Source organism: Malus domestica, chromosome 17 (genome assembly GCF_042453785.1).
Source record: "Malus domestica chromosome 17, GDT2T_hap1".
In the NCBI taxonomy this organism is placed as follows: Eukaryota; Viridiplantae; Streptophyta; class Magnoliopsida; order Rosales; family Rosaceae; genus Malus; species Malus domestica.
The window spans coordinates 3,500,586-3,571,689 of record NC_091677.1 but is presented as its reverse complement, the minus strand read 5'-3'; the positions used below and the strand labels follow the sequence as shown (position 1 = coordinate 3,571,689).

General features: G+C 37.9%; 7 protein-coding genes across 9 annotated transcripts in view; 3 read left to right on the top strand and 4 right to left on the bottom strand.

Moving 5' to 3' along the window:
* LOC103416988 (uncharacterized) overlaps window positions 1-6,973 on the bottom strand; it is a 7,671-nt gene extending 698 nt beyond the window's left edge. Inside the window, exons 1-5 of one of the 2 annotated variants that reach the window (XM_070816603.1) lie at window positions 5,998-6,897; window positions 3,464-5,644; window positions 3,022-3,293; window positions 2,269-2,865; window positions 1-2,150 (exon numbers count right to left, since the gene is read on the bottom strand). The exon at window positions 1-2,150 is cut by the window's left edge and continues 698 nt beyond it. In XM_070816603.1, the coding sequence (XP_070672704.1) occupies window positions 1-2,150; window positions 2,269-2,865; window positions 3,022-3,293; window positions 3,464-5,644 (5,200 nt within the window). In that variant the 5' untranslated portion in view covers window positions 5,998-6,897. Of the gene's footprint in view, window positions 2,151-2,268; window positions 2,866-3,021; window positions 3,294-3,463 lie in introns of both variants that reach the window. The other variant, XM_008355197.4, reaches the window with a different exon arrangement.
* A 3,791-nt stretch (window positions 6,974-10,764) lies between these two features.
* Window positions 10,765-14,478, bottom strand: LOC103404435 (cullin-3A-like). Its single transcript, XM_008343344.4, has 2 exons — window positions 13,987-14,478; window positions 10,765-12,962 (listed from the first exon to the last, which is right to left on the bottom strand). The coding sequence occupies exons 1-2, from the start codon at window positions 14,145-14,147 to the stop codon at window positions 10,922-10,924; spliced, it is 2,202 nt and encodes a 733-aa protein (XP_008341566.1). The 5' UTR covers window positions 14,148-14,478; the 3' UTR covers window positions 10,765-10,921.
* An 11,891-nt stretch (window positions 14,479-26,369) lies between these two features.
* On the bottom strand, window positions 26,370-26,861 carry LOC139193639 (cullin-3B-like). Its single transcript, XM_070817070.1, has one exon. It carries the CDS (start codon window positions 26,859-26,861, stop codon window positions 26,370-26,372), a length of 492 nt encoding a protein of 163 aa, XP_070673171.1.
* Window positions 26,862-39,577: 12,716 nt separating this feature from the next.
* LOC103404430 (small ribosomal subunit protein uS4y) lies at window positions 39,578-41,748 on the top strand. The gene is made up of 3 exons (XM_008343339.4): window positions 39,578-39,739; window positions 40,396-40,777; window positions 41,336-41,748. Exons 1-3 carry the CDS (start codon window positions 39,712-39,714, stop codon window positions 41,517-41,519), a joined length of 594 nt encoding a protein of 197 aa, XP_008341561.2. The 5' UTR covers window positions 39,578-39,711; the 3' UTR covers window positions 41,520-41,748.
* A 3,526-nt stretch (window positions 41,749-45,274) lies between these two features.
* Window positions 45,275-46,583, top strand: LOC103404432 (uncharacterized). The gene is made up of 2 exons (XM_008343340.4): window positions 45,275-45,789; window positions 46,366-46,583. The coding sequence occupies exon 1, from the start codon at window positions 45,290-45,292 to the stop codon at window positions 45,755-45,757; it is 468 nt and encodes a 155-aa protein (XP_008341562.4). The 5' UTR covers window positions 45,275-45,289; the 3' UTR covers window positions 45,758-45,789; window positions 46,366-46,583.
* Window positions 46,584-47,191: 608 nt separating this feature from the next.
* On the bottom strand, window positions 47,192-49,358 carry LOC103404433 (tubulin alpha-2 chain-like). The gene is made up of 4 exons (XM_070817300.1): window positions 49,047-49,358; window positions 48,696-48,930; window positions 48,111-48,481; window positions 47,192-47,948 (listed from the first exon to the last, which is right to left on the bottom strand). The coding sequence occupies exons 1-4, from the start codon at window positions 49,137-49,139 to the stop codon at window positions 47,295-47,297; spliced, it is 1,353 nt and encodes a 450-aa protein (XP_070673401.1). The 5' UTR covers window positions 49,140-49,358; the 3' UTR covers window positions 47,192-47,294.
* Window positions 49,359-55,283: 5,925 nt separating this feature from the next.
* Window positions 55,284-63,207, top strand: LOC103404434 (ABC transporter B family member 19). 2 transcript variants are annotated; one of them, XM_070817299.1, is made up of 10 exons: window positions 55,284-56,074; window positions 56,301-56,355; window positions 56,687-56,862; window positions 57,513-57,713; window positions 57,895-58,154; window positions 58,250-58,566; window positions 58,661-58,888; window positions 58,982-59,797; window positions 59,972-60,213; window positions 61,843-63,207. In XM_070817299.1, exons 1-10 carry the CDS (start codon window positions 55,826-55,828, stop codon window positions 63,049-63,051), a joined length of 3,753 nt encoding a protein of 1,250 aa, XP_070673400.1. In that variant the 5' UTR covers window positions 55,284-55,825; the 3' UTR covers window positions 63,052-63,207. The 2 variants fall into 2 exon arrangements, with proteins under 2 accessions (XP_070673400.1, XP_008341564.3); XM_008343342.4 differs by having other exon boundaries at window positions 55,342-56,074; window positions 58,661-58,884; window positions 58,978-59,797.
* The last annotated feature ends 7,897 nt before the right edge of the window (window positions 63,208-71,104 follow it).

Genomic DNA, 71,104 nt, shown 5'->3' with positions numbered 1-71,104 from the left:
ATGCATCCTTGTGGTTGCCTGCTCCACCAACCCAATGCACTCCACCTAGTTTCGCGATGCGGTCCTTGGCAAATGCAGTCAACTGGCAAGAAAATCTGAGTCTCCAATCGCGTAGATAATCACTAAACTGTTGCTTGTTCAGAAAGTCAGCCGCCCAAGATTTTGAAATCGGAAGCTTCTCCAGTTGCGAACAGCATAGTTGGCAGATGAACAGCTTTTCCTCATGATGATTATCGATTTCCTTATCAAATACCTGTCTCACAAGATCTCCTTTCGGCACCTCACGATTTGATGCATTCAGCACCCAGCGTAAAAGATAATCGAAATACCCAATCCAGTGACCAAAGATGGAAGATAGATGCTCAAAACAAGACCCGATCACTTTCTCCACTTGAGTCGGAACTACTCCACTACGAGAGCTTCCAGATCTTTTGCTCGTAAAACTCCCCTGAATGCCAATGGCAAGCCTTTCTCTAATCTCATCATCTTCATCCTCCAGCAGCTGGATACATGTGAACCATATATCTAGTATTTGATGCCCGTAGAAATTAACCGCTTCTTTTGGTTCAAAAGTAGAGCATGAATTTTCAGAAGGGATTCGGCTATTGAATACAGTGGAACCGATAAGCGCAGCTTGCTCTAGCAAACCAGATGCTATGATAGACTCTGCCGCTGCCATTCGCGTGTTTATTGGCTCAGACGAAGCACTACGTTCCATAATTACGTTGGTGAAAAAGGAAATTATGCTATAAAGTCGGGTCAACTGTTCTAACCAATCAGAGTCACTGTTGTCAATAAGAATAGAAGTTGTAAATAAACCTGCAAACCGCTTTATGCAGATTCCGAAGCAGCAGATGAGTGTTTGTTGAGCTTTCGCATGTCTTGTGACCTTGTACAAGGAAATCAACTTATCCCAAAGCAGAAACACAGAATCACATTCCATACTACCAACGTAAATTGTTTCCGTGCATTTTGCATCCCCAAGCTTCTGGAACTGCAGCGTGTTCCAAGTGAATAGAATCCTCAGAATGTAATATGAGCATCTGTGGTACTTCTCCACATCCAATATATTAACCAACGTCGTTTGGAGGTTAGTTCTGACCCAGTGCTGAATAACCCTAATCTCACTGCTGATGTCATGGGACTCGTTACCAGATTCTGTTGATGTTATGAATTTCAGCAGCCACTTCAATGTTGCAAGTCGAACTTCATAATCTGAATCTGACAAAGAGCGGACCAGCCTTTCCTGGAGTCCCGCAAAAGAGTTTTCCATTTCAGGTATCTCTGCATATCTTGAATTATTCTGAGAATACCTCTGAGGCGTCTGAAAAACATCTTCAGCCATTTTCTCTGATGCTTGAAACACGCAACTGAAATAGGAGACTGCTGCTTGTTGTCGGAGTTCTGCCATGGTTGGATCATAATATGAACGCCTGTTAGAAACCTTTACATCTAAGCATTCTGTAGATAACTCCAAAATTAGGTTGCGAAGAGCATAAATTTTTTTGCTAGTATGGCAAGTCCTTGCAATACTGAGCATGTGATCCAGCAACTTTAGGAAAGAGGCATTGAGGATTGGACAAGGGCACAATCTGGGCTTTCCGATCCATGAATGCGCTAAAAGAGCTTGAAACAAATCACCAAGAATCTGATCTTTCTTTGAGGAATCAGCCAGATTTCTACAGTTTGTATCCAGGAGAGAACTCAACTGCAATAGAATTCCATGGATCCAATTATATGAACTCTGGTGTCTTATTTCAGTTTTGTGAAGCAATAGGGACACTTCGGGAGTCAGTGCAGCTTGGTCATCTACTCTGGGCAACTCGGATACTATATTGAGGAGAACACTTGGCAGCTTCTCATTAGATACAAGGCCTGTTAAAGCTCTAGATGCAAGAACACGGACTCTTAGATTGCTTTGGGTAGAGCACTTTCTAATGAAGGGCATTAACAAAAAAGGATCCATGTCATCTCCAGTCTCACTTGCGATTGTTGAGGGCTTCAGCCTGGATAACAGAATCAAGACGGGGCACAAGCTTGGGTGCACAGCATTTTCTAGGTTGGATTCAGATTGTCCAGATATTCCGTCCTCAAGCAACACTGTCGCAACTTTCAGTTCCTTGAATAGAAATGGATGCAATAAGGGATACCTTCAAGGAAAAAGGATATTTTGATTAATGTAAAAGTTTACTCAGAAAACCTAATAAAATGTCAAAGCATTCAACAAGAACCCATGACAGTAAGAAATAATTAGTCAAGGCATCATACCGATGAAAAAATTCAACCCCAGTTAGTGCACGCCTTGACGACTCTCGTTTTTGGACATTAAGGAATCCAATCATCCGACGTACCAAAGCAGTGTATGCCTGACAAGCACTGTTCCGAACCTCCCAGTGGGAAGAAGAAAAGGAGCGAATTGAAACAATCATAGCCTCAGCAGAAAAACCTGAGGTGTCAGCAGCCAGGTTGGTATCATTGAAGGCGGCTCTGAGGACATTGAATGCGTGTACAGTAGGAATGACACCCTCATCACGGATCTTTGAAACCTTGTTGCTAATATCCATATCTGACGGCACCACAGTCTCAAAAACTTTGCCCGACTTTATTGAGGGAAATTTACCCATGTCGCCATTAGAGCTGTTGGTTTCAACCAGACCCACAATAGATGCATTAGCAACATCTATGAGCCACCGTAGAGCCCGCGGGAGAAGTTTCTTAGGTGCACCTTCTGGCTCTGAGAGGAACAGTGCTATAAAAGCAGCAGGAATACCTGCACTTCTCCTTAACAAGTCATCCACTGTTTGACCCTTGGCCACGGTTCTGTCCATAAGCTGCTCCATCCAGGATTCTGTTAACTTGCAAAGTCTGAATGGGGACGGCATAATCCAACAAATAAAAATCATGAGATGCACGGAAACCTTATTCTAAAGTGATTGCCTCGAAATAAATAATAACATAATAGTATATAATATTACAATGTACAAACTTGAAAAATAATTTTAAAAAAAAACAGAAACATACCCAGGATCATTTGAACAAAGTAAACGGTTGCAAAGAGCTGTAAATCCGGCCCTCGTTTTATCAATTGCACCGTTGTGCTTCATCTTCAAAAGGACCTCCAAGAAGTGATTCCCAATTCGTTCAAGTTGTTTCAAATCAAGCATTGCATCGGAAGCCATCAAAACTGAAGCATCAGAAGCACAAGAAGAGGTGGCTTCTGAATCTAATAATTCTGAGGAAGGACTACTTGGTAAAGGAATCTTTCTTGTGATAGTTCCCAAAAGAAGACTCACCTGAAAATTAAGGCAAAAATAACATGGTCACATTGACGTAAATTTACAAAACCTTAGTCTCGACAGTACATAATACGTATTACAACATCATATATCCTAGGCATTGATCACATCAATGACTTATTAACTGCATTCCAAAGCAAACCCATAAGTAACCCCAATTTAATTACCTCTTTCATTGCAAGCCAACAGCCAACCATTACACTTTGTTCTGATCGCCTGTTACTCTGGACAAGTTTGTAGTTTTTGTCTTCATCCTCCAACTGAGATGTTTTAACCTCCACCTCATCTGGAACCTCTGATAAGAAAGAATCATCATCATCAACCACTTCATCCATGTCCTCAGGGAGATGCCAAGCATCTGCAGAAACAACCCAAAGTGCCAAAGAAGTTATTCGCATTACAAGCTCCAAGAGCTTCTCTAGTGAATGTCTCATCCCTGAGATACTAGACTGTGCTATGTCAGAGTTGAAGTCCAATTCCTCAAAAGCATATCGTAGAGTGAGTAATACCCCGTGAACAAAGCTGTTCCGACACGCTTCAGAAAGATCCTTCTCCCCTTCCTCTATGGAAACATCCAACCAATCAATCAGTGACCTTACATATTCCATCACGGGATATCCAGTATTATAATTTTGATCATCTCCGTTTTCCATGGCAGACTCTGTACGAAGACAAGTTACATTAACTGAAGCTTGAACAGTCCATCCTAGATGTAAGACATACTTCCTGAAAATCAGCCTTAAGGTCAGAGCTCCAGCATCAGTTTCTCTCACTCGTGGACTGCAAACTAATTTCTTAGCCCATAAAATCACGTTCTGGACCATACCTTCATCTGAAATTCCAGGAAGTGGGGTTGGAAAATGTAACAAGATGCGAAAAGAATTCTCTCTCAGCTTGTCCCAGCTATCAATTATGGATCCCACTAACAACAAAGTTGAATCAGGTGAGGTCATTCCTTTATTATACGGATAGAGCCGGTCTTCCACACATAAAGAACCATTTTTTTCTTGACTAGCAGGCACAATAGACCAAACATTGAGCATTATTAGAATGAGCTCCATTGCCATTATTTTTCTCTTATAAGGTGCAGACGGATAGCAAGAGAAAAATAGAAATGAACTTAACCACCTCATGAAACAAAAAAGATCGCTCGCTCTGTTAGCTTCAGTATGTTCACTTCCATTTGAAAGATGCATTCCATTGCTGTTACTATGCTCCAGGGGTTCCCAGCGTCCCTGCTTAAATTGTCTCTCCAAGGCTGTTCGGACCCGAGCAAAAAACTTTCTGAACAAGCTACTCCACTTCATTTGGAAAGCTGTAGAGCAACACCTCATGTTCAATGGCACTGCTTCCTTTAATAACATGAGCTCTAAATGGGAAGGTAAACTAGCTGTCTTGGGATTCAAGAAAAGTGTCTCTGCAGCATCCACGCGTAATGAATCATCAACATGGGTCAATGCCAGCACTAGCCACTCAACACAAACTTCAACCTTTATCCCCTTGATAGAAACAAGAGCATGTCGGTCGGGGAAATTTGTTTCCAGTCCACCAAAATTTTCATGTGCTGCGTAATCAATGTCCCCTTCAAGCAATGCAAGTAAACGAGATACCTTCAGCAGTGAAACTAAGATGGCCACTTTCTGTTCAACTCTCAGTTCCATGTTTCCACGATAGAGCTCAGGACATAACAGTTGACTTTCACCCTTGCTCGGACCAACTGAAATAAAAGCAAGCATAGCAAATATACCGTCCTCGTCCACTTCAAGTAAAATTGGCAGAGCATAAGTGTTCAAATTAGAGCGGAGCTTTGAAACCCCAGAAGCAAGTCCAGACAAAATTGGAGGCTGACAATGCCCCCTATAAAGCGCATAACCACCTTCAATACCATCACTTCTCCAACACTCGTTACGCAAGTCCTCAAGTAAAATCTTCAAAAACGACGTGAGAGCACAGCACACATCATCATCAATGTACGCATGTGCAGTCTGAAACAGCAAGCCAGGACTCATATCCAACATAGTTTTTGCACCCAATCTCTTTGTCAGTGAACCCAAAGGAACATATCTTCCCTTGCAGCGAGGACCCAGACGAAGAAGATCTGAAGCAATGCTTTGCAAGAATGACCTTATTCTCTCACTACCTTCTGACCAGCGAAGAGTGGATCGAATGTCTAGGAAGAGATCAAAAATGAGTTGAACTTGCTTGACTGTTTGACTCAAAGGATCTTCCAAATTATTCCATATGATCCTCAATATCCGGGTTCCCATCTCCACTGGGATCGGATCATAATCCTTAGATGTGATGGTAAGACTAGCTAACATTGAAGTTTTTATTTGTTGCAAACACATCTGCAACACAGTCAACGCATGAAAGTTAAAATGGCTATCGGTAGGGTTCTCGCAGTAGTTACATAACTCAGGCAAAATTCCATCATACAGTATAGTCTTAACACAGTTGCCACCACTCGTATGACTCTCGTAGCCATTCGAACTACCCTTTGACACATCAAAATGGGTATTAAGCACTGCTCTCGAAACCGCAGTAAGAATCCCCCGTATCAAGCAAAGTCTACTCATGTCAGATAAACTACGAATTTCGGTGTACATATCCCCTTTATAAGGAAGTTTGGCAATGGCATTCCTCCTTTCACTATCAGCATTAGCATCTAAACTACTAATAGAATCCGTTGGGTGAAAAATACCTTCAATTATAAACAAGCCGAGCTCTTCGGGGCCGAGACACACTTGCAGAGCTGCACAGAAGCTCACTCCAGCAGCCACATAACAATCTCTCGAAAACGCCACCGACTTCAGAACGCTCAAAACGACAGTCACGCTCATCTCCAACACATTCAATCGACCAGCATTATCAGAATCACCATTAAACTCCTCGAATTTCGAAGGGAAGCGCTGAAGCAGATAATACAAACAAGACAGAGCCTCCTGGCATTGCTCCATAACGATCGGAGAAGGCCGAGAGTACGCTTTCGTCTCCGAAATCAGAGTATCCAAGCTCGAAACCGTATCGGATGCAATCAAAACGGCGCATTCTTCCACAATTTCAACCAAAAACCCCAACTTTGGCATACCCATTACCGATAAGGCCGACCGGGACACGCAGAACCGCTTCCCCCTGCCGCTGCCGTAGTCTTCGCATAGCTTCCGATAGCACCGACGGATCAGAGCCTGGAAAGTTCGCGCCTTTGCCAAAACAGAGACGAGAGTTTTATGCAGAGGCAATGAATTTTCCAGAAACAGAAGCTCCAAGTAAAACGGTGCCGCTTCGGAGACCAGAGCTTCGTCCCCACAGGCGAGTACGTCGCCGAAAGCGGCGGCGAGGCCCTTGGTGTGGTTGAGCTGGGAGTAGGTGGAGTTCAGAGAGACTAGCTCTTTGAGGAGGGAGAAGAACTTTGAGGTGGCGATTTGCGGCGGGAGGGAGTTCAGAGAATCGGTGTAGGTGGCGGGGAATACGACGGTGTTGTAGGTGTACCGGTGGCGGTGCTGGATTGCGCGCCATTTGGAGGACATGGTTGGAATTTGTGAGCTCTGCTTGGAGCCGGCAGCGTTGCTGGTTACTGGTTTTTTTTTTTTCGGACGAAATTGCGGGTTACTGTTTAGTAGTTTGAAACTTAGAACCAGTATGTAGGGCATACGTCAGACCGGACAGGACTATTTAGTCCAATCATTGAATAAGCAATTGGGGATGTTGATGTTGAACTTGTGTACTATTTAGTACAATCTTTTTGTTTTTTGTTTTTTATTTTTTTTTATTTTTAGAGTAAACTGTCGGTTTACCTCCTGAACTTTCACCTCACTTTCGATTTTCCCCCTGAACTTTTCTATTGGAAAATTAAGGACTCAAACTAATTTTTTTAGCCAATTTGCCCCCTACCGTTAGTTTTTCATATATTCCATCCATATTTCCGTTAAGTGAGACCATGTACACAACATGTGAGGGTAGTTAAGTCATTTCACTCTTAAAAATGATTAAAAAATTGAAGAAAAAAAAAACAAAACTTTCCCTCTATTTTTTCCCGCTAATTCATATCCTCGATTTTATTTTTCCCTCTCATTCCTATGCATGAGAAATGACATATGGTGTTATTGTCTACCATTTTTATTTTCTCTAACAAATTAATAATTTGACAAATGCTAATGGTGCTATTGTCTCCAAAGCAGTGCATTAATATAAGAAACCCTAGTCTTTTTTATGGACATGTTTCTTATATTAATGTACATGCTTCAAGAAAAAGATTAACTTAGCTACGTATGAAGACAATAACATCATATGTCATTTCTCATGCATAGAAATGAGAGGGAAAAATAAAATTGAGGATAGGAATTAGCGGGAAAAAATAGAGGGAAATTTTTTTTTATTATTTATTTTCAGTTTTTAATCATTTTTAGAGTGAAATGACTTAACTCTCCTCACATGGTGTGCACATGGTCTCACTTAACGGAAATATGGAAGAAATATATGAAAAACTAACGGTAGGGGGCAAATTGGCTAAAAAAATTAGTTTGAGTCCTTAATTTTCCAATAGAAAAGTTCATGGGGGAAATCGAAAGTGAGTTAAAAGTTCAGGGGGTAAACCGACAGTTTACCCTTTATTTTTATGAATAGTTTGAGTTATTGTATTATTATAAGGAGGGATTTATGGCACCATTTTTTTACATAATTTTTTACACATGTTTTTGTGAGGCCCACTTTGTTACGTATTTCAATAATCCAAACTGTCTATCTTTTAAAACTCATTCTAAAGATCAATGTCTACCAGAAACCACTTAAATCTAAAACCATATGATCGTTGGATTAAGAGTTTAGGGTTTGTTTATAGAACCGTATTCGTCCATTTTCACTACAATGAATGTCTTAGAGGTGATGGATTCATCTTTTTTTTTTTTTTAGCAATGATAATCTATCAAAAGATTCTACAAGACAAATGGTTCAGATCGTTAAAATTTATAAGAAGTCCACCTCACAAAAACATGTTCGAAAGTTATGTAGAAAAGTGGTGCCACCGTGCCAATGCCCACCCCCATTATTATATTATAATTGTAATATCATTTATGCAGTCAATCAATTTATAAGTTGACACGAACACGACATATATAAATGGGTAAACCATATCACTACCCATTGCCACCAATTATGTTGAGAGCATAGTCTAGATTCTAGAATCAGACAATCAGAAGAATATCTCCTTGCAACAGAATGCAATTGCGAAAGTATTTCAACTCAATCGTGCACAAAATTACATATAAAAATTAAATCGAATCATAGTGCATAATTAATTTAAAATAACACTACGTGACACCCCAAGGTAAGTAACCTCAACTACATCAATCAGTTATCGTATTGGGTTTGTTTATGGGCTTCTAGCGTCCATTTGCAACATCAAAGTGAATGAATTTGGGCCCGCATGTACGGTCGAGCCCAAAACTACCCCACCAGGTTATACTTATAACTTTGTTTGGGGGCCCATAATCCATTTTTGTCAGAATGCTAGACCTTGACGGTCAGTAGTACTGTAGTAGCATGCTAATTTTGCTACCATGAATTACCAAATGCATGAAGGAAAGATAGTCTTACATCTCTCATTGAGATCTGAGGAATGAGAATGCCTATAAATACATGGTTGCTTGCTCTTCAGTCTTTCAATTGACTCGGAACGAAAGAGGTTGTAAATGAGAGCTGAAGGAAACTGAACCTAATTTGGAAACATGGTTCGGTTTCGTCCAACATCTCATCTACCACTGGCTCTCCAAATCAATTCAACATTTCATTGTTGTTTTAAAAGCCGTATGTAAGAATTGGAGGGGACTAAACAAAATCAAATTACACCGGGGAATTCTTACTTTGTTTGGTTTCCTCCAATATCTCATTTCCGGCTTTAAAAGCCATATTTGAGAATAGGAGAGGGCTAAACAAATTAATCTCCCGACGGAAGCATCTCATCTACCACTGGCTCTCCAAATCAATTCAACATTTCATTGTTGTTTTAAAAGCCGTATGTAAGAATTGGAGGGGACTAAACAAAATAAAATTCCACCGGGGAATTCTTACTTTGTTTGGTTTCCTCCAATATCTCATTTCCGGCTTTAAAAGCCATATATGAGAATAGGAGAGGGCTAAACAAATTAATCTCCCGACGGAAGCTTCCTAGTTTGTTTAGTTTTCTCCAATATCTCATCTCCAGTGCCTACACATAAAAACTTCTCAACATTTCAGTCATCTTTTAAAAGTCGTATGTGAGAACTAGAGGGAACTAAACAAATTAACCTAGTAAGAAACTTCTACTTTGTTTAGTTTTCTCCAGTATCTCGTCTCCGACATCTAAAGTAAATGGAAATTACCCATCATTTCTCCATTTAAAAGTTGTATGTGAGAGTTGGAGGGTACCAAACATATAAGAATATTAGTTGCCATAATTTGTTTGGTTCCATTTATCATCTCATGATCTCATCTCCAACATACAAAGTTCACTCCCTGACCCAAAAAAAGCTTTTGTCTCTCTGTATGAAGGGAGAACACAGATTTGGTGAAACATTCATACACCAAAAGTGGCCCCTCCATTCTTACAACTTTTAAAAGAACAATTTAATTAAATAAGGAAAAATCAGCAAAATAATCAAAAGAAAACAAAAAAATAAAACTAAAACAAGAGCATATTATGATAACAAAAAAACTAACAAAGAATAAACTAAAAACGGAGCATACTGACACGCCGTTAGCATGTGGCAAGAGACTAGTAGTTACATAAAAGTCTTCAACTCTGTTGTTTCTCTCTTTGGTGTTCAACTGATGTCTCAGGTTTCCAATGCTTTTTTCAGTTTATTGAGGGTTTTCTGAAATTAATCGGAAACTGATTCAGCTAATGATAATTACAAAACCCTGAACAAATTGAAGAAACACCTAAAGCCTGAGACAAAAGCTGAACCCCAGGGAGAGAAAAACAACAAATTAGAACACACATCGACTCACGAGATCAGAGCAAACTATACACAATGCTAAGTCTCCTAGAATCGGACAGAGATAAAAAGAAATCATTTCTGCGCAAAAGTGGAAATCTAACCTTTCATCGACATATTTGTCAAATCTTTGCCTTGCTGGGATCATCCAATCTGGATTTCATATAACATAACAATATTGCAGCATTTCCAGCTGATTATCCCACGAACAGTGGGCGATGAATGGTATCCTCCTGTGAGCTCAGTTTTACCCAGCTTCCTGCGAAATGGTTTTCTTCGTCGAGGAGTATAGCAATCATTTCACAAGCTATTAATGACCATCACCATGTACTAACAGAAGCAATAGTATAAATTTTGAAGTTTAACGAGCTCTTATAAACCCTGCAATGGATGAGGGTAAATACTGGTGCTCAAAATCTGATAACAGGAGGAGAATGATTCTTTCCAACAAAGTTCCATCATCCCATTCGGAAAAGTTGAATAAACATGAGGAAAGATTAAGCAACAAAGATGCATTAATGTAACTTCATCGGAACCCACCCACAGCCTGTAATGATCAATATTCCAACTCACCAAATGCAGGATAAATCATACAGGCTTGTGCCAAAAGCTACAAATGAAGAAGAAAGGAACCAACCCATAGTTTTTTCTTTTTCAAGCAAGGTACCTGTACAATTTTCTATCTGTTTTATCCCTCTCCAAAAACTCCCGCTCAATGAGGGACTCGATTCGTTTCTTTATTACAACAGGGTTGGGCAAGAATCGCCCCTGCAGCTGTTTCGTCACCTCGGCAACAATGTTATTGTGATCCAGGACCCGCCTTGACTTCATGATCCTCACAATTGCTGCCTCAATCTGGGGCTTCCTGTCTTCCTCTACTCTCTGTCGGGTTTCTAGATTTTCTGGTTCAGACTCCCTTTGCGCAACCACAGTACCGATCTTTACCTTGATGAACTTGCTTGTGAACTTGTCATTAAAGAAGAAGGCATCCTCCTCAGCTATGTCCTTGCTCATTGGCTCCTTCCGAAGAACATTCTTCCCCTTAACACAGGCCAGAGATTGCAGGCACCTCTTCAAGTCAATGGCTGGTATCTCTGCGGCCTGCTCAATTTCCTTATACGTCAACCGGTCAGTGTTGTTAAATAGCATCAGTACACACATCTGATATGTGGAAACATTCAGCTCATGCTTCTGGCCCTTTCCAAAAGTCGCTTTCAAATCAGCTGTGCCCATATTAGTTTGCCACGACAATCTCCGGCCAGTATGGGTCCCAAGATAGTAACTCTTGAACTTCTCACATACCCACAAAATTTCTGCTGGAAGGTTGCAGGTGGCACTTGGTTGAGTAGGCCATGAACCTGTGGTGAGGACCTGGACAGTTAGCATTGGGCTATCGCCTAACAGAGGTCCCACAGTTGAGTAGAATCCATGCATCGTATCCTGAGAGGTCTTCATATCAGTAAACATACCCTCCAATTTAGAAGTAAACTGATATCCGCACTCTGTTTTGAGCTTCACAATCAGACTTCTTTCGGCGTCATCAGAAACAGTCTTCCCAGAAAGAAGCCTCTTTGCCAAGTGTTGCTTGTAATACTTTTCAAAGACATCTTTCTCTTGAAGATAACGGAAAAGCATCATGACCTTGTCCAGTACAACCTCTACATCCTCCTCACTAACCCCTCTAAGTCCTTTCCGAAGCTTGTCATCCACAAACAGAGAAATGAATTCAGGGGACCGGGCATTCAAATTAATGAAGTATTCAAAAGAGGAATTTAGAGCATTTTGGAATGTTTTGTCATTGTTAAATGCCAAGCTGATAACTTTGTCATATTTATCCTTCAAATCCAGGAGACGCTGCACAAAATCTACAGGATCCCTTAACCTTTCTGGGTCAGTAATTAGCTGCTTACCAGTATCTCGGATGTAAGCAGTCATGACATCTCGTACTATTACAAGTCCATTCTGCACCCTGCGGAACAAGCTATACATTCTTCCCAAGTCGTCATATTTGTCATCCACAAACATATTAACTAAACCTGAGCTCTCCATATGAACTAGTCTGTTAATGTGACTTTCAATCATCTCCTTCTCCACCACATTAGTTATCTTCGCTTCACTTCTAGCATCCAAATAATGGGACACTCTCTCCATCTCTTCCGTTAAGCGTCTCTCAGCCTTCTTTAAATAGTTCCCACAATCGCATGACTCTATGAACTCTTGAGACTCACAGCGGTAAAAATCAGCTGAAACATCAAGAAAATGCTTCTCAAAGTCATCTTGGTAAACAGTAGAACCTAAATCCATTAACATTTTTATAATATTCCTCATCAAGCCTCTGTTAATTACTTCCCCACTCCTTTCTCTGTGCACAAGCTCAAGAAGTGTATCCAAAAGCCTAGACCGGGTTTTGCTAGCATGGATAACAACATCCCTCCACAGGTTCAACCCAAGCTCATGAACAGGGGTTTTGTGGGTGCTTGGGATGAAGGTCCTATCCATGTACATCAATATGTCTCGGATCATCTGCAAAGCTTTGTTATGCTCTGCCCATTTCCGGTTCAGCTCTTCCAGAAACAACTCTCCCTGAGCAGCTTCAATTGACTTAGATATTTCTTTTAGATGATGAGTCATGGTTGTCACCAAACCGGAGTAGAGTTTCTCTCCAAATTTGTGCAGAACCATATTGTAAGCATTCCTGAATTTACGCCATATTATTAAACATCAGAAGCATAAAGTATCAAGATGTGAAACAAACAGTAATTATACATAAGAATCAAATCCACTTGCAAGTTATCTTTGCAAAATGAGAGTAACAAATTGGAAATGCTAAACAGGGAGAGAATCCTCCGCTTCCCTCAAATTACACTCTTACTAAGCAAAGCTTATCAATATAGCCAAATCAAGTCAGGGCACAAAATCATATGCCTCACAAGTGGAGTGGAAAATAAGGTCCAAATTTGTCCTATACACAGTTCAGGATCATTCCATAATTCTGAGAATTAAAATGCAGTGAAAGTAAAATATGTGGGAGACTCCCATCGAATGCACTACAAGGGGTTAGGCGAGACAAGACTAACACTCTCTAGCATAATTAAGCACAAATGGTAATGTTGAACAGATATAAGCAACATAGATAAGAGATAATACAATGATATCGTAGAACCTCACGATCAACTGCAAAGATATCCTGGAACCACCGTGACACGTAACTTTGGAAACAAATAAATATTCCAAACCTTTAAATAGCCTATAATCACTCAATTTCCTACCATAACTACACACAGTAAGCTCTCACCCTACCAAAGGGCAACATGCAAAAAATTAAGATATAACAATCGGCAATTATTCAATTTATTAGATACAATGCCTTCCGCCGCGAGTCATCAACCCACTCCTTAGACAAGTAGACCATAAGACCATCAATTACACCTAAATCAACCTGTAAACTGAGAAACTGGATCACGAAAAAAAAATCAAAGGCGAAAAAGCAATCATACACCCCGAAAGCAACTTAAGAGTACAATCATCATACTTAAAGCTGTATCTCACAAATTAATCAAAATTTAACTAATAGTGTTCAGAAATGAAGTTATCCAACAAACCAGAACAAATTATCACCTCCTACCAAGCATCAACATTTTCATTACCCAAAAACTAGATCATAATTCATGCATAAATACATATCCTTTTGCGTTAATCGAAAGAGCTAAGTAGCAAACCTGTAGAGCTCCTCGAAGCTGAGACCGCTAGCGTTGTGATTGTAAATTTCATGAATCGCATGCTCCAGGATCTTCCACGTCTTCTCAGCGTACTTCGGATCAACCACGACCCGATGTTTGAAGGCTTCAATTTGGAAGTTCCTCTTCTTCTGACCACTCATCTTCTCAAAAGCCTAACACCTCCGGTTAACCGATCCGCGGTCCCGATTCCGGACCCGAGAAACCCGATTGAGATCGGGCGGTTCGGGTACTGCGAGAAAACCCTGGCTGTTGACCCGAATTGGGAAGAAGATCAAACGATCAGAGCACGTGAGAGAGGGGTTTTGGAGATGCAGGGGTTTGCGACGAAGAAATTAGGGGTTTCCAATTGGAAAGGGGAGACGAATCGGCGGAAATCAAGGGGACATATGGGGATAATGAGAACGGGGACGCGAGACAGAGTGAGAAATGGGCTTTATTTTACGCAAACCATCCAAAACACCGTAAAAAGGTTTGTTTGACCATTAGGACTTTCAATTTTGAAAATACAAGGTTACCCTTGAAAGCCTTACATAATTGAATAAAAAGACAAAACATGCAGCAGCCAGGAAAGTATGCAGAAAATTTAATATGAATTCACATAGCCTTCATTTAAAAGCAAAACGAAAAGACAAGTTTGGCAGATGCAAAAACAATATCAGCAATTTCAGAAACAGTGTGGTAGATGCAAAAACAGTATCAACAATTTCAGAAATAGTGCATTATTCAAAAAAGTTGTTTGTCGTTTGAGACTTTGGTTTTGTATATAAGATAGCCTTTCCTCCCATATAGAACACACCTCACACATCAATATCTCAACACAGTAGAGACACACCATACACACACTATCCTTTAATCCTTATACACTCAAGCATCCAAAACCTTCCTAGCATCATTTGTAAACATTTCTTTATAAACACATCTCCTTGTAAACATTCTATATATCAATAAAAGTTCAAGTGTACATATTCAAGCAATCTCCAAGTCTTGATTAAGTTTTCTTTTCTTTCTTTAGTGTGTTTGTTTAATTAGACTTCTAATCCAAAACAGGGAAACACTATTGTAGTTATATTATTAATATGCTAAACTAACGATCATACTTTGTTTTAGCACTCTGTTATAATTGAATGTTTGTCATACAAATAACTGGACATTAACCAGGGTACCTCTGAGTTCAACCTTTAAGGCCTTATACTTATACTGTGAGTGGCTGTCATGCTGAAACATGTCGAGTTCCATGTGCAAGGTTTTATGTCTAGTTGTTATAATGGTCATCTGACTATTTAACCGGGCATGTTGTGCTAATATGGTATCAGAGCCAAGTTTAGCATTTTAATAGTATAATTATAATAGTAAAGTACCTTGAGGACATAAGTCATTGATACAACTGATATCACACTTGTTTATTTTGTATGAACATCAGATATTATTGTCTTGTAGACCTTGTCAACTACAACCATCAGGTATTTATTGTCTCAGACATCCAACTATAAGTAGCATAAAGAGAAGATTAGCATATATATCCAAAAGAATTAACAAAAGTTTTATCTTAATTATCTTGAACATCCTTTATTTATTCGTAAATATAATAACACAAAAGTGCAGCATAAAGTTTTAGAAGCAAAAAGAGTAACATATCAAGTTTTAGAGACATTGAGAGAAGAAATAGACAAATCAGTTAGCCATAACTTTAGAGAAATGTAGACTATAGTTTATGATAGATTATCTTAATTTAGAAATTAGTGAACCTCAAAAAAGAAAAATAACTTTAGACCAAAATAGTTTAGTTTTTTATTTTCCATTGAGAAAGCATAATCATATTTTGCATAGTGAAGAAAATCCACAAGCCAATAGTATTGTAGATCTTATTATTAGTCAAGTAGAAAATATAAAATTAGAAAATACTAAGCATAATCATTTGTTAAACCAGTTGTTAAAGCATTTTTAGAAAAATTCCATAAAAACAATTAGACAAAATTTAGACTATATTACATCTCAGTTAGAAGATAATAATAAAAATATTTAAAGGTTTCCTAGCAAAAGAGAGATAAAAGAGCTTGTTGACCTCATAGATAGTAAGCTGAAGCAAGTAGAACTTAGATCACTAGAAATAGTTGAGCAGTTAAAATTAGAAGTTAAAAAAATTCAATTAATACAAAAGGAGTTAAGTGAATAAGTAGATAAGTTGCATAATAAAATAGATAAATTATTAGTTTAATGACCGATTCTAGAACTAGTAGAAAATATATCCAAGCTTTGAAAGAAATTATTAAGTTGGACAAAGAACCAGTAAGTTTAACAGATTTTTCAACATAAGTATCCAGTAGTAATATTCTCATTAGGCAAATTAATTTAATTATTCAATTAGTTTTAAGTTTGGCTGAAAAATTAAATTAAGTTGAAGAACAAATAGCATAAATAAACCAAGTTTTACATAACGCATCTTCATCACTTCCACCATCTTTGCTAGATAAATTAGAAAAATTAATTTTAAGTGCAAATAATAATATTAGAAGATCTAAGCTCAATCCTTTTGATAATAGAGAATGGAACTCTTTAGGAAAAAAGGAAAAGAAGTAGTTAGAGCTGAAGATGTTTATTCAAATGAAGAAGAAGCACAAGAATTTATTCGAAAAGGTTTTGAGAGAACACAGAAAAATAAATATAACTTATATCAATTAGGTTTATTTGAAAACAGAAGTAGAATTGTAAGTAGCATCAGTCAACATGAAGTTAGCTGTATTGATAAAGAAGTCACACTTAGTCTAATTAGTAAAGAAGCAGTTATTCATTTGAGAAAATCACATTTTAGTCAGATTCACATAGGAACAATATTAATTGGAATATGAGGATTAATCAGAGCACAAGTAGGCACAAAAGTATTAGTATACATATATGATGATAGATGTAATAATCACCAACAAGCAGCAATAGCAACAGCTGAAGTAGATTTAAGTTCAAACTTAGCAGTCATAGGTTGTATTCCAAATTATATTATGACAATTAATGAATTTAGTAAATATATTAAAGTAAGCATAAGAACAAAAAATTATAATATGAAATGAAAGTATAAAAATTTGTGTATTAGCTTAATGTATATTGGTAAGGTGTCTGATAGATATAATCATAAGTTTAATATAGAATTTCAAAATTTAGTTCAAACATTTGATAGTAAACATGTAAATATGAAAGAAACAAAACCTATAGATAATAGCTTTTTAGAAGGAACTCATTAGACATTACATAATTTACAAGTAGCAACAAATAGACAACCAAATAAAGTACAAATATATGAAACTAGTACAGCAAGCAACTAGAAAAAATAGAAAAGGAAGAAAGTAAAATAAAAAATGAGAGTATACATATGGCTTTTGATAATCTAGATATTAATTTAGTTGAGAAATTTTTTGATCATATTGTACATAAGCTTATAGAAGATATTGACCATTTAGATGAAGAAAAGTACTTAGAAAAATATAAGGCATATGATTTAGGATTACATAGAATTTCAGACGAATAGATGAAAACATTAATCTTAAAAATAGGAGTAGAACATATTTTAGGATCAAAAGAATATAATAATTTATTATAATTAAAAGAAAAATGTAATCCAGCAGAAGAAAGTAGTACATTAGAAGTAGAAAAATCCAGGACATGCAAGTAGGATTGATCAACAATTTTTTAGACCAACAAATGAACAATATAATGAAAAAGAAAAAGTAGATTACATAGAAGAAAGTATGATAAAACCACCCAGAAAAAATAGGATTCCATATTTGAGAGGGTTAGAACAAATAAACATAGCAGGTAACATATTAAATTTAGATAATGTAGATCCCCAAGATTGGGAGAGAACTATTGAGAGATGGGAGAAAGCTGCGTACATGCATCATTAATGTTAAATTTTAGTAATTTACAAAATATGTTAGATTACTTTGAGCATACTTTGGATGGTTTAGTTTTTTATTACTTCCAATCATGGAAAGTCCAAAATCTAGAACAACATTAGGCAGCTAAAACACATTTTAATATTGATGGTTTTATTACTTTGATTAAACAAGAGTTTTTAGATCATAATAGGTTAAATGGCAGAAGCGAACAAGAACAAATAAAAGCAATTAGAAATTTAGAACAATTACAAATTTATGATTTACAATATATAGCTGAGTATACCGCAGATGTCTTTAAATATTTAGGAAGAACATGTAGAATTAGTGATATTAATTTATTATATACTTATATGACAAAAATAAAAGGACCAATAGGTGAAAAGATTTAGAATGAATGGCAAAAACATCCAAAGAAAAATGATATTGCAATAGGACCTAGAATTCAACATGCATATGATATACTTAGACAAAAGTGTAGTTAAATAAAAGTTAAAAGGCAAATTAGGAAACAATTTTACATGAATTGTAAAAAGATAGATTTATCACAACAGTATGGTTGTCATAAGAAAAATAAGCATAATAAAATATACAAAAAGAAATATAAGTCATATAAACCCTACAAACAGCATAAGAATTTCAGTATAAGACCTTCAAGAACATATAAGAAAAGAAAATATATTCCAAAACAATTTAGAAAAAGAAGTGGTAGACCTTGGATTAGAAAATATAAAGCGTCAAACGATAAGAATAGTTGTAAATGTTATTCATGTGGAGAAGCTGGGCATATTAGACATATATGTCCAAAAATAGGTAAGCAGTCGAAAGAAAAAGTACATTTGATGGAGTTGTTTAAGTTAGAAGAAGATGAGGATATATAATCAATATACAGTTTAAATGATTTAAGTGATAATGAGAGTATTTATAGTATAGAGAGAATAAATATGATAGATTCAGACTCGGAAGATTTAAGTAGCACAAATACTGATTTAGAAGAGTATATGTGTACATTTATAAAAGAACAGCATGAAAAAAAAATATAAATACATTAATTTAGGTTGGCTAGAAAAATGTTACAAGTGTAGTAAATTAGTTGCAAATAAGTATTATAATACATATTCAATATTATGTGAAAAGTGTTATAGTAATAGGTTATTAGAAGTTAATTCAACAAAATCAACAGAATCACAATAAAGTACTGAAATATTAGGAAATATTGTTCATAGTATAGAAAACCAAAAAATAGTTCTTTAATTATCATAAATTGTGAAATAAAATTTGTAAAAAAACATAAGATACAAACAACAGCTATGATAGATACAGGGAGTACAAAGAGTGTCATAAGAGAATAGTTAGTACCAGAAAAATATAGACAAAAATTAGTAAAACCAGTGAGAATAACATAATTTGACGAGAGACCAGCTTACTTAACACATTGTATAAATAATGAGTTCATTAAAGTAGAAAAACAACAATTTAATTTATCATTAACATTTATTTCACCAGTAGGATCATATCCATTCATTTTATGTTTAACCTTTTTGAAAAGTTTATAAGGTTTTTTATTTATGAAACCCTAACATAACATTTTTCAGAAGAGTCATTACAATAACTGACCAAAGTAATATTGTAGAAGCATACAAAAACATAAGTATAGAAGAGTTTAATGGCCAAGATAGTTATCATTTAGAAAACTCAAAAGAAAATGATGAGCATAATAACGTAGAAGAATTTGATGAAGAAATATTTGAACATGAATATCTAATTATAGAAGAAGGAAATCGTATATAAATATTATAGTTAAGTAAACCAAGGAGTTTAGAAGAATTGTTACAATTAGCAGAACAAACTAGAATTATAGGAGAAAACCCACAGTTACATTGGAGTAAAAATAAAATACTAGCAAAATTAGATATAATTAACCCATATTTAATCATTAAGACGGCTGATATGCCTTGTAGTTTAATAGATAAACAAGAGTTTGAGCAGCAAATAAAAGAGTTATTAAATTTAAAAGTAATTAGACCCTTTAAGTCTAGACATAGATCAACAACATTTATTGTAAGAAAACATTCAGAACTAAAGAGAGGTAAGATTAAAATATTTTATAATTACAAGAGATTAAATGATAATACATGTTGATGCACAAAACTGGAGGTCTTGGAACAACGTAAATCTGACCGTGAATCTGCAAGAAATGTAAATAACACAAGATGTATTATGGTTCACCCCAAGGTTTGGGCTACGTCCACACTGATTGTATTATATTTATGGGGGCCAAAGGCCTATTTTGATGGATCTCTCTCTAGCCTTGTGTTGGCCTTGATGTTTTGCCTTCTCTTAGCCTCAACCTTTGCCTCAAATTGGCTCTCCCCATGAAGAGAGTGAGGAGTCCATTTTATAGAATAAGGGCTCCTCACTTATTACATATTTGCCCCTTCACTTATTGCATAATTACATTTGAGTCCTCCGAGTATTTATACAATGTCTAAATATGGAGGCCCTAAATATGGTATAAATAGTAGTCCCCCAAGTCTTCAGTCAAGAGAGTCTTTTGGCTGGAGACTTGAAATTCAGTCCATGTGTGGGCCGAAGTAACTAGATGTCGTCTAGAACTGGTACTTGACATGTGGCGATGCTCAACATGAAGTGATGGAGGTGAGGCTGTTCGGCTAGAGGTGAGGGAGTCCCTTTTATAGAATAAGGGCTCGCTCCTCAATACATGAATAATGGGCTAGAGGTGATGCTTGCGGTAAGGTGGTTGCTTAGTAGGCGGCGATGCTCTCTAATGAAGGTGAGGGAGTCCCTTTTATAGAAGAAAGGTTATCTCCTCAATACATGAATAATGGGCTAAGTCCCCCAAATGCTTTCATGAGGCCCAAATGCAAAGGCCCAATGTGTGGTACTAAAGGTGATGCATGTGCGAGGCGGTTGCTCGGCTGGCGGCGGTGAAGGTGAGGGAATCCCTTTTATAAAACAAGGGCTCGCTCCTCAATACATAAATAGTGGGTGGTGCTCTCTCTAATGAAAGTGAGGGAGTCCCTTTTATAGAATAAGGGTTCGTTCCTCAATACATAAGTAATGGGTGGTGCTCTCTCTAATGAAAATGAGGGAGTCCCTTTTATAGAATAAGGGTTCGTTCCTCAATACATAAGTAATGGGCTAAGTCCCCCAAGTATTTTTCATGAGGTCCAGTTGAGGCCCAATATATGGTACATAATGTAGTCCCCCAAGTCTTTAGTCATAGAGTCTGCTGGCTGGAGACTTCAAATTGAATCCATATATGGGCCAAAGTGGCGGTTGTTCGGAGGCGGTATTTGTATACCCTGCACTAAAGCTTTGTAGGTGAAGCTTTGTAAGTGAAGCTTTGAAGCTGGAGCTCTGTAAATGAAGCTTTTAAAGCTAGAGCTTTTGTAAATGAAGCTTTTGAAGCTGTAGCTCTATAAATGAAGCTTTTGAAGCTAGAGCTTTTGTAAATGAAGTTTTTGAAGCTGATTGATATGAGTGATGCTCGTGAACGTTTGATTGACATGAGTGATGCTCATGAATGTTTAATTGACATGAGTGATGCTCATGGATGTTAACATGAGTGATGCTCATGAATGTTTATGTATGATTGATATGAGTGATGCTCATGAATGTTTATGTATGATTGATATGAGTAATGCTCATGTATAATATGAAGTATTGGGCGTACTTTTGATCACCTGGTTGGTGGCATGAATGGCTAGTTGCCAAATTAGAGTACGGGTTGTACATCTCATCACCTGGTTGGCGGCAATAGCGGCGGGTTGCCAAATAATTGTGGAGTACTGGGCATACTTTTGATCACCTGGTTGGTGGTAATAGCGGTGGGTTGCCGAATAATTGTGGAGTACTAGGCGTACTTTTGATCACCTGGTTGGTGTTATTTCGGGCTTATGAGCCTTCGCCCTCCACAACATGCCAACCCATTTGTTTTGGGCTTTGCTTTTTTTTTTTTTTTTTTAGTTACCCTCTGATGGGGTTTATACATATTACCTTTTGATGGAGTTTATACAGATGTCTCCGAAAGATAAGAAAAATAACTCACATCATACAAAAACAAGAAAAGTAAATCACATCATTTTGGTGGGTGTTTATTCCTTGCTTTTGCTTTCTTTTTTGCTTTTTCTTTTCTGCTTTTGTTTCTCCCACTCCTGTTCTTTCTCTTTTCTCTTTTGGCAGATGGTAGACAACGCCAAAGTGGAATAATAATGGTATTGTTGTAAGGCAGCTTATCTGTATCTCTACTTTCATCATTGGCAGCGGGCGGTGATCTCATCTTTTGCTTTTCTTGGTATCTTTCCATTGTGCCTCTGATTTCTTTGAGTATGGGTTTGTATCATGAAAGTTCCATCATTTTCTGGTGGCTAGGGAAACAATGATAATAAAGTAAAATAATAAAGAAAAGAGGAATCTTATCTCAGTGGCAACTCTATCATTCTGTCAACGGCAAAGCTGCTTGTACCGGATGGCGAAGAACCAGCAACAAAAGTCACAGTATATGTTTTCTTCTTGTATGCTTGACTGAAAGTCGGTGATTGTGGCTCAACCGAGATCTTCACTAATGGCGCCTGTGAAGTTATCGTGACCTTGTATGTTCCTGGGGTACCCATATTGGTCAGTGTCCTTGTGAATTTTACAATTGTTGAAGCACCTGTTCCATCCCGGAGCCACCAAGATCAAACCCGAGCTCCATCAGATTCGTCCTCCCCAAAAGCGACGATAAAGAGGACTGCCCATGCTCATGTCCATACCCATAGTGGAGTGTTGTATGCGTTTGGTCTAGTTGACTATGGCCTCCACCACATCCGGGTGGCAGTGCCTGCAGCTCACCGTTGCAATCCCTCCAACTCCGTCCAAATACCTCTGCTCGTTCTCGTCGAACAAGTACTGCCTCTTCCCGTCCACTATGTTCAAGGGTTTGTTGTCCAAGTAAAACATGGAGGGGCTGAGATACTCCTTGCGCTAGGCCAAGATCTTGTCAGCGCAAAACCCACAAGACCAACTTCACCCAGCATAGAACCCACAAAACCAAATCCTTCATGCACTCCTCCAATTCCGATTGCAATCCTCCTAAAACCTCACTCACTGAGCAATCCCAATAAGGCAGCCCACCAACTACCACCATAAAGCGCCCCACACATAAAGCTTTAACATATTCCAATCCTGAAGCAAAACCCATAAAATAAATTGTACCCTTATGCAATTTAACTTGGTTTCGAAGGAGAATAGGAGGAAAGATGAAGAAAAAGCGACAATGGGAGAGCCACAGAGCTCTTATTATGCAAGATCAGATAACATAGACAAAAGGGGTGAGAGGACTTCACAGAGAAGAGAAAAGGAGAGAGAAACTGGGTTTGTGAAGGAATTTCGAGGATTTTGCAGGTGAGATGTGAGGATATGATCGATCTGTGAGTTTTGATTTTATGGGTTTCTGCAAATTCCTTGGAGAACGAGGAGGAACAAGGCAGCAAGTGGCTGATGGTGGTGCGGCAGGCAAGCAGACGGGATCTGAGTCGGCGACTATGGATCACTGCGTTGATCCGGCGGTGGTCGATCTGCTTGATTATCGACATCGGGAAGCAGATCAGCTGCTTGATCATTGACGCCATCATTTGGTTTGGAGTCCACTTGGCTGACGAGTTGGGAGCGCCTCGGGTCACTTTCTGGATCTCCAGACTCAAATCCTACTCTTCCCCGTCGTCCGACGCATCTCCAAGTCCCTCTTGGGGATTTCCCACCATATGTCTTTTACTTGTGTTAACAAAACTCCACCAGTTACTAACTTTTTTTTTGCAACTGCTCAGATGGGTTTTGCAATTTACCGTAAGAAAAATGAAAGGTTTGTTGAGTAAAGAATTAAAGCTGGGTTCTTGATGCTCTTTTTAGAGAGAGACAATCATAGAGAGAGAAAGAGAATGAACCGTTGGGTTTTTTGTGAAAGCTTTGGGTTTTTTGGGTTTTTTGCAGATTCACAGTGGTGAGATTTGATGAAAAAAAATGAAAGAGAACCGACATAGTTTTTTGTGTCGATTCCCACAGACGGCGCCAAATGTTGATGCACAAAACCGGAGGTCTTGGAACAACGTAAATCCGACCGTGAATCTGCAAGAAATGTAAATAACACAAGATGTATCGTGGTTCACCCCAAGGTTTGGGCTACGTCCACACTGATTGTATTCTATTTATGGGGGCCAAAGGCCTATTTTGATGGATCTCTCTCTAGCCTTGTGTTGGCCTTGATGTTTTGCCCTCTCTTAGCCTCAACCTTTGCCTCAAATTGGCTCTCCCCATGAAGAGAGTGAGGAGTCCCTTTTATAGAATAAGGGCTCCTCACTTATTACATATTTGCCCCTTCACTTATTGCATAATTACATTTGAGTCATTCGAGTATTTATACAAGGTCTAAATACGGAGGCCCTAAATATAGTATAAACAATATTAAATATCGATGATATCGGAAATATCGGTAGTCCGAAAACACGGAAATATCGATGGAAATATCGGGATATTATCGATATCGATAAAAATAATATGGAAACCACGGAAATTGTAAGAAAAACTTGAAAATTTTTATTGAAACTTTGCAGGACGTTTATTTAGTCAATTATCTATTAGTTTATCACAACAAAATTGGAAGGAAATGCATTGCATGATGGATTTAACATTATCAAGTTGATTATATAGCGAGCTGGCAAACATTGTGAGTGTAGAAAATATTTAGTAATTAATGAAAGAAATTTAAACACACCATAATCATTTATATATAATGAATTAGTACAATATTTTACACTTTATACATTGCATGGTAAGATACATGAGTGACTTAGTACCACATAGAGTTCCTATGATGTTCAAAATTTTCACTATCTTCATCATCTCTATGTGTAGAGTGAGTGTATTGTGAAGAGTAGTTATCAAATGATAAATCCCCAAAATAGTTTTGCATGTAATTGTTAACATGCCACCCATATGGATCCGAGATTGGTTGACGTTGTCCATAAGCAAAATCATTTGAAGATTGAATCTCGGATTGTTTCCATGAGTGGCTCGATTCCATCCCAACAGGAATGGGATATGAAGGGTAGGGAAATGGTTGGTTATGAGTATAATCATAGTTACTACTTCCCACTCCAACAGAGTCTGAAGTTATAGATAACGAGTTATCTTCTTGACTTGACAAAATCCATTTACCTCTTTCTTTACGAGTATAGTCCTTCCCTATGGCACCAATTTATGGTCCTGCCCGCCTACTGCCATGGTCCTCATCCTGTGTTGCATGCGTGAAGTTTGCCTCACCAGTGAAGGGGCTCATAAATCCGGGAGGTGGTCCAACATAGTTTCCATATCCACCACCACTACCTTCAGCTCCACTATATCCTTCATCATTCCCACCTCTGGTGGTAGGTGAGTCTCCTGATCTTGTACTAAAGCTATCATTAGTATCAGCACGATGTTGTGGTTATGTAGGATTGGAATAAGGTGGAATTCCAGTGTTTCTTGGTCTTGGGCGCAAAAGTTCTTCCAAAGAGTCAGCGCTGCTAGATCCCACCTCGTCCTCTAATACTCTTTCTACATTTATCCCTTCATTACGTGCTTCTTCAGCAACTTTAGGAGCTGGGTTGCCTTCATCATCATCATCTAAATGAAGAGGTCTAATCCATTGATAAAGTTGGTTACCCTCTATATCATCATCTTCACCAACAATATCAAACACATATGGTGGGTCACCACGGTTGACATGATTTATTTCTGCTTCCTTATCTCCAATTTGAAGTTTCATGTTGTAGTAGCAATAAACTAATTTTTCCAACCTACTATGAGCCAACCTATTTCTTTGCTTTGTGTGTATGAGTGCAAATGTGCTCCAATTTCTTTTACAAGCAGATGAGGAAGCTGTTTGTGATAATACTTTGATTGCTAACTTTCTCACAATTGGTGCATCGGTCCCATACATGATCCACCATTCAGCTACAATGAAAAACAATGTTGATAAGCCTAATAACTCCAACAAATTCTATTATAAACTTATCGTGAAATATGTTTACACTCAATAGGAGACATTTTTGTTCGAGCAGCAACTGGTGTTGGTTCTCCAAAAGTTTTTCTTGCATCTTTAAACCATGTTAGCTGAATTCAATAAATCGTGTTAGTTTAATCCAACAAAGTAATTATTATAATTTAAGTAATTGTGTACCTCATTTCCAAATTGGCCAACTGCTGGTGATGCAAGATATAATTTAGAGTATACATTATGTACAGCACGTATAAGGGTACCATCATCTCCAACATCGGGTCTGTATTGATATCGAGGATTCAAATAATATGTTGTTCAAAGAAACACATACTCTAATAAGAGAAATAATACTTATGCAACTAAAGAAATGAATTGCAAATTATGACTAAATAGTTCCCACAATCGCATGACTCCATGAACTCTTGAGACTCACAGCGTTAAAAATCAGCTGAAACCTTAAGAAAATGCTTCTCAAAGTCATCTTGGTAAACAGTAAAACCTAAATCCATTAACATTTTTATAATATTCCTCATCAAGCCTCTGTTAATTACTTCACCACTCATTTCTCTGTGCACAAGCTCAAGAAGTGTATCCAAAAGCCTAGATCGGGTTTTGCTAGCATCGATAACAACATCCATCCACAGGTTCAACCCAAACTCACGAACAGGGGTTTTGGGGGTGCTTGGTATGAAGTTCTTATCCATGTACACCAATATGTCTCGGATCATCTGCACCGCTTTGTTATGCTCTGCCCAGTTCCGGTTCAGCTCTTCTAGAAACAACTCTCCCTGAGCAGCTTCAATCAATTTGAACATTTCTTTTACATGATAAGTCATGGTTGTCAACAGACCAGAGTAGAGTTTCTCTCCAAAATTGTGCACAACCATATTGTAAGCATGCCTGAATTTATGCCACATTATTAAATCCATTTGCTAGTTATCTTTGCAAAATGAGACATAACAAATTGGAAAGCTACACACAGAAAGAATCCTCTGTTTTTTGTAAATTACAGTGTTACTAAGCAAAGCTTATCAATATAGCCAAATCAAGTCAAGGCACAAAATTATATGCCTCGACTACCATCAAATGCACAAAATTCTGAACCAATAACGGAATGAGAAATAAAGTGCAGCGGAAGTAAAATATGTGGGAGACTAGCATCAAATGCACTACAAGGGGATAAAAGAGGCAAGACTAACACTCTCCAGCATAAATAAGCACAAATCAACACAAAAATCAACATGTAAACTGAGAAAATGGATCACAAAAATCAAAGGCGAAAAAGCAATCATACACTCCTAAACTTTAACTAATGGTGTTCAGAAATGAAGTCTATCCAACAAACCTAGAACAACCTATCACCTCATAACAAGCATCAATATTTCCATTACCCAAAAACTAGTTCATAATTAAGACAATTTACATATCGTTTTGCGTCAATTGAAAGAGCTAGTAGCAAACCTATACACCTCCTCGAAGCTGAATGAGCTCAAATTATGATTGTAAATTTCATGAATCGCATGTTCCAGGATCTTCCACGTCTTCTCAACGCACTCCTGAAAAAAAACGACCTGATGTTTGAAGGCTTCATTTAGGAAGCTCCTCTTCTTCTGACCACTCATCTTCTCGAACTCAACCCAACTCAAAGCCTAACACATCGGATTTCGGGCCCTAGAAACCCGATTGAACCGTGTGTTTGCTTTCGATGGAAAGAATAGGAGAAATTTAGATTGAACCTAGTAGCAATTGAAACGTGTGTTTGCTTACGGAGAGAACATGAGATATTTTGATTGAACCTAGTAGCAATTGAAACATGTGTTTGCTTTCGGAGAGAACAACATGTGTTTGCTTTCGGAGATAACAGGAAGTGTGTTTGCTTTCGAAGAGAACATGAGAAATTTCGATTGAACCTAGTAGCAATTGAAACATATGTTTACTTTCAGATGGGAGAACAAGGCGGCATTTAAAGATGAGCATTGGATACCCAGGTCATGTGGAGTGCGACGGAGGAAAAGCAAGAATATACTTGCTTTTTTACTTAGGAAAACTAATGAAAAGGGCTTGAAAATCTTGAGTTTTCCTAAGTAAAAAAGCAAGTCTATTCTTGTTTTTCCTCCGTCGCACTCCACGTGGCCTGGGTATCCAATGCTCATCTTTAAATGCCGCCTTGTTCTCCCATCCGAAAGTAAACATATGTTTCAATTGCTACTAGGTTCAATCGAAATTTCTCATGTTCTCTCTGAAAGCAAACACACTTCCTGTTCTATCCGAAAGCAAACACATGTTCTTCTTTCCGAAAGCAAACATATGTTCAATTGCTACTAGGTTTAATTGAAATTTCTCATGTTTTCTCCAAAAGCAAACACACGTTTCAATTGCTACTAGGTTCAATCAAAATTTCTCCTGTTCTCTCAATCGAAAGCAAACACACGGTTCAATCGTTGCTAGGTTAAATTGTTACGAGCCAATCACAACATCTGCTTCGTTGGATCTTCATCCCAGATTGGGTCAAAGGCCAGGGTTTTCTCGCGATACCCGAACCGCCCGATCTCAATCGGGTTTCTAGGGCCTGGAATCCGATGTGTTAGGCTTTGAGTTGGGTTGAGTTCGAGAAGATGAGTGGTCAGAAGAAGATGAGATTCCTAAATGAAGCCTTCAAACATCGGGTCGTTTTTGTTCAGGAGTGTGCTGAAAAGACGTGGAAGATCCTGGAGCATGCGATTCATGAAATTTACAATCACAATTTAAGCTCCTTCAACTTTGAGGAGATGTACAGGTTTGCTACTAGCTCTTTCGATTGACGCAAAAGGATATGTAAATTGTCTGAATTATGATCTAGTTTTTGGGTAATGGAAATATTGATGCTTGTTAGGAGGTGATAATTTGCTCTGGGTTTGTTGGATAGACTTCATTTCTGAACACTATTAGTTAAAGTTTAGGGGTGTATGATTGCTTTTTCGCCTTTGATTTTTGTGATCCATTTTCACAGTTTACATGTTGATTTTTGTGTTAATTTGTGCTTATTTATGCTGGAGAGTGTTAGTCTTGCCTCTTCTATCCCTTTGTAGTGCATTTGATGCTAGTCTCCCACATATTTTACTTCCACTGCACTTTATTTCTCATTCCGTTATTGGTTCAGAATTTTGTGCATTTGATGGTAGTTGAGGCATATAATTTTGTGAGTGCGTGTACAAGGGATTTTCGGGAGGAAAATTTTATCTGAACTCATATTTTGTATCTCAACATTTAGCTTACTTTTTATACCCACATTGTATTTGATTTATCTTTCATCATCTCTTTACACCTAACGTTATTTCCGAAACCGCTCTTACTTATCAAAACTCAACTCAATCAAACTTTTTTTTACACCCAACTCAATCTACTTAAAAATAAAAAATAAAACCCTAACCAATCCATCATCTCCATGGAGCAAAGGAGAAATTTTTAGTTGTGACGGGAACACAAGTGGTACATCACGTGTTTTAATAGGAGTGGTGGGAAATTTTATTTTTTAAGTTCTTAACTTTTTAGCACACATATCCCACAATTTGTATAGTGACACGTGGTGTACCATCCCGTGTCCCGTTCACACTGAAAAATCTCTCGAAGCAAAGCCCATTCTCTCGAAGCAAAGTCCATTCTCTCTCCCTTTAAAAAAATCTTTCCATCTCCCATGGTTGGCATTCTGCACCCCCATCTACTCCTTCGTAGTCATCCAAACCTCTTCCTTTTCTTCATCATTTGACATCTCTAAATTTCTAAGGCACTAATTAGCTTAATAATTGGTATGTGTTCAATCGATTGGTTCAATTTTTACGTATTGAATCATTTTTCTTTTCAATTAAATGAGCTTCTGGTTAGAGTGTTTAATGAGTTTGGTATGTTTCAATTAAATGAGAATCTTCTAGACTGTATATTCCTATCTGTGTCTGTGGTAGAAAAATGGGTACACCCATGATAACTTTTGGTAGCTCAAGGAATATTTTTAACCTTGGATTTTTTTTTTTGTCGAAACCGTGGATACTTATTAGATACAAAAGTTGCAGACAAAAATTCACAATACATAGAATTGTGGTAAAAAGTATATCGCATTTGCACGTTTTATAGGTGAATTCATAGATAAGCGGTTTTTATTGTTGACCAAAACTTCGGGAATTAATCTAACTTAAATGTATAATTGAACTTATGCATTTTAATGATTAAATTTTTAAATATCTCGACCACATATGAATTTAATATCGTAGTATCTTTTAGCCTTTATATTGGTATCTGTGGCAAAAAAATGGGTACCTCCATGAGAAAATTTTGTAGATTGATGAATATTTTCAATCTGAATATTTATTAGATACCATAAATTATAAGTCTATTCGCAAAAGTCTAAGTCAATGCCACGTACAATATTTGTTAAGATATATTTAGGGAACTGTTATTAGCACTCCAAAAATCTCATTCTACACCTTACACAAGTGTATTTTTGTTTCTAATTATAAAAAGTTTGGAGTGCAAAATGAGATTTTTGGAGTGCTAATAACAATTTTCTATATTTATATACATTTTATTTTAGTTTGGAAGTCGACTTCCTTTTTTTTTCTTCTTTATTTATCAAGTTGGGAGTATCACTGACTGTGACCCTATGCAACTAGTTGTTGATTCGTTTTAAATAATCAACATTATTTCTTACAATGTCTTAGACGTATGAATAACAGAAAGAAAACAATCATGATAATGATGTTTGCTTATAACCAAGTGGCATGAAGGGACAAATGTGTATGTTTCATGCATGACTTGGAATAATATTAGTAAAGTCACACATGCCAATCAACTTGTTGGCAAGTGGCCCTTTACAACAATGGTGAAAAAGTGTTGTGCTCTTGCATGACGGCGTGGGTTCGAAATCTGTCGGTGACTAATTCGACATCTAACTAACTAATGTTATTGCTCGACTAAAAAAAAAATCAAAATGTATGTTGACACACCCCGACCCGGAATATCTACTAGAACTCCGAATCGAGCTGCGCTGGTCGACACCTGGAAGGTGACGAAGCCATAAAGTGTGATGATATGGAAAAATGTGAATAAATTTAAAACCTAAGAGTGCCTAAATACCAGAGTGCACTGGTGAGCAGGAAAGAACTCACTTCACTCGTGATACAGAACATATGTATAGTACAGTAAGGTGAGATAATGATTGTACCATCATAAAAGACATATGTGCTGAAAAGTGCCACGAATCTTCGTCAATACAGAACTCTGCTGCAGGAACCTAGAGGGGTACACAAACAGAAAATGTGAGTGAGTGAAACAAAAATTTTCAAACCAATTACTACCAAAGATAGTAGCCCCTCACCGTAATACCTGTTTAATTTCCTAGAAAATAACAGGCATGACTATAAATGAAAACCATAACCAAAATGATAGTCTTATGGCTATGCTACGTCAAACATCCTAACAGGAATGAGTAACCCAGGTGAAATAAACCAATAGGAAATGGCATGCTAGCCGGATCCACCCATCATGTACGGTTGAATCAATATCTCATCCCATATATGCTAGCACCTCATCACATATCTCATCATAAATATATACTAACATCTCATCATATATCATCACATATATGCTAGCATCTCATCATAAATATAAGCTAGCATCTCATCACATATCTTATCATAAATATATGCTAGCATCTCATCACAAATATAAGCTAGCATCTCATCATACATATAAGCTAGCATCTCATCATAAATATAAGCTAGCATTTCATCACATATCTCATCGTAAATATATGCTAGCATCTCATCACATATCTCATCATAAATATATGCTAGCATCTTATCATATATCATCACATATATGCTAGCATCTCATCACATATCTCATCATAAATATATGCTAGCATCTCATCACATATCTCATCGTAAATATATGCTAGCCTATAAGTCGGAGTCACTTGTAGTGACCTGTACGACATATTCATATCTCAATCTGGCCAGAGTCACCTCTAGTGACCTATATGGCACCACGCCTGCACACAATTCGGAACCACCGTAGTGGTTTGTATGACAGGATTGGGTGTAAATGAATACGCTCAAGTGCTACAATCACGTGAAGAGTCACCTACGAGTCGGAACCACCTATAGTGGTATGTACGACAGACATGTGCACCTACGTTGAATTCAAGGTGAGCATACAGTGCGGGAAGTGAACATTACGTGAAGGATTGTGCCTTGGCCACAGGCGGGAGCACTAACACCGGGGTGTAGGTTTATGAGTTTTAAATATATTTAATATAACATGTACGACTCATAAGCAACATGTACGACAATGCCGGAGTTGCCTACTATTGCAACATGTACGACAATGTTGGTTGCTTAAAACATAAATGTAGTCATACCATAACCCCAACAATTCAACTAATACCATATACTTACCTAAATTTACTTGTGCATCCTGCGTTTACCTTTGCACTTCAAAGCGTTCACAATAATTATGTGCAAGGAACATACAAATGGATATACAGGATGTAAGTCTGAACTTTAACAATATCATAATATTTCCAGATATATAAACATATAAACAAATGGTCTAGAATGCATAAACTGTAATGCCCCATTCCCAAACTATTTACTTTTGAGAGTAATTATCGATGATAATCCTAATTAGACACTAGCTAAATTAACTATCAATTAATTCTCTTTCCTTACTTCAATTTCTTGATTATTCACGCAATGATTTATGATTGACATTTCACCACTAAAACATAGGGTCAAATCTTATACTCTTTCCACTAATGTCCCTCAACTACTCAATTTCCCAAACTAGACTATTGTCTCAATTATTCGTTCTCATTTATTATATGGCTGCATCTAACGTTTTGTTAGACTACCTACGTACCCTAAGCAGGGATCAAGCCATTCGTAATTCACAATAATTATTTCAAAGTATTCATAGTAATCATAAGCAATAATCAATTTATAAACATTTATGGAATCATCAATCATATATATATATAAAATATACAGTAGAAAGGAAAAGACCCACTTACCTGAGATCTGCGCTACGATTCCCTAACATGCATATCGAGACATCACGAACCATCGTCGCCTATAACCAATTATCGAATCACATCTCAGAGTTCTAACCGATAAAATACATAATTTACATAAAACATATCTTCAAGGACTTTCAAGAATAATTTGAGACCTATTGACCAAGAGTCAACCGTCGATTCGATCGACGGTTGGATCCACAACCTTGTATAACCCGATCTGGAAGATCCACACATCAGATTTCCAATCCGTAACTTCCAAAGATCCAAATTATACTTCTAGAATAACATACTAAAATTTCATTGCGATCAAACGGTCGGATCTCCGCCAATTGCCCAAAACCAAGTGGCGGTTAACATTTATTTTATAAAATTACAAATCCAATTCGGAAAGATCCGCTGGTCGGATTCCCGATCCGTAAGTTCCTATGATCCTCAAATATTATGAATTATAACATATTAAAGTTTCGTAACGATCCAACGGTCGGATCATCAACTCATATAATGACCTATTAACGTATCGAAATGAAACCAAGTCTAGACAATCAATTTACGTCATGCGGATATCAAACATGAACTCAGGGCATCCCCTAGTGTTTAAAAGACATCATCGGGCCATAGGCCACGCGCCGCCACGGGTGGCGGTCGATCGCCCCGACTCGCTGGAAAATTCAACTATTTTTTAAAATTCTAAAAAATTACAGAATTGAAGATCTCAATGAGTATAGTAAGTTTTATACCTGTGTCCAAGTCCAATTTGGCTGGGAAAAGCCCCAATTTTGTAAAAACCCACCGAAACCCTAGATATGGGTCGTTCTTGATTCGTCTTCAAATCAACTCCGACGCCCCATCCACTGATTAGGCTTTATTCCATACCTCAAGGGGGTACTAAAGGTGGTGGTAATTGGAAGAAATTACTTCACAGATGGGAGAATCGACACAAAATAGTCTCGTACGCACCGGTGCGATTTTGATAATTTCCTAGCTAAATTCTACAAATTTTGGGTTGTAATGGGTAAGGGAAGGTCGTGAAACATTTTCCAAGTGATATTCCAACATGACTTGCCGGAAAATCGACGAAAAAAGGGTGGAAAAACTGCCGGGTCGAGCGAGTTCGATGGGGAGAAACAGGTTAAGGAGATCCGGCGCATCTTCTCTCCCTCTGTTCCCCTCCTTGCTCTCTTCTCTGATTGGCCCCTCACTTTTCTCATCTTCCTGATTGGGCAGCAGCCATTCCCTTTCTTCTTTCTTTTCCTTTTCCCCTGGTTCTTCCTCTTCTTTCTTCCCAAAGATAATCTTTTAAATAATATAATAGCACTTAAGAAAATATAAAATAATAAATGGTAATACCATTACTCCAAATTCGCTTCTGCTTGCGCCTACGCGCCCGTATTCTCGAGTACTTCAGGAATACGCTAAAGGGATAATATGTATGTCTCACTATACGTTGGTCAATGGAAGTCAATACCCTCGCATCTAAGGGCATTTTTTGTAAAATCACTTATTAGAATTATAAAAATCATAATTTGCAGGGACGGGTCGTTACATATGTAGTGGATAAACACAATCTCAAAATTTAATTAAACTCACATAACAACGATAAATAAAGACATTATCACAACTTAGGGGTGGTGAGCAATCACATTAAAATAGAACTTAATATATACATATTAAAAACAAAAACAAATTGATGCAAAATTTCCCGACGACTAATATTATTCCAAGTCATGCATGAAACATACATGTCCCTTCATGCCACTTGGTTATAAGAAAACATCATGCATTTACTAATACTATTTCAAGTCATGCATGAAACCTACACATTTGTCCCTTCATGCTATTTGGTTATAAGCAAACATCATGCACAAGTTGTTTACTAATTAGTATTAGTATTACTACTATTCAGCTTGTATCATGACCGTTTTATTTCTGTTATTCTTACGTCCAAGACATTGTAAGAAATAATGTTGATTATTCAAAACGAATCAATAACTAGTTGCACAGGGTCACAGTCAGTGATACTCCCAAGTTGATAAAGAAAAGAAAAAAAAAAGGAAGTCGAATTCCAAACTAAAATAAAATGTATATAAATATAGAAAATTGTTATTAGCACTCAAAAAATCTCATTTGGCACTCCAAACTTTCTATAATTAGAAAGAAAAATACACTTGTGCAAAGTGTAGAATGAGATTTTTGGAGTGCTAATATCAGTTCCCTAAATATGTCCTAACAAATATTGTACGTGACATTGACTTAGACTTTTGCGAATAAACTTATAATTTCTGGTATCTAATAAATATCCAGATTGAAAATATTCATCTATGTACAAAATTTTCTCATGGAGGTACTCTTTTTTTGCCATAGATATCAATATAGAGGCTAAATTCATGAGATATTTATGAATTTAATCATTAAAATGCATAAGCTCAATTATACATTCAAGTTAGATCAATTCCCAAAGTTTTGGTCAATAATAAAACTGCATACCTATGAGTTCACCTATAAAACGTGCAAAGGCGATATACTTTTTAACCACAGTTCTATGTATTGTGAATTTTTATCCTCAACTTTTATGGCATATAAAGGCTAAAAGATACTACGATATTAAATCCATATATGGTCGAAATATTTATCAGTTTAATCATTAAAATGCATAAACTCAATTACACATCCAGGTTAGATCAATTCCCGAAGTTTTGCTCCATAATAAAAACTGCTTAGCTATGACTTCAGCCACAGTTCAATGTAATGTGAATTATTGTCTGCAACTTTTGTATGTAATAAATATCCACAGTAGAAATATTCATCGATATACCAAAAGTTATTATGGACGTACCCATTTTTCTACCACATATACGTACCCAGTTCGTATTCATTTGATGCAGAAGTTTCTTCATCTTCACTGCTCAATCGTTACATATTTGTTCCAGATTAAAAAAAAATCATGGAAAAAAAACCGAAATCGAACCCAAAAAAACCAAAACCGAAAAAAAATTAAACCAAACCGAAATTCGGTTCGATTTTGGTTTTGGCAAAAAACTGAACCGTTTCGAACCGAACCCAACCCTACTACGATATATCAAATCATCCCCCGGACAAGGTTTGTTTTTTCCTTCTCAAAACAGCCTCCAACTCAAAGCCTTATGCGACACAGATTGGGCTACTTGTCCCACCACTAGACGCTCAGTAACTAGTTATTGTACATTCCTTGGAAACTCATTAATTTCATGGAAAGCAAAGAAGTAGAACACTGTGGCGCGTTCGTCTGCCGAAGCAGAATATCGGGCCATGGCAGATACTTGTTGTGAACTCAAATGGCTTCGATATGTCCTCAAAGATTTAGGTGTTGAGCATCCAGAATCGGCTAAATTATATTGTGACAACCAATTAGCATTACACATCGCCAAGAATCCTGTTTTTCACGAGCGGACAAAGCACATAGAGTTGGATTGTCATCTTGTATGGCAACATCTTAATATTGGATTGGTTTCCGCTGCTTATACGCCAACAAGTTCACAATTGGCAGACTTGTTTACAAAGCCCTTGCGAAAGGTTATTTTTCACAAACTACTTGACAGGTTGGGAGTGTACGATATCCATTGGAGTGTACGATATCCATTCTCAAACTTAAGGGGGCATGTTGAGATACTTTCTTATTTGGTTTGATGCTATTCATTGTAATTGATATCCCCAGGTAGAGAAAAACAACAAATTAGAACATGCATCGACCTCACAAGATCAGAGCAGACTATACATTGATCAAAAGAAATCATTTTTACGCAAAAGTGCAAATCTAACCTTTCATTGACATATTTGTCAAATCTTTGCCTTGCTTGGATCCTCCAATCTGGATTTCATATAACATAACAATATTGCAGCATTTCCAGCTGATTATCCCACAAAAAGTGGGCGATGAATGGTATCCTCCTGTGACTGTGAGCTCAGTTTTACCCAGCTTCCTGCGAAATGGTTTTCTTCGTCGAGGAGTGTAGCAACCATTTCACAAGCTAGCAATGACCATCACCATGTACTAACAGAAGCAAAAGTATAAATTTCGAAGTTTAACGAGCTCTTACAAACCCTGCATTGGATGAGGGTAAATACTGGTGCTCAAAATTTGAGACAGGAGGAGAATGATTATTTCCAACAAAGTTCCATCATCCCATTCGGAAAAGTTGAATAAACATGAGGAAAGATTAAGCAACAAAGATGCCTTAATGAAACTTCATCGGAACCCACCCACAGCCTGTAATGATCGGTGAACAATATTCCGACTGACCAAATGCAGGATAAATTATACAGGCTTGTGCCGAAAGCTACAAATGAAGAAGAAAGGAACCAACCCATAGTTTTTTTTTTTTTTTCAAGCAAGGTACCTGTACAATTTTCTATCTGTTTTATCCCTCTCCAAAAACTCCCGCTCAATGACGATTCGCTTCTTTATTACAACAGGGTTGGGCAAGAATCGCCCATGCAGCTGTTTCGTCACCTCACCAACAATGTTATTGTGATCCAGGACCCGCCTTGACTTCATGATCCTCACAATTGCTGCCTCAATCTGGGGCTTCCTGTCTTCCTCTACTCTCTATCGGGTTTCTGGATTTTCTGGTTCAGACTCCCTTCGCGCAACCACAGTACCGATCTTTACCTTGAAGAACTTGCTTGTGAACTTGTCATTAAACAAGAAGGCATCCTCCTCACTATGTCCTTGCTCATTGGCTCCTTCCGAAGAACATTCTTCCCCTTAACACAGGCCAGAGATAGCAGGCACCTCTTCAAGTCAATGGCTGGTATCTCTGTGGCCTGCTCAATTTCCTTATACGTCAACCGGTCAGCAATGAGAGGTTAAAGACCATTAAACCCGAGCTACCCCCTTGAGAAGGATTCGACGTCAAATCTTCTTCTCTCTCCTTTTTCATTTTCTTTTTCTTTTTCTTTTCTTTTTCCAACCACTTAGAATTTTGTTTGAATGTAATACATGGGATTTGAGTAAGTAAGCCTAATTACCGTTAGATTGATATAAAAGTTTATATAAAAGAAGTACGGTCTTCAAAATGAGGACTTTAGGTGAGCAACATTAGTAACGTATGTGTTTGTACCATACTTGACTAATCCCGAAACTACTGAGCACTGGTCAACGTTATACCGTCAAGGACACAGAAGAGTTTCCCTCCAACCAGGAGGCCAATCACAGCGCGACACATGTCGACATCAGAAGCCAATCATAGCGCGACACGTGTCAATATCAGAAGCCAATCACAACACGACATGTGTCAATGTCAGAATGAAACTAGAAACTCTCTTCTATAAATAGAGATCATTCTTTCACAATATTTCCTAATGTCATTTGTATTAAATCATTCACTAGTACTCACTAAAGGAGAGCTTGAATTGATGTATTTGTGTAAACCCTTCACAATTAATGAGAACTCCTCTACTCCGTGGACGTAGCCAATCTGAATAAACCACGTACATCTTGTGTTTGCTTCCCTGTCTCTATCTATTTGCATACTTATCCATACTAGTGACCGGAGCAATCTAGTAAAGGTCACAAAACACTTTCTGTTGTACCAAAGTTCTCACTGATTTTGTGCATCAACAGTATGTATGGCCCGTAAAATGCTTGTCATTTTACTAGAGCTAAAAATGAGTCCTTTGACACTATTAGCACAATTTTCAAAAGGGGAACTATTATTACTATTCCAAAAACCTTATTTGGCACTCCTTACAAATGTATTTTTCTTTTTAATTATAGAAAGTTTGGAGTGTAAAATAATAATTTTAGAATGTCAATAACAATTCCATTTCAAAAGTTCGTAACTCGATATTTATATGTTAAGGTAACGTTGGTAGAGCAAATTCGACCAATTTGGTTCATTTTAACACACGATGTTTAATATTTAATAAAAAGAACCAAGTTGTAATTAGGTTGGTATGGTTTGATGTTGCCTCTATGGGAAACCGGCTAAACCTTATCAAACCGCCTATAAATTTCATTGGTTTTGCCATGTGACATTTTTCATGGGTTACCACCATTAGTATTATGTTTCATCTCATAGAGATTGTTCTCTACTCGATCTAATCGGTTTTCAACTAAACTGTGGGTGGGTTATGGGGTTTTACTAACGCTTTTAAACTGATTTCACTAACAATACTTTTAAAAATACAGTTTGTCAAACGCTCAACTACTTTATTTTACACCTAATTATTCTTAAAGCTATCAAATCAGTTTTTTTTTAAGTGCAACAATCTCAAACTGGCCCTGAATCGCCAAATTGTTCAACAGTAGTTTGGTTTTGATTGGCTTCGCCTCCATTTTATGTAACCGAATCAAAACGCACCTTTTAATGGTTGATGAAGCTATGATTTGAAGTAAAACCGATCCAAACCAGACCGCGCCCATCAAACTATTGTATAAATGTCTTTAGTCGATTCAGTTGGACCCGGTGTACACATAGAGGTAGGCAGCCCAAAATTAGATTCTTACGTCCGAAATGGGGAAAGTCCAATCCAAAGGTAAAGGGCTTTTTCCACACAAGCCCAGCACAACACAGGGGCAAATTTGTCATTACGCTCGCTCCACTAGGGTTTAGCCAGTTTAGGGTTTGCATATAAATCGAAACACAGCCCCATTTGCGTCGTCCTCTTCTCTCAGAACTCGGCAGCGCGAGCCTCCCGCTCACCCACCCACTCTCTCACTCTCCTTTCTGGATCTGACCTAGGGCTAGCCAGCCATGGTGCACGTCGTCCATTACCGCAACTGTAAGCCTCTCATCTCCCTCTCTATCTCATATCTATGGAGCAATTAGGGTTTCGATTGAGCTGTTTATCTGTGTTCATAGATTTTGATTGCTTTCTTGTCGAATGATTTTAGTTGATTTGTTGGTTTTATTATTCTAATCGGTTGAAGTTTATCGGGTTTTTGAGTTGCTCATTTGTGTGAATCGTCATTTAACTTTGATTTCGTTGATTGGCCTCCTCTTAATGCAGCATTTGCAGCCAAATGAGTGTTTAATATGTATTTGTACAATTTTTTTTCCTTTTGATTTGACTGGTTTTTCTTGGATTAATCATGTTGGCTTTGTTTATGCTGGATCTAGCTAAATCACGTTTGGTTTTATGTTGAAAAATCTTGTTCTAAATTGTTTACATTGAAGCTTATTATCGATTAAAAGGAAAAAAAAACCCGAAAAAGTTACGTTTTAGTATAAAGTTTGCTGGATAGAATGATTTTTGTTACCCGTTATTGATCCGTTTCTTTATTATCAGTTTCCGATGTTATCTAAGAATTGAAAAGCGGTGTACGCTTCAGTATTGAATTGCAAGTTTTGAATTATGATTTTGTTCTTGTCAATATTTGATATTTTTCAAAGAAATTTTGTATTGAAATGTTTATGCATTATGATGTGTGATGTCAGATGGGAAGACTTTCAAGAAGCCGCGTCGTCCTTATGAGAAGGAACGTTTGGATGCTGAGCTGAAGCTTGTTGGAGAATATGGACTCCGTGCAAAGAGGGAACTGTGGAGGGTTCAGTATTCTCTGAGCCGTATCCGTAATGCTGCCAGGGAACTTCTTACCCTGGATGAGAAAAATCCTCGCCGTATCTTTGAGGGTGAGGCTCTTCTTCGCAGGATGAACAGGTATGGCCTTCTGGATGAGAGCCAGAACAAGCTCGATTATGTGTTGGCTTTGACTGTGGAGAACTTTTTGGAGCGTCGTCTTCAAACCCTTGTGTTCAAAACTGGTATGGCCAAGTCCATTCACCACGCCAGAGTTCTCATCAGGCAAAGGCACATCAGGTATAAACCTTGTTACTCAAAATGTCGTTTGTGTTATCTGTTTGTTACATATCTATAGGTGGCAGGCGTGGGTTAATAAGATGGCAATTTGTGTACCGACATGGTTGATTGTCTTATTTGTTAATTGAGCTTCAAATTGTTTTGTTAATTGACCTTCACATTTTCTAATTATTTCTTTTGGTTATTACTTGTTGTCTGGTTATTTGTGCGAGTTTATGTGGTTAATTGTCTTGACTAAGTGGGTTAACTGCATGTGTCTACTATCTTTATGATGTTATTTGTGAACACACATTGTTCATACTAAGCTTGTGTTCTTTGGTATTATTATTATTATTATTATTTTCAGATTAAGCATAGGGAAATGAACATTCTATATCTATCTATGTTTTTGGATGAAGGGTTGGAGGGCGGGACTTGGGTTTTTCTATTTTATCTGCTGGAACCATCTTTGTCGTCCAGCACTATGTTCTCGCGGAAATGAAATGCGGTGTATGTTTTGTTAAGTTTGATGTCAAAGCTTGTGGTGTTTATTTTTCAATATCCTTCTTTCATTGCCAGGGTCGGAAGGCAGGTGGTCAACATCCCATCTTTCATGGTGAGGGTGGACTCCCAGAAGCACATTGACTTCTCTCTCACTAGTCCCCTCGGAGGTGGGCGCCCTGGAAGGGTGAAGAGAAGGAACCAGAAGGCCGCTGCCAAGAAGGCTGCTGGTGGTGATGGCGACGAAGAGGAAGAAGAATGAAGTGGAGGCCTCTCAATTTAGAAGCGTTTCGATATCATGAGCCTTGATTTTACCGACCTTTACAGTTTATTTTAGCGGATGTTATAAGCGTTTCTTGCTCGTGTTTTGTTGCGACTAGAGCTCAAATGTTTTGCTTTAAATACCCTAAGTAATGAATTTTGTGTTAGCTTATTAAAACTTTGGATCTATGTCTCTAATTCCATTGCGCTGTTTGCTTTGATTTGATGAATCGTCCTGTGTTTTTTTTTTATTTAAACTTTTTTTTTGTTCTCCTGCACTGTTAATACATGCGTATGAGTTAGATCCAGTGTTTTGTTTACTAACTGTTTGGATCCGATTTTACACTATTGGTTCATTGTGTTGAAACCATTGGATAACTCCAAAATTAAACAGATTTTCTCGATATTCCTATTAATTTTAATCATTGTAATTATCTTGAGTGAGATCTTTTGAGTCTGAGGAGATCGGGATGGATTAAATGGGATTAACATGGTGCGAGAGTTGTGAAAGTCTACAAAGTCATTCCCTTTTCGCTTGGTTAGGGATTGAAGTAATCATAACTGATTTGAGAAGTATGCAGCACGTGACGATTGGATTGTTTCACAGTCAAGTTGAGTTGGTTTGTGATTTTTCATTTGAATTAAAGGAATTTTAACGAAAAATTTTCGGTACTATTTATTTTAATGAAAAATCATATATTGGTACTATTCATTTTACCTTTTATTTTGTCATTATCGGTAAAACTCAAAGTTTTCAAATTATTTTCTTGTTCTTTTGAATTAATGAAGATTGCATAGAGATAGGCATGCATGCAACATGAGGCAGAGACAAGTCCATGTGGCTCCTTATTATCGACATAAAGCCCCATTTGAGATAGAAATACATCTCATCAAGCACGTGGCCTCATCATGAAATATTATTTGGCTTCGTGCATGCACATGATATTATTTGGCTGCCAAATGATGGGTAGGGGGAAGAATTGTAATTGAATTGCGATTCTTTACAAAATTGCATGGATGCATCTGCACGTACAACTCGGGAAACAGAGTTTTGAATGGAAAAAGCATCCCCATCCAATGGGTTTACATTTGAAAAATAGTCAGCATGGGAGGAATAGTGTAGTGTAATAAAAATACAGCCACTATAAATACAGAGCCGCATGCAACATTCAGGAGCTCCCTCTAAATCAGCACAAAAATTACCTTTCGCAAAACTTCTCAACAATCCTGAGAATTTTATCCTTTTCCCCTTTCTTAGCATCAACACATCTTCAGTTTGGATAAACAACACTGTGAAGGCAACCGGCGACATTTTCAGTTTGGATAAACAGCCTTGGAGCCATAGAATCAGCCGATCCAGGAGCACATTCAGTTTGAATAAACAACGCTGCATCGAGACTGACTGGTTATTTATCCAAGTCTCGGTCGACAAAGATTTTCCAATCCTTGTTGGTATATGTCATCTCATTAGCCTTCTCGGCGAAGTAAGGTATTACAGGTTACTACATTCGGCACATTGAAAGCCGAATTTGATATTGAACTTTCCAAAACTAGCAGCTTTGTCTTTAAGCTCTAAGATCCAAAGGCCGAGACGTGTTCCTCAGCCGCAGTCGCAAGATCAATAAGTCAATAGCGCGTCCAATGCCACATCAATATATTTTACTCCCAGTCGAACTCAGCCGACGAGTTGGCACGTGCCCGCACACAACCGAATGACGTAGTTAGCTTATTAATTACTTGGCTTGCGCACCACGCAGGTTTGATAGTTTTTAGGATCAACACTAACACATACAAAATTGATAAATACATGTCTCCTTATCTCACTAATTTTTTTCTCACTTTTCTTGAAGTATTTTTTCCAAATTTTGCAATATCTTTCTCAACTTCTTTTGTCCTGAGCATTTTACTCGGAATTTCATTTTCTAACCGTAGCATATGTAGGTTTGCATGTCCAAACTACCTTAATTGATTTTTCTCATCTTATCTTTAATTGCGGCAATTCTTCCTTTTTCGCGAATATCCTTGTACTTTATCCTGTAATTTCTCATGCATCAATCGAAACATTCTTATTATGCTATACTCATTTTGTGCATGTGTTGATTTTTACCTATTTATATTCTGTATCATAAAGCATTGCTGATCTTATTTCGATCTTATAAAAAAAAATTCCTTAAACTTTAATAGCATACGACAATCCCACAAATTCACAACACGCTCGTAAAGTACTTGCCTTGATCTAAATTGCTTAATTTGCGTTTCAATTATTAATGTCTATCAATATAGCGAGAGGTGTCCAAATTTCTTTTGTAGTTAAGGAGTTTGGGTCTCCATCTCTCTCGTGCACGTAAACAAAATCATACGGTATCACGTTTTGCATTTGAAAAATCGAATTAGGTGGGGTCCCTCCCACGTGTTCCATGTTAACTCCGGTCCTAGATATTTATCTCATTGCAATTCCACTCCACCACGTTTTCTGTTTTTATACTCCGAGTGGCCATGCTGACAAGGTTTTGGATTTGACTCGAAAACCCCCTTCAAATCTCATGCATGCCACTTGTCCCATTAATCCCCAACAGGATTCTCATTGGATCCGGTAAGATCTTAGAGATTCATAAATCGTATTCGTTTATTATACATCATACGATCAATTTTTATCATTTGATGTTTGTGTTTAATAGATGATGAACGGACATAATTTACGATATCTACAATCTTCACAAAGAAGATCCGACGAAGATGCGGATTCTCTTCCCCAACCTAGTCAAATACTTGGCTATTATTAATTCCACGTCGACACCACTTAATCAAATCCCTAATGTTGATTCTATCAGGGATTAGTTTAGTGTGATTAATTATTCTAGAAAAAAATGTTGTTCCCACTTTTTGCATAAGTGAATCTTCTGTCTCGATGTTGTGTGGCATTGCTATAAATCAAACACGTGTCATGTTGTTGCGATGATGGGACTAGATCCTCTTTTGAGCTAAGGATGGGGATCCTCCTGAGCAGCCCATCCGGAACGTTGAAATTTGATCCAAATGCTCCAAACATAGAGCTTCTTTAAAAGTTATAATAATTGCAGCCGTTGAATCAAGTTTGAACGGCCAGGATGGGCTGCTCATAAGGATCCCCATCATGAACTCAAGAGAGGATCTAGTTCCGCGATGATGTATATGTAAGTTCGATTTTGGTTTGAAGGACTATCAATTAAGAAATTTTAACAATTCATGGTAGATTAATGTCAAACTGAAACAATCAAACTACTCAAGAATTTACTTACGAACATGAGAATAAGATGGGACTCAGTTGGGCAGCTGCCCTAGCCAAGTTTTTCCTATTCTAAGAGATAAAAGACGTGATAATGTTTGGTTAGCTGTTATGCTCGAGTTCTTCCAACTCTAAGAGAGAGAGAGACAATATAATCGTAATTTTGGTGAAAAGGCAACCGCTTATAAAGAACTCTCATACAATAATAGTAAAAAAAACAAATGACAATACGTTATTAATTTAAAATACCGTGATAATCTTATTTGAATACGGTTAAACCAAGTTGCTAATTGAGTTCCATACAAAACGGTAAACGGCCTCATCCTCCTCATCGAGACGACTACGACGAAAAAGGCCGTTAGAGCAGTCTCCAAGTCGTGGAGTTTATAACAACCTCATGTCCCGTCAGTCTACCACGTGGCCACCCTCGTTCTCTCTCATTATTTCCACGTGTCGACCTCCCATAAGTTTCCACCGGCAATAAAGGTTATAAAACCTCGGATTCCATGCCAGAGCCCTCGTTCGTCCAAAGCCAGAGCTCTCGCCACTGCGCAATACGCACCGTTTCGACCAACATGATGGCACTTCGCAAGCAGGAGGAAGAGAACCGGAACCGGAACCGGAACGAGATTCGGGAGATGATGGAGGAGGTCCGGCGGAGCATGCCGTTCGTTTCGTCGAAGGAGAAGAAGGCGTGTACGGACGAGCGGGAGGAGGACAGCGCGGGGTCGTCGGAGGAGATGGAGTCGCCGAGGTCGGTGGGGCGATGGCGGAGGAGGACGACGAAGGAGGGGTGCGTGATGCACAGCCAGGTCTTGAGGATCAGAGAGGAGGACTCGCATCTCGGCGAGAGTACGGTTCCGATAGGTGCTGCTGCTGCTGCGGCCGGCAAAGATTATCACGGCATGGACGTTGTGCTTTTCTCCCGGCCAATCTTGCCTTCCTCGCCTCTCAAGAAAACAATCAACGCATAGTTTGGGCTAATTATTCTGCTAATCATGTTCAGGTTTGTTAATTTTTCCTCTGTTTTTTTTCTGAAATTGATTGATTAATTCGTTGCTTTAGTTTCTTTGATTTCCTTAGGAAATTCTGACCGATTTCTGGAATCGGTGGTGATCTTGATTGTTTCAAATCTTGATCTGCAAATTATTTGAGGATTTGGTTTTAATTGTTTATTCGAACCTTGAGTTTTTGACCATAGCTTCTGTTTGGATGCTGGGAAAATTCATGGTAATCAAAGTTCATACAGGATTGTTTTGATAATTTTCTCAGAAGTGTGGATTTTCTTTTCAGAAGTAAATGACTATTTTTCAAAATCCTCTGATAAGATCAAAGCAAGTTCTGAATTTCTCTTAAGATCGAAACTAGTTGTGAGATTAAGAAATTGCTTAACTTGTTTTCGGTTGAAGAAATCACAATTTTATTCGTTGGTCCATATAATTTTCTCGGCATCCAAACGACCCCTTCAAACTTATCCGATTCTTTAATTTTCTTTTGACTATTTCACTTTCCCTCCATTTGTCTGTTTGGGCTTGGCCCATATTCTTGTTTGGATCGTAATGGGCTCTTCTTTTTCGTTTAGGAGGAAGAAGTTGATGGCTTTCATGGTGAAGAAAAGAGCAGCAATGAAAAATTCCGAGGAGATAAACGAAGAGTTAGAATTAAGTTCCATCTTTGTTTTCTTTTTTCTTTTTTTCCTTCTTTCTTGGATAAAATTGTAGTCAGTTTGTTCTGCAAACTTTTCTGTACAGTTAAACAAAAATACTTTTTTGATAAATGATCAACAGCACTTTTTGATAATTCGGTTTCCTTGAAAGTATTTTTGAAATAGCTGAAAATTTTTTGGTGACAATATTTTTAGAATTAATCCCTAATCAGAAGAGCACTTGAATCACATAACTGATGTTTCTTGCAAGAAGCAATTCAAGCACTTCTAGAAGTCAAAAGTATTTTTCCTAAAATTGGTTTCAGTAATTTTAAAATCGTTTTGTTAACGTGAAACACCGGCCCGAGGGACACATGCCCAAAGGAGGATGAATAGTGCTTAGAAGGGGTTCGAAGAATTGAGAGATTCGGTGTACATAGCTAAAGTCCAAGCACTCACACACAATCATTCTAGTCTTTGTTGACCTCATCAATTTTTGAATAGTGCTTAGAAGGGGTCCGAAGAATTGAGAGATTCGGTGTACATAGCTAAAGTCCGAGCACTCACACACGATCATTCTAGTCTTTGTTGACCTCATCAACTTTTGAATAGTGCTTAGAAGGGATCCGAAGAATTGAGAGATTCGGTGTACCTCTAAAGTCCGAGCACGTAAACACACGATCATTCTAGTCTTTGTTGACCTCATCAATTTTAAGCGTTAACATGTTCCAATTGAGCCGAAAAACATCATCACGTGACCAAATTGTAACAAAAGAAAGCATTCCATTCATAATAAAATTCGACGAGTTTCGTTAATCTAGAACACATTAACAGCTTTTTTAAGCTAAACCAACAACTACCTAACTCTAATACTCATCGTCTTCACCATCGTCACCTTCAGCAGACTCAAGCCCAACTTCCTCATAGTCCTTCTCGAGCGCCGCCAAGTCCTCCCGAGCCTCCGAAAACTCTCCTTCCTCCATGCCCTCACCCACATACCAGTGCACGAAAGCACGCTTCGCGTACATCAGATCAAACTTGTGATCAATCCTCGAAAACACCTCAGCAACACTTGTGGAGTTGGAAATCATGCACACAGCCCTCTGAACCTTGGCCAGGTCGCCGCCAGGAACGACAGTAGGAGGCTGGTAGTTGATGCCGCACTTGAACCCAGTCGGGCACCAGTCCACAAACTGAATGGTCCTTTTAGTCTTGATTGCGGCCACGGCCGCATTGACATCTTTCGGAACCACATCTCCCCTGTACATCAAACAGCAGGCCATGTATTTTCCGAGCCTTGGGTCGCATTTCGCCATCATAGACGCCGGCTCAAAGGCGCTGTTGGTGATCTCTGCAACAGAGAGTTGCTCGTGGTAGGCCTTTTCTGCGGAGATCACAGGTGCGTATGACGAAAGCATGAAGTGGATTCTTGGGTAGGGGACCAAATTGGTCTGGAACTCCGTCACGTCCACATTGAGTGCGCCGTCGAAACGCAGAGAAGCAGTGAGTGAGGAAATAACCTGCACAGAAAACACAATTGCCCATCCACATTAGCAAGAAACGCACAGGAAACCAACTATCAAACACTTCGACTGCACAAGAGTAAATTATCAAATGCTATAAGTTCACACGGGCAAATTATCAAACACCTTCGGTGCAATGAAAGCTTCAATCAGTTTTACCTGAGAAATCAGCCTATTGAGGTTGGTGTAAGTGGGTCTTTCAATGTCGAGAGACCTGCGGCAGATGTCGTAGATGGCTTCGTTGTCGAGGAGAACCGACACATCGGTGTGCTCCAAGAGGGAGTGAGTGGAAAGCACGCTGTTGTATGGTTCAACGACGGAGGTTGAGACCTGAGGAGACGGGTAGACTGTGAACCCGAGTTTCGATTTCTTTCCGTAATCGACAGAGAGCCTTTCCAAGAGCAGAGATCCGAGGCCAGAGCCGGTTCCACCTCCAACGGCGTGGAACACCAGAAACCCTTGAAGCCCGGTACAGTTATCCGCAAGCTTTCGGATTCGATCAAGGCAGAGATCAACAATCTCCTTCCCAACTGTCGGAACACGAACACAATAAATCAAACGAGAATAGGTCGTACCCAGTGCACAAGGCTCCCGCTTTACGCAGGATCTGGGAGAGGTGAATGTCGGCTAGCCTTACCCCATTTATGGAGAGGCTGCTCCCAATAAATCAAACGAGAATCAACGGAATTATTTAGCATTTTGAAATCGGAAATTCGAAATTGGGGTTGTGAGAGAGTTTCTTACTTGTGTAGTGGCCTCTGGCGAAGTTATTGGCGGCGTCTTCTTTGCCGCTGATGAGCTGCTCCGGGTGGAACAGCTGGCGGTAAGTGCCGGTCCTGACCTCATCGATAACGGTAGGCTCAAGGTCCAAAAACACGGCACGGGGGACGTGCTTTCCGGCTCCGGTTTCGCTGAAGAAGGTGTTGAAAGCGTCGTCTCCGCCACCGACGGTCTTGTCACTCGGCATCTGGCCATCAGGCTGCAAAAAAAAAAAAAAAAAAAAAAATTAAAAACAAAAATCCCAAATTACATTTACGACAGAGAGATAAACAAAACCCGGTACCGAAATCGGGGAAGAAATCGAAAACAACAGACCTGGATGCCGTGTTCGAGGCAGTATAGCTCCCAGCAGGCGTTTCCGACTTGGATTCCGGCCTGGCCGATATGGATGGAGATGCACTCTCTCATTTTTCTCTTTTGGGTTTTGTTTTCGTGAGAAGAGAGAGCAAGATGCGCAGAGAAAGAGAGGAAACTTGAAATTTGAGGATTTGAATTTGTGCGAAGGATGAGATTTGGGAATTTATAACGGTATTGAAGCCAAGAAATCGAGTGGGTTCAAATTTTCAAAAAGCAGAGGTTTGGTGGGTCCCAGCTGTATGTGACCGTTAGATTAGAAATTTGAATTGTGAAAGAGCGAGAACCGACTTACCCTAGTTTTATTGGACTGGGCTCGCCTTTGTACAAGTTTCAGTTAGCCCAGTTTACAAATGGACCTATCAAGCCTCGGGCATTTGGGCTTTGGACTGTTTAGTCCTGGTCGTGTGCCCGCACCCTTGAATCTAAGCTCGAATCCCCTATTTGTGCCTAAATTATAGTAGTTTACAATAAAATATCGCCGTCTAAAAGTTTGTGTGATCGATGACACTAATGATTGGGTTAAGTCGAATCTCTAATTGGTAATTTGAAAATGATAAAATAACAGTCGCTCAAGTTTGATTCTCACTCGACTCCAAAAATAACATTCTCAAGACACTACTTGAATTAGTCATTCTATGAATTGCACGGTTGATTTTTGTTATTGGGTTTGCCTTCTTTTCTTGGTACTACACACTAACTTCAAAGTTACTCGAAAATGTAGAATATGAGAAACAGATGTATCCTTAATACCATGTTGGTTTAGAAAGTCTAGTAAATAATATACCTATTACCCATTTCACATTTGCTAATTTGGTTTAAAGTCCACACATTCTAACCAAGACTGATCATGACCATCATTTTAAGAAGATGAAAATTTGATTTTCTAAATGTAAATCCCTCCCAAAGCTCATCATGTTCTTACTTTGCGGCCAACTAACCATTCAATTGTATAATGACATGTGACGTACCGTTCCGTGTTTCGAGCACACTGAAAAATTTCTCCGTTCTCACAACTAATCATGATTAACACTTTGTGAAAAAGTTGTTAGATTCCAATTTCCAATTGTGACATCTTATTTTTCTGCTGTTGGGTCCATTTGGGGCCTATTTAATACACATGCAATGTTTACTTCTAAACAGTTTTGTATCAGCTTTACAGACATCCTGGGGCATAAAACATGCTCGCAAACTTTACAGAAAGTTTGCAACTTTGAGAGCCCATGCTTGTGTTTCTTTTAGCAGCTGTGTCATTGCATCTTTCCGAACACAAAAAGGTATATCGGAAGGAACGAGGCTGCAACCGAATTGTAATTCGCGAGATACGAACTAAATACCTACGTTTTTATGAAGCAGAGATTAGGCTCAAAAACTTCAAAATACGAATAGCGTTTGGACTATAGTCTCATGAGTTACTAAAACTTGTGATAGTTGCATTAATAAGTTTACACATTCGAGAAAATCTTGTGTGCAACATCCCCGTATAGGGCGATATATTCAATGGAGGAGGGTTGGGCGTGATCATATACATCTCTTTGTGACGAGGTATGTGTGGATGACTGACATGGTTTTGGTATGTCTATTGCCCTATGTATCTCCCATGACTTTAAGTGTCGTTTGGAAGGCTGAATGAGATTCGATCTTAGAATAGAATTGGATTGGCAATGATTGGTTATGATGTACTTATAACCTGTGCATATGGATAGGTTAAATAATTCACTATATTGTGGATTCATAACTTATCATGTCCAGTTATGTTTATCTAACGTTTTGACACAACAAATAACAGACTAAATGCAAATCTAGTTTGATTGATCACAACCTATCCCAACCAACGTACCAAAAAGCTCGAGTTTCTTGCCCTACCACTCAAAAGGATGCAAGGTACGTAGGATTGATTGACGTGGTTCTACTGCCGGATTCAAGAAATTTTCTTTTGTAAAGTAGGAAAAATAAAAAGTTATTAGACAGAATAACTGAGATTGTGACAATTTGGGGGTCCCCGAAGTGTGGTGTGGTGCAGATGAGTTTTCACCTCTTTTCCCATGATTTTCCGGTATTCGTTTGACATTGATCATGAATTTTGAACATAAAGCTGTCTTCAAATAACAATTCACTGGCTCATACAAATTGAACCCATTTTTTAATTAATTGAAAAATCAAATAAAATACTTTAGTTATTTTTAATCAAATCAAGTACTTTAATTATTTTTAAGTAATTTCTGTGCAGCCGAATGAGCACAGACTCCAAAAATGTGGTCCAGGCAAAGCAAACATATAAGATTATAGACTCTTTGTCTCCAGATTGTGGTCCTAATTTAATTTAATTTAATTTAATTCTTTCTCTGTTCCAAGCGGCTTCTACTTTCGGATAAATGGTTATCTCTCAATCCTTTTCTCCTAGCCCATTAAATTTGAGAATCTGAACCGTTGAAATTTGATCAAACGGTTAAAACTATTATAACTTTTAAAGTGGTCCCTTGTTTGTAGTCGTTTGATCAAATTTCAACGGTCTGTATCCTCGAACTTGATGGATTAGGAGGAAGGGATCCTCTTTCCCTACTTTTGCATGCTGGCTGATAATTAAAACTTCAAAAAAAATGTTTAACAATGTTTAAATGTTTAATTAGGAGTATAGATTCATAAGGGCTCCTTTAGAACTATTTTTAAAATGATAGAAAACGTTTTTAGAAAAAATGTTTTTGGATTTCAGAAGTACTTGAAATGTTTTCTGCAAAAAACATCAGTTATGTGATTTTTTAAGTGTTTTTTTTCAGGATTTATTTGCATTTTTACTAGGAATTGACTTCAAAAATATTTTCACTAAAATCGCTTTCAGCAATTATAAAAATACTTCCAAACAAGATCCAACTAAATTAAACCCTAATTTGAGAAGCATATCACATGCTTTAGTGTTAGCAAAACATCAACTAGGACAGGAGTAGCTCACCAAAACATAGTAGTGTCCCCAAAAGGACATACATTGCCACTGAAGCCACTCCAACTTATAGGGCTTTAAAACACTTGGGGCTATGTCTTTACTTTTACATAGCTTCTTCCAACATATTAGGCAAAGTTTTCAGACCCATTGGGAGTAGGTCAACAAATTACACCACTTGTCTGTCAAATGAAATGACTATTTTGATCAAATTTTTTAAACTTAGTCGAATACTGGTTGGTTACTTACAATTAAGCAGTTAGTTCTCTTGCGAGTTAGATTTTTTGAAAGACGACAAACCATATGAATTTGTTAACGTGAAGAATTTGTTTGGTCCTAAATAATATCAAGGTTATGGAGAAAGTTTGATATTAGATATGCGACAACATGTGTTCCATCATTTGTTAGTATCAAAAGCTTTGCTAACATCTTTCCAAGAAGATGATGCTAGGTTAGTTGTAACTTTTCAATTCTTTCTTTGTGATTTCTTATCAATTATAATATGATTAAGGTTGAATATTTTTCAATTTTTGAATTGCAATTTGTCATCACTTGTTTGTCAAGTTCTTGTTCCTAGTTTTCAGTTTGGAACTTTGAGAAATCAATCCAACTAGTAATTAATGGTGGTTTTTTTTTTATTCTTTCAAAGAAATCGAAACTATAAGTTCTAATTTACATGGGCTTGTACTTTTATCTATACAATCTAATCAATCGACATAACCCGCATTTACAATTAGTTGTAAATTTATGAAAACAACTTTCATACGTCAAATGTATGCCTCATTTCTTCTTATCACACACATTATGCTTAGAAAAGAAGTAAGTATGTACTCTGATAGTTTTTTTCGGATTTTTAGGAGATAAATAAAAATTGCGCTTTTTGGTTGAGCCCTTTTTTTGGGTTGGCCAACTGCTTGAGCCCATATTGTGTTGGCCCAAATACAAACCCTTCCTCCCATAAAGAAAATGTTTGTCTGAGCCCAAATTGTGTCCATAATTTTGGTTAATTGGTTAATTTTTTTTTAAAAGTAGCTTCTTAAAAAAGTTGGAGCCTTCATTGTGATTAGTAAATAAATAAATAAAGTGCTTTTTTATTTATTAAAATCATGGATCCAAAATAGCAAAAAAAAAAAAAAAATCAACTCTACACTTGCTTCTAAAAAAAAACGTTATTTATTTATTTATAATTAAAGGAAGATGAACAATACCAATTAATGAAACTTTCATATTGACAATCCTACCTCTATCTTTTTTTGCTAATAGCACTTTTAATACTATAGTTTACCAAACACTTGTTTTTTCACAGTTTATTCTAGCAGCACAACATAAGTAATTTTGAAAAAAATATAAATTAGAAACCCCAAACTAGCCCTTAATATTATATCAAATGTAGCTTACATTAACAACAAAAATGTGACATTTGATACAACATATGATTCTAATTGGGCTAATGGACAATGGAGATATGATTAAGAAGAAGATGATGATAGTTAATGGAAGCTAAAGTTTCACACAATTTGATCACTTTGTTGGAGTTTTTGATTTGCCAACTCACCTACTCCTTACATGGCAACTATCGATTTGTATTTGTACCTCACTCCACCAGACAAAAGATATTAACCTTTTCAAATTTTAAGACCACTCAACTTAATCATGATTTCCAAGGACAAAATGCATGATAAATGGAGTGCACAAGGAAATGGGTCCATGTATTGCTTTGTAAATGTAACCTTTTATCTTGATACTTTATGCACTATAACATAGAAAACAACATTAGGGGCATATTGCTTTGTTGTAAGGGGTCGCCTAATGCGGAAAAAAACGTGTCTGTCACAGTGTTATTCAGTTCAGTTTCTATCTATCTCTTCACGTGATTAACGAGAAAAATAGAAACTGAGGTGATATATTACGTGACTGGAAAATCTTTATCCACCTAGTGATGCGTTTCAAGGGCATGTTCGACGTGAGGATTTCCTTCTAAACGTGTAAGATTTTGATGTAAAGTCCTTGGCTTATTTGATGGGGTGTGTTACTCATCCAATACAATGGATTGAAAGATCATATTTGTCAAGTTAATTAGTCTTTCCTAAACAAATTATAGCAACCCAAAAAATCGTGTCAACTGCAAGTGACTTGTAATTCAATTGGTTAAAAACATTCGCTTTTGCACTCAATTTCCTGTATTAAAATTTTCCTTTCCATAATTTAATTTAAATTATCATATTGTTTGTAAAAAAGAAAAAAGGGGTATGGGACATATCACTTAGGTAAGGGAAAAAAAAAAAAAAAATCTTGTTTGGGACTTCTAAAGCATGGAAAAGGACGGCTAATGAACACATGCAATGTCAGTCGAAAGGGGTGCTTCCACGAATATGGTATAAATTTATTTATGATCCTACAATGTATTTTTCATTTTTCAATTCACAAACATAGAGAGAGAAAACAAAAAGTATTTCCTTCCATCCAAAATCTATCAAAATCTATAGAATATCAAGGTATTGGTAGAAATGCCTAAGCGAGATTATGAGAATGTGGTAATGTGTATTGAGAACATTGTAGCAACGGTTTCTTAGTTTTAAACTCAATTTAAGTATTGGTCTCTCAACTAAAAATTTGTGATTATTGGTCTCTTAACTTATCAAAACATGCAACTATGATCATTTTTGTTAATTTTGTTTGAACTTCCATCAAAATAGGTCATGGTGGAAGGACATTGCTACAATTAGATTAAAGTTGATAGATCATTTCTCAAATTGGGTCAAAGTTGAAGAACCATTGCTCTAATTGAATTAAAATTGAGGGATTATTGCTACAATTTTCTTATTTTGTTTTTGATATTTGCCCCTTATTTCTGCCCTCTGTGTGCAGCACGTAACTCATTTTGAAAGAAGTTCAGATGGAGTTGATGAAAATGACCATATATGCACGTTTTGATGAGTTAAAGGACCAATGATCATGAATTTAATAGTGTAAGGACCATTGCTCAAATTTAGTCAAAATTGAGGGACAATTTCTACAATTTCCTCAATGCATATTAGAACAAAGAAAAATTCATGAATTTAATTATGAAACCGACCGTTCGTTCTTTAATAAAACATATGAACATATCGTCCCTACTATCAAAACCCTATATATAAAACACCCATTTCCATTCTATAGATTCTGTATTAAAATTTGTCGTTTGATTAAATAACAGACGTCTTGCACATGAAATTCCTGTTCTAATGACAGTTTATCTATCCTTTCATTTGGTTTCTTCTGTTCATGGATTGAACCAACTCATGTTTATCATGTTTCCCATTTTCTTTTGAAACTTTATTTTGAGGTTAAAGATATGAAAAAAAGCGAAAAATATATCAAAGAACGAGAACCGAGGCAGAGCCACAATTACCAAGCGCAGCAGAGAGCAGAGCAGGACACACAGTGTGACACTGTTAACCAGATTCCTCAACTTTAACCTGGATCCCCCCATCGGTTGCAGTAACTTCACTACCGCAGTTAGAGCTCCCACCTTTGCCTCTGTATACTAAATACTATATAACTCCACCACCCACACCCCTCTCTCTCCATCCCTCAATCTCTCCCACCTTCCTCCTTTGACTACTCGTCCAACCTCTCTCTCTCTCTCTCTGTGTGTTGGGCTGATTACCCAGAACAAATCGACATTGACAGTTCTTGGAACGAAAGAGAGAGGAAGAGTAAAAGATGGGTTCTTTAGATCTCACGCTCTAAAGCTTGTTTCTTTTTTTTGTTGGGTTCGTTCTGCTCTGCCTTTTTTATCCTAACAAGGTGAGCTGCTGCAATGGCGGAGACAGCGGCGGAGGCGAAGACATTGCCGGAGGCGGAGAAGAAGAAGGAGCAGAGCCTGCCGTTTTTCCAGCTCTTCTCCTTTGCAGACAAGTACGATTGGATGCTCATGATCTTCGGAAGCTTGGGCGCCGTCGTGCACGGCTCCTCCATGCCGCTGTTCTTCCTCATGTTCGGCGAAATGGTTAACGGGTTCGGAGAAAACCAAATGAATTTGCAGAAAATGACCGCCGAAGTAGCAAAGGTTCGCAGCCCATTTGTTCATTTCTCGTATTTTTATAAAGAAAATGATTTCCGCACACCTAACTTTCTCTTCTGCACACCTCTGTTTATTTCCGTCTCAAATGCGAGAAATAAATAAACATATGGACGTGCACAGTAGAAAATGAGTATGCGGAAATCATTTCCCTTCTCGAGATTTCTTCGCGATTTCTCAGATCCCAGATCTGATTTTCTGCTGTTGATTGCAGTACGCTTTGTACTTTGTGTATCTCGGTCTCATAGTATGCGTAACATCCTACGCAGGTAAAACCTTCAAAATCCAACCTTTCTATTTTTTTATTTTTTATCTCTCGCTGCAACGGAAATGTTATTTTTTTATGATCTAACTGGTTCGAGTCGTAGAAACTTCTTTGTAAAATAAAAGTAGTGCTGCGTACTGTAGACGTTCAAAGCGGGTAGCTTTGTTATCTTCGGGTCGTCATTTTTTAGTCCTCGAGATACTTTAGTCCAGTCCAATCCAGTCCCACGTGACTCGTGCATCACTGTTCCCTCCCTTAATTTTTCATTAATTAATAACTTAATCCGTTGATTAATGAGGTTAAAGGCGATTAATTTATGTGACTTTTATTTGCAGAAATTGCATGCTGGATGTACACCGGCGAGAGGCAGGTGAGCACGCTGAGGAAGAAGTATCTGGAGGCGGTGCTGAAACAGGACGTCGGCTTCTTCGACACGGACGCCAGAACTGGGGACATTGTCTTCAGTATCTCGACGGACACTCTTCTGGTCCAAGATGCCATCAGCGAGAAGGTTTCCATCTTTGCCAATTTACATTTTGCTCCCTTTTAGAATCTCCCTAAGCATTTCTTCTTTTCCTTCTCATCTAATCGTCGAGAAGTGATTTCCGCGCATTATTTTTTATGTACACGTTTGTTTATTTTCGGCCTTTTTTGCTTGATTAAATCAAAAGAGAATCGAGAGACGGAAATAAATATCGTTTTGTAGAAGAAAATCATCTCCCATATGGAGCAAAATCTAGTCTTTGGGCATTGGGAGTATTAAATTTGTAAATGGGGCTTATCTAGAGATTTTTTTCAATTTGTCCGGAACACGGGACAGGAAACCATACGTTATTATACAAACGGTGAAGATGTTTTTGAAATGTCTATTCGCTTGTATAATGACATATGATATATTTGTCCATGTTCTGGATACACGGATATTTGGGCATGCATCAATGCGGGGCCCACTACCTAATCCCTGCGCACGTTAGCAAGGACTGGCTTAACGTGCGTGGTGATGCCCCTATGATTATTCCTCACATTTTTTGGCGATTTTGATTTGTCCTTAAATGTTTGATGTTGAAAGGTCATATCCAGTAGGTGGATGTTAAGTTAATTCTATGATGTTTTATTATTTTGTTTAATTTATGGTATTTTGGTTTGTTTGTTTTGATTTAGGTGGGGAACTTCATACACTATCTATCTACATTTCTGGCAGGCCTGGTGGTAGGGTTTGTATCAGCATGGAGGCTGGCGCTGCTGAGTATTGCCGTGATTCCCGGAATAGTTTTTGCCGGCGGCTTATATGCCTATACACTCACCGGCCTCACGTCCAAGAGTCGCCAGTCGTATGCAAATGCAGGGATAGTGGCTGATCAGGTGAAGTTTTACAACTTAAGACAAATGTGTAACTGTTTTTCTTAAGTAAATTTTCGTTCATGGTGATTATATGGTTTCGAAAATAGGGTTCGATCAATCAACATTTGGTGTGATTACAATGATTTTATAGTATGATATTTGTTTTCGTGGCCTAATTTTGTAAGGTTTTCTGTGCGCCTAGGCCATTGCGCAAGTTCGGACAGTTTATTCCTATGTTGGTGAAAGCAAGGCCCTCAATTCGTATTCGGATGCCATACAGAACACTTTGCAGCTTGGTTACAAGGCCGGAATGGCCAAAGGTCTTGGCCTAGGGTGCACCTACGGCATTGCTTGTATGTCATGGGCACTTGTTTACTGGTACGCTGGTGTGTTTATCCGAAATGGGCAGACTGATGGAGGGAAAGCGTTCACTGCCATTTTCTCAGCCATTGTTGGTGGCATGTAAGATTCTAAGCCAAGAACTTTCATTTCTCTTATATTATCCTTTTCAGGCCAATAAGCTTCTTGATGTTAATATGATCACTTGAACGTTACAGAAGCTTGGGTCAGTCATTTTCGAACCTTGGGGCCTTTAGCAAAGGTAAATCAGCTGGATACAAGTTGATGGAGATAATTAAGCAAAAGCCAACCATAGTTCAAGACCCCTTGGAAGGAAAGTGCTTATCGGATGTTAGTGGTAATATAGAATTCAAGGAAGTAACCTTCAGCTACCCTTCGAGGCCAGATGTTATTATCTTCCGAAATTTTTCAATCTTCTTTCCAGCCGGGAAGACTGTCGCTGTTGTTGGTGGTAGTGGTTCAGGGAAGAGCACTGTTGTCTCTCTAATCGAAAGGTTCTACGATCCTAACCAGGGTAAGTTAGAGGCTTTTCGTAATTGGCGATGCTGGTTTGAAAGTCTATGATGCTTGATGAAAGGAAATATCTAACATTTCTTGTTGGTAAGCAGGGCAGGTTTTGATCGATAGCGTGGACATAAAAACGCTGCAATTGAAATGGTTGCGCGATCAGATTGGGCTGGTAAACCAGGAACCGGCACTCTTTGCAACTACGATACTCGAGAACATTCTCTATGGAAAGCCCGACGCAACAATGGAAGACGTTGAAGTTGCGGCCTCCTCAGCGAATGCTCACAGTTTCATCACCTTGCTTCCAAAGGGATATAACACTCAGGTTGGTGTCGATAATTCACTGAAAGTACCTTGGCTCTGTGTAAACGCTATGCATTCTTCCCTGTCTTAACATTTTTAACTTGTGTGAATTCAGGTAGGAGAGCGAGGAGTTCAACTCTCTGGTGGTCAAAAGCAGAGGATTGCAATTGCCAGAGCTATGTTGAAAAATCCAAAGATCCTCCTCCTTGACGAAGCTACCAGCGCCCTGGATGCAAGCTCAGAGAGCATTGTTCAAGAAGCTCTGGATCGTCTCATGGTCGGAAGGACAACTGTTATTGTGGCACATCGCCTTTCCACTATTAGAAATGTTGATAGCATTGCAGTTATACAACAAGGCCAAGTTGTCGAGACAGGTACACATGAAGAACTGATTGCTAAAGCAGGGGCATATGCTTCTCTAATTCGATTCCAAGAGATGGTTGGGAACAGAGACTTCAGGAACCCATCGACTCGCTGCTCTCGTTCATCACGTCTAAGCCACTCATTGTCAACGAAGTCTTTAAGCCTCCGGTCTGGCAGCTTAAGGAACCTGAGCTATTCGTACAGTACGGGTGCTGATGGGCGGATAGAGATGATTTCAAATGCTGAAACAGACAGGAAAACTCGAGCTCCTAAGAACTATTTCTTCCGGCTTCTGAAGCTAAACGCTCCCGAATGGCCCTATTCAATAATGGCCGCTATAGGATCACTACTCTCCGGGTTTATCGGTCCAACATTTGCTATTCTAATGGGCAACATGATTGAGGTTTTCTACTATAGAAATCCTGCCTCAATGGAAAGGAAGACAAAGGAATATGTTTTCATGTACGTTGGAGTGGGACTATACGCAGTGGTTGCGTATTTGATACAGCATTACTTCTTCAGCATCATGGGAGAGAACCTCACTACTAGAGTGAGAAGGATGATGCTTGCAGGTATAAACAATTAGTCTTTCTATCGACTCGTTATATCACCTTGAATTCTTGAGCATACATTCAACTATTTTATTCAGCTATGTACACCATACATTCATATAGTCTAGTATTTTTTGTTAATTCGCTTTGAAGTTTACGTCTTTTGATTTGCATAATTTACTTGTTTTTCTTCAGCAATCTTGAGGAATGAAGTTGGATGGTTTGATGAGGAGGAGCACAACTCTAACCTTCTAACAGCTAAATTGGCGACGGATGCTGCTGATGTGAAATCAGCTGTTTCTGAGAGGATATCTGTGATATTGCAGAACATGACCTCACTCCTCACTTCATTCATTGTTGCCTTCATAGTGGAATGGAGAGTCTCCCTGCTCATTTTAGCAACCTTCCCTCTTCTGGTGCTAGCCAACTTTGCTCAGGTACACTTCACACTCTCAACTCACTTTACTTAAAAGAAATATACCTAAACCTGGATGTCACGGTGCCAGTATCGCCAGTCAACCGTGCACTGTCATGCATGTTAACTTTTACCATGACAATGTGTGATTGGTTTAGTATACGGCCTCTATGGCTTGCCAACTATGTTTTAGTGACTCACTTTGAGAGAAATTTACTCTCGGAATGTCACTATGTCTGTATTACAAGTCCATCTCTCACTATTATTTGTTTAAACTTTTTCTAGTCATGTGCCTAAGTCACTAGTTAATCACGTAACTTCATGTGTTTTAACTTTTCCGCATGTCATGTGCATGAAAGTTCTTCTGCACCACACCAAGATAAGAAAGTGGAAGCATTTTTTTATCTCCTCCCTCTCTTCTTTTCGTATTTATAACACCAAAACATATTTACTTTGAAAATTGCAAGCTTTATGCACCCAAAAAGAGAAATGCTAGCTTTTTACTTTGGTGGGTTGACCCAAAGTCCTGCAGAAGCATATGGGTATGGTCTATATAATCTTTTTATTGCATCTACCTTCACACCCCATGGAATCTTAAACTTCACCCAAACCCTACCATTAAACGACAATAGAATACTGCCATGTGTCACCACCCACTGCACTGCACGTGCCTCCCTCCGAGGCTTGTGCACATTAACTCTTGGAAAATGGTCACAGACAGTTAAAATATGAAATACCAAAGATTCCTTGAAAGCATCCCTTCTTCCAAGCTGCTAACTAGTAACTAAGTAGTCTATATGTTGCTTATTTTTCTCTAATGATTGTATATTTAGCAGTTATATTTGACTTCAAAGCGTTATCATAAACTAATTACGCGTTATCTTAAATTAATCATGCAATGTCTTGTAGCAAATTTAAATATATGACGATGCATGACAAACTGGGAACATCGCTGCATTCTCTTGTTTCCTACAATAAATAGTAACCCACGAGCTGGCACTGCACATCACAGAGCTACAGCTTATACTGTCATCTGTCTGAATTTATAGGCCCCAAAATTTGTCACAATAATTTATACTTTTCCTTTTCTTTTTTTTCACTGAAAACTCCCATGTGCTGAGAGTTACAAGAGATACTATACTCCCGTGACCACATTGTGTAATATGGTAGATTCCTTTTACTTTTTTTCCAGAGCTTTTTCTGATAGATTTAAGTCCTTGGCCTTTGTTTTGTTGTTTTTGGCGGGCCTGCTTTCAGTAAGTAACGAGCCCGTCAAAAGAGAAAAACTTACCTGCACCTGAGATGACACTGAAGCATTGCCGTGTGTTTTTTACTTAGTTTTGTTTTTTTTTTGGGTTTTGAGTAAGTAATGAGTTGGTAACTTGTTCGAAGGAGAGAAACTTACTAGCACCTGGAATGACACAGTGCCTGCCAGTATCGCCTGTCGTTGGCATTGTCATGTGTTTTAACTTTTCTGCTGAAGACCTCACCAAATTGTATCAAGAAATAACTATCGACCATCAAGCCAACAAAGAACGGAACAAACTCTAACTAAATGGAAATTTCTGTTAGTAAAGAACCTTATTAGTTATTACTCATTTACGTAATGCAGTTTACTGACTGTTTAATCCTGCAATTGTGCGTTATGCAGCAACTTTCTTTGAAGGGCTTTGCTGGAGACACAGCCAAGGCTCATGCAAAGACGAGCATGATTGCTGGGGAGGGAGTGAGCAACATTCGGACAGTCGCCGCCTTCAATTCCCAAAACAAGATCCTATCTCTGTTCTGCCACGAGCTCCGTCTCCCACTGCTGGGAAGCCTCCGCCGCAGCCAAACTGCTGGCGTCCTATTTGGCCTCTCTCAGTTTGCTCTCCATGCCTCTGAAGCTCTCATTTTGTGGTATGGTGCCCACCTCGTTAGCAAAGGTGTCTCCACCTTCTCGAAAGTTATTAAGGTTTTCATTGTCCTTGTTGTAACGGCGAATTCAGTTGCTGAAACTGTCAGCCTTGCCCCGGAGATTATCAGGGGCGGTGAAGCAGTTGGTTCGGTATTTTCAATCCTTGATCGTCAAACAAGGATTGACCCAGATGATCCTGAGGCTGAGGTGGTTGAATCAGTTCGCGGAGAAATTGAACTTAGGCATGTTGATTTTGCATATCCATCGCGACCTGATATCATGGTGTTCAAAGATTTTAGTCTCAGAATCCGTACTGGCCACAGCCAAGCGCTTGTCGGAGCTAGTGGTTCGGGAAAGAGTTCTGTGATTGCATTGATCGAGCGATTTTATGATCCATTAGTTGGGAAAGTAATGATCGATGGCAAGGACATCCGCCGGTTGAACTTGAAGTCTCTTCGGTTGAAAATTGGACTGGTGCAACAAGAACCAGCCCTGTTTGCAGCAAGCATCTTTGAAAACATTGCCTACGGCAAAGAAGGCGCAACCGAAGCAGAAGTAATCGAAGCTGCACGTACTGCTAACGTGCATGGTTTCGTTAGCGGATTGCCTGATGGATACAAAACCCCGGTTGGGGAGCGAGGAGTTCAGCTCTCTGGCGGACAGAAACAAAGAATTGCAATAGCAAGGGCGGTGCTCAAGGACCCTAGAATACTCTTGCTAGATGAGGCCACAAGTGCACTTGATGCTGAATCAGAATGTGTGTTGCAAGAAGCACTTGAGAGGCTAATGAAGGGCCGCACCACCGTGCTAGTTGCCCACCGTTTATCGACAATTAGAGGGGTGGACAGCATTGGCGTGGTGCAAGACGGGCGCATTGTGGAACACGGCAGCCATTCGGAACTAGTGAGCCGCCCCGACGGAGCTTACTCAAGGCTGTTGCAGCTGCAAAATCATCACGTATGAGAAGAGTTTTGGTCAAAAGCAAGCATGCATGCATGGATGGCCTTGTTGGGTGTTAATTATGTGTGTCCCCTATTTTTCTTAGTTTGTAGATATTGGCAAATGTGTCTGAACAATTTCTCTCTAATCTCTAAAGCAAGTATTATATTATTAATCAAATATCATATCTTTCCTTTCTCCTTTTAGAGAAGCTTTTCTCAGCATTCTTTCCCCATTGCATGTGTTTCCAACTTTTATATATTTTTCTATTAAGAACATGTCTTTTTAAAGGTGACTATTTCAGATACGATATAAAATTTATAGAATTGAAAGACATAATAAAACTCGTGGGATTATAAGATCTTTGATGTATACGCAGTTAACACGACTAACGTTGTTAAACGAATGTTGGTAAACCTAAACACTCCTCATCGATGCCCGTACTTTACTAGGGATTAAAGGCCTACAAAAATGCAAGGGTTGTCCCTTAATAATAAAATGGAGACACATTCATTTGTAGCAGATGGTGTGAATGTGAAGCTTGAGAATGTGCGGCAGTACTGATGACAATAATGAAACCACTTGTTTTGCAAAGTAAAGCAGAAAAAGGGTCCATATTTTTAATTATTTACTCTTTTTCCCCCTTCTATTAGTGAAGTTGTGAGGCCCCAACTCTTTTCAATTCATTGAGTGCCCCGATACTTGTATATTTTGAGGACTCCCTTTTGGCTATGGATTGTCTGCTTCCCCATCTCATACTCTCCTATTTATGTGGTTACGGTTAAGTCACGTCAATATTTTATATTCTAATTGCTTTTTATCTTATTATTTTTATAAAAAAATCAATATAAAATGTTGACGTGACTTAACCGTGACCACATAATATAGGAGGGCATGGGAAATGTATGAGATGGGGAGGGCAGACAATCTAAGTCCCTCCCTTTTTCTGAATGTGCAGTAAATTAGTGGGTTTCCAGAAGAAGGGTGTGCTATTTACACTATCATTTTTATTTTTCACACATTCTTCCTACATTTCGGTTGTCGAATTAGATGAATTGAAAAAGATCAATGGCAAAAAAATTGGTATGTAAAATATAAAAATAAGTGTGTGAATAACATTATTCTTTCATAAATGTCCTGTCGATATTCAAACATCTGAAAGATAAAACTAGATAAAATAGTAAATTCATAATTTCATAAAAAAAAAAAAGGCTTTCAAAGGAGGTCTTCTGATAATTTTACAGTTTGAATATTTCATCGAGTTGGCAGTCGGACATTTGAGAGAGTAAAAAAGAGGCATGGCAAGGAGAAAGATGACATGCATCATGTGTTTCTCAGTGGACAGTCTCAATTATATTTTTCCTGCTTTCTGTTGTATGTACAAATAGTGATACATCTGAATGTGGCATAACAATTAACTAGGGTTTTTTTCAGGTCTCTCATTACACCTTCTAGGTACACACACTATTGAATCTTTGATGAGTTTTAACCTGTTTTGGATTGTTGTAAGAAGTTGTTAGCTTAGATGGTTAAGAGAATTTACTCATGCATTTAAAGTTTTGAGTTCAATTCTCTCTCTTTCTCCCCTCCACTGTATTGAGTGTAAGAAGAAACTATTTTGAATTGCTTTTGGAATGACTAAAAGTATTTTAAAACAAACTAAAAGTATGTGACGCTTGTTTGCGGAAAAAAACTTTTAAATGTTTATGATTCATAGAATTGATGTTTTCCAGAAAAACACCTTGTGAAAAGTAATTCTAACAAGGGAAGTGATTTTCACACATTTTTTAGCCTCTTACAAACTCCTGCATAATCTTGACTGTTGATTCCATTTGATTTATTTAACTCAATTTTCATCAATAAATGGTGGTGCCATCCACACTCATATTTTTACTTTTCACACATCCTTCTTAATTTTTTACTGTCTGATCAAATGAATTTAAAAAGATCAATGACCAAAAATTAATAAGGGTGTGGGGAGGCAAAAATGAGTATGTAAATAACATTATCCTAAATAAAAAGAGGTGTGAAAATTATTGAGAATGAATCTAACATTGTCAATTGCCAATTAGTTTAATTGTAGAACATCAAATGTTTTATAGTAGCAGATCATGTTGTCTCATGTGTGAAGCCAACGACCACATGTGCTCCACGTCACTCCGTTTGTGTTGTCCACGTGTTATGCTTAAAAATTCGCCATACGTAAGAGGACGTGTTGGGAGTCAATTCCACATTGACGGGAGAAAAGATCTTGCATGAACTTATAAATAATTTAATTTACTTACCATATTGTCAATTAGTTTTACAGTGAAAACCTAACTTTTTCAAAAATCACTTCCTTCTAACAACTCATGAGTAAAAGTACTTATATATACTTGGCTGTATTGAGACTGGAAATAGAAAAGGACAAGTGAAGATGGTGAAAACGAAAGTGATAATGAAAGGGAAGAAATTGGAAGGTAGCTTTAGATTCTTGAGGGTCCCTTTATTCATGTTTCTGCTTCTGCTTCTGCTGCTGCTTCTGCAGGAGAAGATAGAGAGGTATGACTGTTTCAGTGTTGACTGCTATGTATGTATGCATGGCAAAGGTCACAGGGTCGACCCCATCTCTCAGGCCGTACCATTTTGGCAAGAATTTCAATCACAGGATCTTGTGATGAATGATGCAATGGATGTCCTTGTTACTTATGAGTGGTTTTCACCAACCCTAATGATTTGGGACCCGTTTTTATGAGTGGTTTTGATGAAGAACACTTGGTAGATATGAATTCATGCAACAATTAGATCCACGTAGGAGTCTTAAAATTTTGAATTTTATGTTTGAGAAACTGGTTGGAGTAAGGATTTTACCAATCTCAGTTATCAAACAGATCAAAAAAACAAATAACGATATTCGAGAAGTTAATTAAATTTCTTTTGTGTTCTTTTATTAATTAATCTCCAAATCCTAATACGATTTAGACTATCAATTTTAGGGCTGGTTTGGTATTGCTGTGCTTTGAAAAAAAACTGATGTGAGAATAAGCGGCTGTGAAAAAAATCAGCAGAGTGTTTGGTAAACATTTTTGTAAAAGTGCTTTTGAAAAAAAAAGCAGTCTGATAGTGGGTCTTTTCATTAAAGGAGCACTGTAGCTCCGTGTGCTTTGAAAAAAAGCCAGTTTTCCAAAGCTACAAATAGCAGGTTCAACTTTTTCCTTTGATTTCAGCTTATTCTCACAGCATCTTCCAAAATAAGCTTTTTTTTTTTTCAGTTTACCAAACACCTAAAACCCTCACAGCTTTTTTTCATGGTTGCTTTTTTTTTAAGCACCTCACTCCCAAACTACCCCTTAGTTTCTCATTTCAAGTAGATTTTAGGCTTGATTCCTACGTAAAGTCTTAGCAGCTCTTATGCTTATCTACGCGACACAAAAAACAAATTAATAAACACAAACAGATATTACTGCCGGTTGGAAAAACACATTGTCTCGTGCCAATGATATATATCTTGCTAAGCAAACTAAGAAGGAGAATATCAAAGAGGAAGTTAACTGATCAGGGTACTTGATTCATCCCTTGTTTTGCAAGAGGAATTGAATTTAAACAACTTTCAATAATTGAGATAATATTATTGAAGAAGATAGATCAAGTGGGCAGGTCAGGGCAAGGCAATCCATAACTTTAATTGAATCTGCAGAAGAAGAAGATAATTGTTGACATTGATGACCTGTCACCTGTCTGTGTGAAGGCCATGGCCAACCAATTATCTTCAATAATTCTGATAAGCTGCGCATGCTCTACTATTTAGATCAAAGTTTGATAAAGAGAAGCACTCAGCATAAATATTTTTAGGGTTTCATTCAAAGATTTTTTTAGGCTTTCATTGTCAATAAATTTGGTGGAGGAGGGACGGGCGGGGTGTTTTTGGTGTAATGATCCTCTTCCCTTTAGGGGAGAGTAGATGCCTCGAAAATGACCATTATCGAAAAACTAATCTCACTTAATCGTTCTCCATTTAAAGAAAAAATACAGCTAGCTAGCTTATGTTTTTATCAATTAATGGTTAATTTCAACTTTTTAAGGATAATATTTTCGACTGCTTCGATTTGTCCTGATCCTCAGGTGAACAGTCCAAAGATAATATGTGTTCCCCATTGCTGCAATGATACATATGAATTATTACAAAGGTATTGCAGTACATCTGAGAGATTAAGAAAATGCTCCAAAATTCAAATTTTCATCTTTTGATAGAAAAGTTGATACAAGTTTTTAACTTAATTGACGCATTATATTGTTAAGTTGCCAAAACTACGTAAAAATTGACAATGAACATTATTTATAGTGCATTTGAGGTCTTGTGTTCGAATCTTTAATATCCTAATATTGCTTGTATAAATACATTTTAGAAGACATTTTGAACAATAAATCCTACTTAATGAACATAAAAGGAAAGGAATATGGGGAAACGCACAAGTTATTGGTTGTTTTTGAAGAAGGGATGGGCCGGCTCTATTTGGTCAAGCTTGTAGTCTTTTTTACATTCAAAATCAGCCCTTCAAGCATTTGGGTCTCCATGAAACATGCCCGAGAAGGTAAACCTTGATTTTCTTGGGCTACACTTTGTGAGCCCCGAGTACCATGTAATTTGTTGGGTTTCCTTCTTTATTGCTTATGATTCAAATCCCGAGTTGGTTCCAGTTTCCAAAACTCATGGAGAAATTCTTAGGTCCGTCCACCGAACAATGATCGCCTGTGCAACAACAAACACAGGCAAGTGGAACCCTCTTGTATTGGGTTCCAACTTGGGCATGCTCTCACCGACCCTGATGCTAGGTGGCCAGCTTGTTTGAGTCCGTCGTTGAACAGGTGACGAGGTCTAGCGGGCGGACATTAGAATTTCTCCAAGTCATTCTTGTGTGCCTTTTGCAACTCTCAATGCTTAATTTTCATAGGTAACAATTTCCACACTCCTCTTTTCTCGTATGCACTTGTCCAGTTGTTTCTATTTATTGAATTAACTTTTATTTGTGCAGGTGGAGAAAGGGAGGTTAGTAAATTGTGCCAAAAAATACAAAAGGGAAAGAGTAGCCAATGAATAATCAGTGGCATAAATCCAGGGCCTAGTTTGAAAATGCAGCAGTCTCTGCACATATATTTCAGCATAAATTCAGTTAGGTGTGTGATTGATTCGAGAAACTATCATCATTGTAATTTAAACTCAAGTGCATGCGCAATCGAGGCCGGTGCATTCCATGCTTCTTTTCAAGTTTATTACAATATAACATTCTTTTGAAGTTCATTACAATATAACATTAACCGCGATTTGATTTCACAAATCTTGCGTCTTAGATACATCTTATTTCCGTAGAAAATTAAGATAACCAATTGAAACATGATATCTTTGATGACCGTAATACTATCACATAATGTCACAATTCATTTATGTTACAACTTTAGAATGTATACCGTCAATGCCCTTACAATACTACGTCCTCTTTTGTTATACAACACTACTACTTCACCTAAACCTATAAGGTTTTTTAGTCAAAATGGTCCCTAAGATTTGCATAACACATCACTTTGGTCTTTGAGATTGAAAATCAATAGAAATGGTCCCTAAGATTGTCCACCATCCTTTATTTTGGTATTTCCGTTAAAAACTCCGTTAAGTGTCCCGGAGCTCTTGGCCAGAAGTTTGGGTAATTTTCAAAGCTTCGTAACTCAATCGTTTCTTAACCAAATTCAACCCATAATATATCAAAATGAAGGTAGAAAAGTGTAGAATAAGATTATATCAATTTGGAAGCCCAATGGTTGCTGAAGATGGTCAAAAAATAGCCTAAAAGTTGACTGGTCCGCAGGAAAACTGGAAAACTCGTCGGAAATTGGGTAAATTTTAAATGTTCATAACTTCTTCAATACTCAACGAAATTGAGTGATTCAAAAATAAAAATCATACTTCTCGATGAGATGAAGAGAATGGTACCTTTCTCGAGGACAAATTCGCTTTTTTTTTTGCCAGAAAACAGCTCGAAAGTGGCTAACTCGAGACCAAGAAAGCCACTTTCGAGCCGTTTTCCATCCAAACCACGGAGATTTAGCCATTTTCTCATTGAGAAGTATGATTTTCGTTTTTGAATCACTCGATTTTGTTGAGTATTGAAGAAGTTATGAATGTTTAAAGTTTACCCAGTTTTTGGCACGTACAACCGGCGGACTAGTCACCTTTCAGGCTATTTTCTGGCCATCTCTGGCAACCATTGGACTTCCAAATAGGTATAATCTTATTCTACACTTTCCTATCTTCATTTTGATATATTATGGGTCGAATTTGGTTAAAAAACAATTGAGTTACGAAGCTTTGAAAATTGCCCAAACTTTCGGCCAAGAGCTTTGGGGCACGTAACAGAGTTTTTAATGGAATGACCAAAATAATGGATAGTGGACAATCTCAGGGACCATTTCTATTAATTTTCAATCTCATGGACCAAAGTGATATGTTATGCAAATCTCATGGACCATTTTGGCTACAAAGCCAACCTATAATTCATTTCTATTGTAGCTTTTGAATTATTAGTGATACGATAATGTCATGTTGCAGTGCTATAGTCATTGGCGAATCCATATAGGGACCTTTCGGAAGCCTGAAGAAACACTTGTGATCGACCTTCGAACCCTCCAATAATTTGGGCATGTGCAGTGGTGAGGCTTGTTGCCTCCATGGATGTGCAAGTAGCAATGCTTATAACAAAGAAGAATAATAGGTTTTTAATTTTTGTTTTAAAAGACCTAGCCAAAACGACAACGTTTTTTAGCCAGGTCATTATAAAAAATTTTAAAACTAAAATATGTCTGTTTTCTCTACAGAGTCCGAGAACCCCGATCTTTTCCAGTATCCCCATATTATATTTAAGAACCCCAACCCTAATTGTCGCAACCTTCCAACTTTAAACCCAAGTTACCCTATTCCCCACCACCATTTGCCGTTCCACCGTCTTTAGCTGCCTAATTTTATTTCTTCCAAATTCATATAAGTTTTTTTAATCCTAGACTCTAGTCCCAACTCTCAATTAATAAGATATATGTTACATTAACAATTTTATCTTTGTAGAGTTACTAATTGCGTTATGTTGCTTAGGAGAATTTGTTGGTTTTATTACCTTTGAGATTAATATTGATTTATTCAATGAACCAAATTCAGTAGAAAATAGTGATATAGAACCAAATTAGTCTAATATTTTTTTTGAGCTTTTATGTTGAGATCCTCGATTTTGAAATTCTGGATCCGCCACTGACTACACTCGCACCGAATACTTCTTTTCGGAACACAAACTCACTAGAGAGCCTTATTCATTAGTCATAAAAGTCACTCTCAAGAAAGTAGTCGGCACAAAATGCATTATCTATATTGTCTTTTTGTACGTGAAAAGTGAACGATTGAAACGCATGCAGTGACCTTCCAATCTTTTACTTAGACAAGCATGCATGCATTAGCCATTAGATGATCAAGCAATGAGTAGTAAACTGCATTAACGCGTGATGAAGAAGAAAAAGTCGGTGGTGGTGCATATAAACTACGACATCATTTACGATTTGTCGGGGCAGATTCAAACTTAACTTTGTACTAAAGCCAAAGAGTACGGTGTGAACTTGTAGAGATAGGGAATATTTTTGTTGACAACTCTGAAGTGATGGTGATATTTACCATTTTATTTATTACTATTGGATGAGTTTAAATCTCTCAAAATTTAAACTCATCTAATGGTAATAAATAAGGTGGTGGACATTACCACCACTTGAAAATGATGAACAAAAATGCACCTATAGAAATATATGCCAATTAAGCAGTTAATTTGACAGTTGCAAACTATACCAATTACCTAGCAAAAGCCATGGATTAATTAGTGGAGACGAGTAAATATGAGTAAATCAAGGGACTAATTTGTCGGAGATTCATGATCCTATCCAACTATCAAATTGACTTAATCAAGCGAGATCAGAAAAACAAATTTCTTGATATAGAAAGTGTTATGGAATCTGAAGCATAATGTTTCGGAAAAACCTGTGTTTTTAGATGGGACTGGTTGGAACCAGAATG

Excerpts from the sequence above, each read along its gene's own strand:
- LOC103404432 (XM_008343340.4), top strand. The coding sequence starts at position 45,290 with ATGCCAGAGCCCTCGTTCGTCCAAAGCCAGAGCTCTCGCCACTGCGCA.
- LOC103404430 (XM_008343339.4), top strand. The coding sequence starts at position 39,712 with ATGGTGCACGTCGTCCATTACCGCAACT. Across the intron at positions 39,740-40,395 it reads CGTCGTCCATTACCGCAACT|ATGGGAAGACTTTCAAGAAG; the intron begins GTAAGCCTCTCA and ends GTGTGATGTCAG. Across the intron at positions 40,778-41,335 it reads ATCAGGCAAAGGCACATCAG|GGTCGGAAGGCAGGTGGTCA; the intron begins GTATAAACCTTG and ends TTTCATTGCCAG.
- LOC103404435 (XM_008343344.4), bottom strand. The coding sequence starts at position 14,147 with ATGAGTGGTCAGAAGAAGAGGAACTTCCAAATTGAAGCCTTCAAACAT. Across the intron at positions 12,963-13,986 it reads AGCTTCGAGGAGCTCTACAG|GAATGCTTACAATATGGTTC; the intron begins GTTTGCTACTTA and ends GCGTAAATTCAG.
- LOC139193639 (XM_070817070.1), bottom strand. The coding sequence starts at position 26,861 with ATGGATTTAATAATGTGGCATAAATTCAGGCATGCTTACAATATGGTT.
- LOC103404434 (XM_070817299.1), top strand. The coding sequence starts at position 55,826 with ATGGCGGAGACAGCGGCGGAGGCGAAGACATTGCCGGAGGCGGAGAAG. Across the intron at positions 56,863-57,512 it reads AAGATGCCATCAGCGAGAAG|GTGGGGAACTTCATACACTA; the intron begins GTTTCCATCTTT and ends GTTTTGATTTAG. Across the intron at positions 58,567-58,660 it reads GTTCTACGATCCTAACCAGG|GGCAGGTTTTGATCGATAGC; the intron begins GTAAGTTAGAGG and ends GTTGGTAAGCAG.
- LOC103404433 (XM_070817300.1), bottom strand. The coding sequence starts at position 49,139 with ATGAGAGAGTGCATCTCCATCCATATCGGCCAGGCCGGAATCCAAGTC. Across the intron at positions 48,482-48,695 it reads CGCCAGAGGCCACTACACAA|TTGGGAAGGAGATTGTTGAT; the intron begins GTAAGAAACTCT and ends GTGTTCCGACAG. Across the intron at positions 47,949-48,110 it reads TCAATAGGCTGATTTCTCAG|GTTATTTCCTCACTCACTGC; the intron begins GTAAAACTGATT and ends TTTTCTGTGCAG.